The 72,089-nt window shown below is 45.3% G+C and overlaps 2 protein-coding genes across 2 annotated transcripts; both read right to left on the minus strand.

The window, feature by feature from the left end:
- Positions 1-671: 671 nt before the first annotated feature.
- pigu (phosphatidylinositol glycan anchor biosynthesis, class U) lies at positions 672-23,054 on the minus strand. Its single transcript, XM_041205330.1, has 12 exons — positions 22,869-23,054; positions 18,262-18,326; positions 16,395-16,454; positions 16,242-16,304; positions 14,973-15,082; positions 11,411-11,511; positions 10,456-10,553; positions 7,700-7,854; positions 6,500-6,643; positions 4,262-4,386; positions 2,785-2,927; positions 672-1,618 (listed from the first exon to the last, which is right to left on the minus strand). The coding sequence occupies exons 1-12, from the start codon at positions 22,996-22,998 to the stop codon at positions 1,505-1,507; spliced, it is 1,308 nt and encodes a 435-aa protein (XP_041061264.1). The 5' UTR covers positions 22,999-23,054; the 3' UTR covers positions 672-1,504.
- Positions 23,055-63,905: 40,851 nt separating this feature from the next.
- LOC121287497 (adenosine receptor A3-like) lies at positions 63,906-67,345 on the minus strand. Its single transcript, XM_041205431.1, is given in 6 exon segments — positions 63,906-64,154; positions 64,156-64,647; positions 64,649-64,807; positions 65,768-65,861; positions 65,958-66,089; positions 67,119-67,345. Coding segments are annotated over 6 exon segments (1,353 nt in total).
- Positions 67,346-72,089: the final 4,744 nt, after the last annotated feature.

Consider the following 72,089-nt stretch of genomic DNA (forward strand, 5'->3'; position numbering starts at 1 on the left):
CTACTGTCCTGGGGCACTGAGATTGGTTCTGGGACCTGTACAAGCCAGACGTGTTGTACCCAGGGGCGGGACCAATGACCTTGCATTGTGACTTGCTAGTGCTATTGGGGATGGTTTAACCTAACTTGGCAGGAGTGTGTGAAGCAGGAGTTTAATATTAGGGAGGAAAACTAAAGTGCCACAGAGAACTGGGAGATCACATATCGCAAGAATATGAAATACTAGGGTATTAGATGGGGTCAGAGTAAGCGGGAATGTAATAAGGTCTGAATTAGATATACTATGCATGTGTGTAAATAAGGGTGAGTTGCAGGTGCAGAGAGCCACATGGAAGTATGATGTGGAGATAACGGACTAAAAAAGGGCTGTACTGGGTACTAAATATTCTGGGATACAAGGTGTTCAGGAAAGATCACTTCATGATATATCCCACTTGTCAGTGCTCCTCTCTCCCGCTCTGCTTTGCCGCTCTGAGATAGAATACACTACACTTAAACAGTCTCCTGCAAAGTGCCTAATACAGTTTATATCCATGTGAACTTAATTTGGGAACAAGTGAGACATCTACCACTCATTATATTGTCATGACCAAAGCAAATTTTTCATTGGTATGAGGTGCTGAACAATGGGAAAAGTACTCCATAACATAGGTTAATAACTTAAACTGAACATTTCAGAATCCAAAGGCTTTGATTAGCTTTATCAACAGAATCTTACAATCATTTGGAGGTGTATAGCAGAGTGTTATAACATAAGTTTATATGGAAAAGGATATATTGTACATTTAGTTAATGATTTAGACTTGACAATTTTATTTTTAGCCCATTTATTACACATTTCACCCATTTTTAGATTTCTGGCAACAAGACTAACTCCACTTCTCAGAAGTTCGATCAAGTCTCCCGAGTCAGATTAATAGCAGACATACGCCATGTGAACCCATCAGAAAGGACAGCCAATACTTATGTGATGCAGCCTGAAGCCAGTTACTGCTGAGCCTCCATTGGGAGCCACCGTAAGATACGTCATATTAGAATACAGCTGGAAAGACAAACCCATGTGGACTTAACCAACATTCCACAGGAACCCTCGTCTTCAGTCACCCATTACTCAGCTAAGAGCTGCAGAGGGGAGAGAGAAACGGGAGCATATATAAACATGAACAATGAGCCATGAGCATCTGAATTCCCAGGCAAGTACAGCTCCAGTGCAATATCATGACTCTTACTGTCCAGAAATAAGTAAAAAATTAAGGATTAACTTCCAAAAAAAACTTAAGATTTCTAAAACTTTGTTTTCAATTGACAGTACTTTGAACTTAAACTCTTGTCCTCCTGGTGCTTCAAGCACCATAAAAACAAATACATTTAAGTGATTGAATCCTGCAATCCATAACTGTACCACAGTAAGGGACACTGATGTCCTGAGCAACAGTACCTTCCCTACAAAATAAAACAGGAGCGTGCTGGGATTTTAATGTTAATACATGGCATTAATTGGTCCCTTATTTAAGAACAATGTGGGCTTCTTTGCCATCCGAGGATTTCAAATTAAGTCCCTCGACGAGATGATACTCTCTCCGAATGTAGGCATAGAAGTAATCAGAAACCAACAGGATCTGTGGAGGAATATTAGACATTACAAACTATCACGCCACACACACCAATGTTAAATAAGCATCACTAATTATTTTATGGAACTAAAATAGGTAATGTAGCATGCACATATGGACTAGCTAATGGCTCCTGCCATGATGGTTACGCAAGTGACATGCTTTACTAACCAAGGCTGTGGCCATTTATCCATCAACCATTAAAATAAATTAAGCGTCCTGGGGTGCTGCTCATGTCAGGCTACGGGAATACATTGTTTTATAATGTCAGAAACCTTGTATCTAACAAGGTTTAATTGCTTTGCTTTCCTCAGATCAATTTGTGATAATAGGAGTTCTTCTTGGTGTCCTGGCCAATATTTATTCCTCACCCAACATCACTAAAACAGATTACCTGGTCATTATCATATTGCTGCTGTCAGTGCAGAACGTTGCTACATACAAACTGGCTACCACTTTTCTAATGCTGTAATTTAGAAAAAGTATTTAATTGGTTGTAAAGTGCTTTGAGATGTTCTGTGGTTGTGAGAAGTGCTACAGAAATACAAGTTATTTTACTTTGTGGCTTTAAAGAGATGCAGCTTTAAAGAGATGCAGCTTTATTAAAAATATATAACACATTCCATATAACATGGTCCTAATAATGTTCCTAATCACCTGCCATAGCCACCCAAACCATTGGAGCTTCACTAACATACTGAAGTACCATTTTAAGTGCACTTGTAGGCCTCAAATGTTTCCTCTTGGGAGGTGGAGGAAGGCGGAAAGAGAAAGATTACTTAGCCACAGTTAAGCAAACTAAACTTATGACTATGCCTGTAAGGAGATACACAAGTACAGACCATTAGTACTTTTTTTTAAAGGGGCAATATATTTTACGGAAATACCCCAGAATCAAGGTCAAGTGCTGCAAGAAGCTAGATATACACTTAATGGCTTTGCACAGTCACCTTTTGCCCCATTTTATGCATTAGAATTGCTGATTAGAGGCAAGCAGAATGACATTGTGCTTTTAACTTCCCCTTCTTTAACCTCATGAAGTTCCATCTACTGGCATCATTAATGGGAATCGTACCTACAATCTAGTGGCCCCATTCACACAGGCAGGACTTTTACTTTAACATTAATCCACACAGGTAAAGACAATCTGATGATATAACTATTATACTAACCTGTCCCACATTGAAAGCTAAGGTAATGGCGTAGTAGAAGTTGGAATTTGCACTTCCAGCATAAATCCAAAGGTGCCAGAGAACAGGGAACAGCACTGATGAAGATATCAGCATGCACGTCACCACAAAGATGTTCCGAAGGACTGAAAAATACAATTTAATTTGGTCACTTTAGTCTGGCAGATTTGTGGTATCTTCCAAGACCACAATGGGACAGGAGCAAGGGGACAGGAAGGATGACTTCAACTAAGCTATTGTCAGTAGGAGAAGCAGGTCCTCATTCCAACTTTTCCTGTGTAGACAGTGTGGGAAGCAGAAGAGAATATGTTGGACTTTCATTGGGTTTCACTTGAGTCCAAGAACTTGGTGGATGTCTTAACTCTGTAGCACTAAAGGAGCAGTATGCCACATTTACTGATCAGCAAAACTCTGTTTGTCCTTGGTAGCTTAGTAGATAAGACTTTTGTCCTGATGCAGAAGATCACTGGAGGGTTCCAAAGTCAAGGAGTAATCAACATTCAAGTGGCTACATTCAGGATGAGGATCGACTCCTAATCTGTGATGAGTTAACTGATCTCGACTGCAGCATGGATATTTCTGTTGTAGTATTTCTTGGGACCTGGGCATTGCTGACAAGAATGGCATTTAATGCCCATCCCCAAATGTTTTGAGAAGACAGTGGTGGGCCAATTGAGTGACTTCCAAGACAGTCAGAGGGCAGCTAAAAGTTAGCCACGTTGACATGGGAATGGAATCTGGACCAGGTAAGGATGGTAGCTTTCCTTCTTTAAATGACATTAACAAACTAGTTGGGTCTAAATGTCAATTGCACGTCGTCATATTTAGTGTTCCCTGCAATTCCCCTTCGCTCTGCAAGGTCACTCTAAGATTGCTGGACAGCCGGGTACGCACACATTTTATAGGGACCGTTTCTTATATGCAGCCTCCTGCATGCCTGTACATCCTCAAGGGAACTTTGATCGTGGTGACTTTTACTAATGCCAGCTCCTTTTAAAAACTGCACGGAAATTATCACACTGCCATAATGGGATCTGAAGTCATCTTTTGTGGATTATTAAATACAGGCCTCTGGATTATTAGTCCAGTAATATAACCACTACACTGCCATATCCCCATTCATTTGATAATTGTTTGGAGTGCCCAAAGATATGGGATGGTAATAATTACCCATTGCAATGAATAGCCTCTCCTGGAAGGTGCAAATGTGTGGGTGGCAGGTAATGAGAAGCTCAGGCACCACTGTGATGCTTTCCAAGGCCATTCAGCTTGTCAATTCACCATTAACTCTTGTGCAGAAAGATAATGGTCACATGGGTGAGGTATTACAGCACTGCTAGCAAGGATTTAACAAAGATGTCCCTTTGAATGTTCCTTCAGCAGAAGAAAGGAGAACATTAAAGAAAAATATAAAATTATATTGTTAGTTCCAGATATGCTCCATCAATGTCATACTTACATCTGTAAAGATGATTCCACATGGGCAGGAAGGCCATGTATAGTGCTACATCTCCTACGGTAGGGTAAGACTTAAAAATTGCAATGATTGCAAGCTGAATGAACATGAAAAACATGGGATGATCTCTGCAAAAGGGAAAAAAAAGAGTAGCAAATCAATTGCAAACAAGTTATTAAAAAGGAAAACTGCAGATAAGGCCCAAATAGATAAGCTTACAATTTGGACATTGAACAGTCAGCACTAAACATAAACTACTCAATAGCCAACATCAGGCTTCACAAATCTGGTAGCTAATTAAAATTCAGAGCTATATATCAAAGAACATAATTTACATCAAGGGTTTTGGTAGTCTGATCATGGCTTTTCATATTAAGTGGCCCTTTCATCAACAGAATAAATGAAAGAGGGAACATAGAGGTTTGGGATCAGATCATTTATTATACGTACAATGCAAGAGATCTCATTATAGAATTTTAAATAGAACTTTTAAAAAAATGTTGTACTCGCAGTGGGGCATGTCACCTGATTAAGAGGGTGGCCTGATGAACACTTCAAATACTTTCACCATTACGATAGCCAGGATTATTAACTTACCCCAAATTATGCACAGCAGGTGTGAACTGGAATAAAAACAGAAAATGCTGGAAATGCTCAGGTCAGGCGACATCTGTGCTGCCCAATGCTGCCTGAACTGAGTATTTCCAGCAGCATGTTTTTATTTCATATTTCCTGCATCTGCAGCATTTTGCTTTTGTAGCTGTGAACTGTATGTAAGCCATTTACTTTTTTATATTTAATGCAACTCATTTTTAGAGTCTCCCTGTACCACACACATCAAAGCTCAGTTCAGACAGAAGGCAAGCAACTTGTATCCAAATCTCTGCCAATGCTGTTCTGTATTCATCCACTCATGCAGAAGTCAATCTGTTCTTGGCGGGGATTTTCAGGCGGTGCCCCGGCCAGAAGTCCACTGAATTGTGGCGGGACTGGAAGATCGCGGTGGTGGGCAGGTGCAGAAAATCCCGCCGCTTGTGCGCTCTCCCAGGATCATCGCCACTAGGAGTTGTGACAGGGGGAAACAGGATTGCCTCAGCTTCCCTAGCTATCTTCACTTCCTGACTCTGGCTAAGTGCTTCCACTGGACAGTAAGTTTTACTCAATAATATCAGAATTTGCAGGAGTGCACATGCACCCTCACATGCCTGGCACATCACAAGTTCACACCAACAAATTTTCTATTTGCATTTTCCAAACTGCACTTTACACCGTTAACATTTAACAATAACATTATTTTAAAATAAAGAGTTAGACATCTTCTATTCATGATTGCGTATGAATAAAAAAACACAAGACTTTACACTTCTGAATCTTAAATTAAGTTCTGTCAGTCATTCAGCAGGACTTATTACTGAGTAGCTAGGTCATACAGACCAGGATGGTCGGGTTTCATAGCTCTCTTGCCTCTGAATCAGAAGGTTCTTGGTTCAAGTCTCACGAGAGACCCAAATACAAAATTCTAAGCTGACACTCTAGTGCGGTACTGATGGAATGCTGCACTGTCGGAGATGCTGTCTTTTGGATGAAATGTGAAACTGAGGCCCCTTTTGCTCTGTCAGGTGGATGTAAAAGATCCCATGACACTTTTCTTTAGATGAAGGGCAGGGGAGTTATCCCTGGTGTCCTGGCCAATATTTATCCCTCAATCAACATCGCTATAAACACAATTATCTGGTCATTATCACATTGCTATTTGTGGCAGCTTGTTGCATGCAAAGTGGCTGCTGCATTCCTTATAACAACAACTATACTTCAAAAATGCGTAATTGGTTATAAGGCTCTTTGGGATGTGCTTTGTTTGTGAAAGGTAACTATATAAATACACAGCTTTCTTTCTTTCGAGGCTCAAGAGTGACAAACAATTGACCTCAGTGTAGTGGAGTACTGGTTGCCTACATCTGATAGCCATGTGGTAACCAAATGGAAAGTGTGTGAGGGGCTGCTGGGCAAGGAGGAGACTGGGCTCAGCTGCAGTTCCTCAAAGCTGAGTAGATAAGCAACAGTGATAGTCTTAGATTAACATGAATAATGGCAGCTTGGCTGAGGTACCAGAGGGATGTTAACATAAATGGAACAATCCCCCAGCAACATCTTTGAGAGGCAGGGGGTGGGGAAGCTACTGAAAGAGGCATAAAAATAGAGAACGCAATGAAAATGCTGATTTAAAAATAAAAGTTTCACCTTAATTTCACTGACAATGGAAGTGTGTAGAAGAACACGTTGATTTGAAAGACGCACACAAAAAACAAGCGAAAGTGCTCAAACATCTCAGCAAAGAAGTACCAGAAAAGACCGATGTTTGGAGTAAGATCTGGAACAGAAAGACTAAAAGAAAACAAAAAGATTTAGCCAAATCCAATGGGTTTGAAATGTTTCACAAAATCCAAACCGCGCAGGACACATTCCGGAGTCTTTCATCTCGATTTGCATGCAGTTAAGTTTCAACATCAGTTTATCAATGAAATTGCTTCGCTGAGACTACAATTAGATATTTAACTGAGTTTAAGCTCATAATCTAGACTAATTTCAGTCCAGTACTAAGGGAATGTTGGATTGTCAGAGGTGCTGTCTTTCAGATGAGTTAGTCTGCTGCTTGTTCAAGTGGAATGTAAAAGATCCCATAGCCCTACTCGAGAAGGAGAAGGGAGTTTTATATGCCATTTCAGAGAGCATTTAAGAGTCAACCACATTGCTGTGGGTCTGCAGTCACATCAAGGCCGGACCAGGTAAAGAGGGTTTCCTTCCCTAGAGGGCATCAGTGAAAGACATGGGCTTTTACTGCAGCCCAGTAGTTTCCTGGTCACCATTACTGATATTAGCTTTTTAATGCCAGCTTTACTTAATTAATTGAATTTAAATTTCTCAGTTGCCATGATGGGATTTGAACTTAAGTCTCCAGACCATCAGTCCAAGCCTCTGGATAAATCGTCCAGTAACATAACGGTCACAAAAATGAGCTCTATAAGATGGTTATGTTTTGGGACCATGTCTTTAATTTACAGCAAGATGAAAGGGGTCATGAGACTTGCTCTGAAGTCTGCCTGACAATAGGCCTAGGTTGCATGGCTGTTTAAGATTAAGGGGGTCTCGGTTTCTTTTACTGGGAAGGTGGTGTAAAATGTTCACAATTGGGGCTGCGTTTTACGGGATGGGGGAGTGGGGGTGGGTGGGTGCAGGAGGCGGCAGGATGGATTGTACTTAATGTAAAACAAAAGTTTCATTCTGTTCCATTTCCCTTTCATATTTAATCTGCACCTGTCACAGCATGACACCCTTCTCTTTAATAAGGCCCTAAACTTGGACAGCAAGTCAATATTTTTTTTAAAAATGTTATCTGTGCATTTTAAGAGGTTTTTGAATTTTTTTTGAATAAGAACTCACATGAAGCCATAGGTAGAGGGAATAAAACTCCATGAATTCAGCAAGAAAAACGACAAGCATACAGTGACCATCAGGCAACCCAAACACATGACTGTATACTTGAGCAAATGTACCCAGAAAGTAGTGCTTTGTAGGCTCACCAATACACAGTGTTTCTGTGGCAAGAATAAAAAAAGACATGAATATGTATATATACTTTGATGAATTTCAAATCATTCCTTATTTACCTTTTTCTCTCAACTTTAATAAGAAAAAAAATGCTTTTCTTCAGGTTGACAAGAGTTTCCTAGTACTGAGCATCTGCTGGACCCCTAAGCTCAGGTATAGTAGTTAGATATAAAGTTCCCTTTAGTCTGCCCAGAAATATGGCTTAACCTCCCCATCAGGAAGTATAACCAACTGCATCAGCTTACAGCATACTGGTGGTGTGCTGTAAGCGGATGCAATTGGTGCATCACTGACTCCAGCCACAAGGACTATCATTTCAGCATGTAATTTGGGAATACATGCGGGGAACCACTAGAGGTTATTTTCTCACCATTTTGGAAATTCAGTTCCCAATGCACTGAAGCACCAAGGCAGGGTCACTATGCAATCTATGGGGCAAGTATTTTCAATGCAAAGAACTCGTTCCACTTTTTATCCCCTCCACCCCCCCCAACTTCCCACATTGTGCTTCAGCCATGAAGGCAAGATGGGTGGAGTTGTGGATTCCTACCTCTCCCAACTACAAAAGCAAACATTCCACTTTCAGCCTACATAAAGTAGTTTTAGCTCATGAGCCAGTACCAAAGACTAGCTTTAAGGTCTCTGTACAAGCCAATTTGTTCTGTTCTTTAATAAGTAAACAATATCATCTGGTGCTTTATGTGTTCTTACTTTACAACCCACAGCAAGATATAATAGTGCCTTTGTGTAAGATAAGAGGAAAGCTGATGTTTAGTTGTCTGGGAGAGACCAAACTCAGGTAATACACCATGTGGGGAGCTAGTTCTTAGGTTGGAACCAACACTCAAGTACCTCAAGCAGGTGAGCATAGTGAACAGATTCAATGTTAACATTTCAGGTCAATGATCTTTTGTCAGAACAGGTTATCAACCTGAAACATTATTGTCTTTCCACATATGCTGCTCAACATTCCCAGTATTTTCTGTTTCTATTTCAGATTCCTAGCAACTATTGTTTGCTTTTCAACAGATTCAGGAGCTGATTGAAACCGAAAAGAAAGCTCCTTTGTGTACAGCCATGGCTCTGTTGGTAGCATGCTCCCTTCTGAATCATAAGATTCAAGTACAAATCCCACTCCAAGGCTTGAACACAAATATCAAGGCTGAAACTCAAATGCAGTACTGAGGGAACACTGCACTGTCAGAGATGTTGTCTTTTGGATGAGATGTTAAACCAAGGCCCCATCTGCCTGCTTGGGTGGATGCAAAAGATCCCATGGCACTATTTCGAAAAACAGCAGGGGAGTTATCCCAGGTATCTTGGCCAATACTTATCTCTCAGTCAACATAATGAAAAACAGATTATCTGGCCATTATCGCATTACTGTTTGTGGGAGTTTGCTGAATGCAAATTGGCATTTCCTACTTCACGACAGTGGACTACACGTCAAAAAGTACTTAATTGGCTGTAAGATGCTTCAAGACATCCAGTGGTGGTGAAAATCACTATATAAATGCAAGTCTTTCTATCTTTTTTTACATCAATGAATGCCCCGAGTCCTCATATAAGAGGGCCGATTTATGCTCCAGACATAAATTACAGTCCACACAACTCAACACCTCACCTTAGTCTTCTTAGACCTCAGATACTGGCAGATTCCTAAATCGCTCATTCTTTATGTAGGACCCTTGTTGACGTCAGCACATCTCAGCTTGTTGTTTGACCATGGGAATGGGTGGTGTGGGGGTGAGGTAAACGTTACCTCAGCCAAGTCTGTTGCAGGCCTCAGCCAGTGCCCAGACATACACACTTTCCAGCAGGAGTCACTGAATTTCAGGAGTAATCTGGAATTCTGACTGTTTCATCCTCACCCAAAAAGAGGGGCCAATTGTATCAAATCCATCTTCAGGCTGACATTAGTTAACTTAGGTCAAACCTAAAATCTTCCTGGTCTGTATAGTTTAGTACCTCACCACCTAGTGCTTTTACGCTGAGTGTTTAAAAAATTTAAATTCCGATAAACATTGCATTAAGCATAACAATATTTCAAATTTACAATACATAACTTCAATATCCCAGTGCTCAATGGGCTCTTTCACTGAATACTATCATAGGTTCATTCTTAGTCAAACTCCTTTCACTACATGCTCAATTGATGACAGCCATGGGCTAGTTCATTTGAAAACCAGGGGGCATTAATTTTCCAAGAGCTATAGGGTATACATCCATAGTTAAATGCTCCTTTCCTAAATCACTGACTCAGGATGTGGTGCAATTCCACAGACGCTGACAGCTTTATTGCACTCACATAAGTGGAGATTTTTCATGGTAGGGCACGTGTCCTAGCAGGCTGTTTGATGTGTGGACAACACATGTGGCTCGATCCTGTTCTTGGCTAACTTGGCACAGTTCAGTCAATAAGCCTGCCACTGTCCTGATCTTCAAGGTGCAGACTCACTCTGCACTGTGCAGTCGTTCACTATGCCATCCAGGGGAGGGAAGGAGTTGTTTTACATAATCTTTTAGTAAAAGATTCGTCAGAATTTAATTCCTTTTTTTAATAACAAAGCGTAATTAAAAATAATCACCTGTGCAAGGTATAGTAACGCTGGGGCAAACAATGCAACAGGATACAAGGATTGGTATGCAGCCAAAGCCAAAAACACTGCACTAATAAAGGCACTTCCTGAAAACAGGCAAACAGAAAACATGTCAATTCAAATCAAGGAATGCAATACACGCTAGATAATCTTTATAAAGCTGCCTTAAGGAACAATGTATAGCATGTAAAGACAAGAGACAAGCCAGTGTTTTGCATATAATCTTTCAAAGGATACTGAGCAAAAGATTGCATGTGAAACAACATCTACCCAAGTTGCTACAAAGAGCAGCGTTTTCTGTTTCAGATTTCTATTTACCTTATCACTGATAAGTGTTTCAGTAATGGAACAGTTTATATCAAAGTACAGTATTATATTATCTTCAAATATTTTTCTCATGCCAGTTTTTCCACCTTTCCTTCTGAAAGCACTTACTTCTTCCTAAGCTACAGGTCCTATGGGTACTGGCTGATCTTCAGGAGCTCACCCTACCGACCATTCTTCAGTTACAAGTGCTGGCTGTGGAAGGCATCAGAGTTCAGCCCAATCCACTTGATCTGGTGTCCCCGAACAGACACATCCAGCAAATGTACCCAAGTGGGAGCCCTGGTTGACCTTCCCATCCCAAACACAGGAGCATGAAGACCAATTGTTGCACCAGCAAAGATGTGGTAACTCAGAAGGGACTAGGAATTGAAATTCTACACCAGGTAGCTGGGTGCTACAGTGGGTAGCACTTTTACACACCTTCCCCTCAGGAGTGGCTCTTTTCCAATATTTCATGAGTAACCGGAGACAAATCTTTCTCTGCAGCAAATTAGCACAGAATCAAATGAGACTTCTTCCTTTGTCTCTACAATCACCAAAAACAGACTGATGCTTGGCACATGAAATGGACATAACATACCATTTGTTTTGGAACAAAGAAATAAGCAAGCCTCACCTTTCACAGTGGCCAAAACAAAAATTGCAATAATTGCATTGTTGATGGCACAAGTAGATTTTGCCACGCAGGTAAGCACAGTGAATGGATTCAGGAGATAACTGGAACAGAACAGAAAGTTCTCTTTATGCACCTCTTTTTGTAATGACTGCAAGGGACAGAGCTCATCGCATCTACCAGTGATATGCACAGGGCAAAGATGGCAGACATCCTTATTGACTAAGCAGTGACCATCAGTTGTTCGTTCTTTGGTTGACATGTAACTGATCCAGAATCAGTACAGACTACATTACCTTGAATGCAAAGTTGTATCTGATGTTTTCTTGCTTATGCTATTGATTATGTGAAATGTATTAAAAGCCAATTTGATTTTCTGGGCCTTCTCCCAGTCAATTGGAATATTGCATAAACTAAGCATGTTGCTTCAGAGAACAAAGTCATGGCAGAAAACAATATATACAAGTGCCAAGTTCTCTCTTTTGAACCATATTTTATTATTCTTTTCAAACTAGACGCTGAAGCTATGATGGTCTATATAAAGAAGCAGAAAGCAAGCTGTTAAACCCAAAACACAGGAGTAGGATTTAGCCATTCAAACTCTCGAGCCTTTTCCACCATTCAGTTAGATCCTGGCTGTACTGTAATTTAATGCCATTTACTTGACTTGGTCCCTTCACCTTTAATACTCTTGTCTAACAAAATCTATCAACCTCCCCCACCACAGTCTGCCTTCATTGGTGCGAATGATATCAGAAGCGCGTAGCGGGATTAGTGTGAAAAAATAGTCACTAAATGAAAGAGAGAGTTAAAGTTGTAAAACATCAACTAGAGATTGAAAGTACTGGTTTATTGAACAGAAGGATTGACAACTGCCATTTGCTGCTAAGTCATTAGCCAGTAGAAAACCTGACATAACTGATCAAAAGGGCTGGTTAACACTCAACCTCCTCCATATCTCTATCTCGAGGCTTCCCCTCTCTCAAATGTAAAATGCATGTGTTCTCAACTTCTCTCTCACAAAATGTAATTTTTCTCACACAGAGTTATCATTTCAAACATAAAACTGTTTAAAATGTAAGATGTTTTGATCAATCTTTTCACAATTTTAAAGATAATGCACACTTGGGGTGGGGGGGGGGCAAACGATGCTCTCCCCCACTGCAGTTTGGAGATCCTGCACTCTGTATCTCCAACACCCCCTCTCCACACCTCAGAAACCTCTTTAGCTGGCAATAACCCTGAAGGAGTAACCACGTACACATGCATTTTAATTTGCATGTATATGTGATACAAAAACTGGAAAACAACAGACCATATAATATTTACCTCACACAGCTTGCACACGAGGATGCAGTAACACATAGGATATGTTGCAATGCATTCCACTGCAGTAATCCATGTGAGCAGACATGCTACGGCCATCAGTGGCATGCCAGGCCTTTTTTCTAAAAAGAGTTAATTAAGGGGCCTCAAAGTATTAAGAGTCATAAATGCTTGAGCTTGGTAAAGGTTTGGGCAGCGGACATGGACAGAAGTAATTATAAAGTTAGTTTTTTCTAAAAGAAAGAGGCTCAAGTATCAGAGTTGATTTGCAACAATGAAATTCCTTACACCTTCGCTCACAAGCCGTCTCTTGACATGGGGGATGCAAAGGAATAGTCAGGTTAGGATTAAAGCATTGGGCAGGCAGTGGAGTGAAAAATGCAACATGGACAGGAAGTAGAAGTTGGGTGATGAGGCAGCTGAATGAAGAAGAATGGGGCAAAAGGTTGAAGAATGGAATGCTTTCTGTTTAATGTTATCTAGCAACTGGAGCGGAAAAATTATCTGGGGGGGGGGGGGGGTGCGTGGGCAGGGGCAGAGACATGCCACAGGCTGCGTTCAAGAGTGGTGACTGGCGGATAATCCATTCTGTGCAACCTCCTCACCTCTTCTGTCAAGATTCTGGGATGAGGGGTTATCTTATGATAAAAGGTCGAACAGTTTGGGCCTGGGTCCACTGGAGTTTAGAATGAGAGGTGATCTTATTGAAACATACCAGATCCTGAGGGGACTTGACAGGGTGGATGCTGGAAGGATGTTTCCCCTTCCCCAATATCCGGGGGAGGCTAGAACTAGAAGACAATGTTTAAAAATAAGGGGTCTCCCATTTCAGATGGAGACCAGGAGAACTTTTTTCTCCCAGAGGGTCATGAGTCTGTGGGACTCTCCTCCCCAGAGAACAGTGGAGGCAGGGTCATTGAATATTTTTAAGGCAGAGGGAGATAGATCCTTGGCTAATAATGGAGTCAAAGGGTATTGGGGTTAAGTAGGAAAGTGGAATTGAGGCCACAATCAGGTCAGCCATGATCTTATCAAATGGCGGAGCAGGCTTGACAGGCCGAATAGCCTATTCCTACTCCTAATTCATATATTCGTGAAGAGCACAGCAAGAATAATGGGAGGCCTGGCAGCACAGTGGAGGCAAAAGGAATCGATGGAAAGAGAGAGGGAGAGAATGAATGCACTGTGAGAAAAATGTGATATTTAAAAAAAACAAGGAGTGACATCACAGGACAGTAGTGCCATGGCAGCAGAGACCACAGCAAAGCAGGAGAGGATTTAAGATATATAAATAATGCAGCGACAGCAGAGATCAGAGCAGTGCAGGAGTCAAAAGTGGGCTATAAATCATCAAAAAAAATTCACCGGATAGCAGGTAGGTGGTTGGTCAGTGAGTACCGCAGCTTTATTTTTGCTCGTTAAGCTAGGGAGGTATGTCAGGGACCTGTAGCCCTATTATTACTATATCAAATTAATAAATGAGATAAACTTTTCTCCTGTATGTCTTTGATAAATCTTTATTTACTTCTGTTAAGCTTGGTTGGTCTAATAAATAGAGACATGGCAGGACATCTCAGTCCCACGCAATGCACAATATAGCCCACACGCTCAGAAAGTGTCATCAGCTGCAGCAGCTCAAGTTACAGTATTTGGAGCTGAAGTAGCTGTTGGCACCAGGAGGAAGGATAGGCTGAAGTTGTTTCTTTGGAACAGAAGAGGCCAAAGGGAGGTTTAATTGAAGTGTGTAAAACAATGAAGGTCCTCGATAGAATGGATAGGAAAGACTTATTTTCATTAGTACGGAGGTCAAAAACCAGGAACATTGATTTGAATGAATTGGCAGCAGGATTACAGGGGGGTTGAGGGGAAATGTTTTCAGCTACATTGCAGTGGAGGCCTGAAATGAAAAGCCTGGAAAGAGGGACAGAGGCAGAAACACTCATTACATTAAAAAAAACATGGAAATGAACTTGGAGAACTGTAACTGCAGGGATACAGAGAGTTGTGAAGTTGGATTAGGTGGGATTGCTCTTTGAAGGCTTGCAGATACCTGATGGGCCAAATGGTCTTCTTCTATGCTGTAAAGTTTCTATGTTGTCAAGTAGGGTGCTAATGCCAGTCAGGTTTCCCAAACTCTGTCACGCTGTACAAACACACTGTGCCACGTGGTCATGCTAACTGACCATACCTGAGCACAGATATCACGGTACTGATAATGGCAACGTGCTTTATTACTTACAACAGTGCTACCTTAAGAGGGATATGATACATTTCTTTAGGAGTCCTGACCAGCGTGATGACATCGGGAGCGTACTTCTGGAATTCAAAAGCAATCCGCTGTTTTCTAAACTGAGAAATAAAAATTACATTGAAAAAAATGCAATGCTAAGTTTATAATTTGATTCTACACATTTAATTTAGATAGTCTTTAAATTATATTCCCTCCTGAGCAGCAAGCCCTAAATGTTCTCGCTGCCCTTATGAAATGTGCAGCTGTTATATATTAAGACATTATGCTCTGTGACAGCAACACCTCTAACACAAAGAATAAAAGGATTTTCACTTCTCCTCTGCCTCCCCAATTTCATCGTCTCTTCTCTCAAAAGCACACACTCATGCTGGAGCAGAGTTCCACAGCTCTCTGGTAGCTTGCCAAGGTGGCTATCCTGTATGAGTACACCATGGTAATGTGCACTGCCAAGCTATTTGACCATATGGCGCATCACAGCTGAGCTCAATCTTATTCTCATTCAACATACAAATCCACTTACTTCTCAGTGAGGTCATTAGATAGTGGTTGGAAAACCGGTAGATTACTTCTCCCTAGCCCAATTGTTGAACCACCCCCAGTTGAAATCAGCAAAGACTTGGGAGCTTACCAGCCTTCATAACTTTAATGTCATGCTGCATATTACATTTATGCAGTAATCCTCTGGGAACTCAGTTTTTTACATTTATTTTAACAGATATGCAAACTGCTTTCAAATTCCTCTGACCAAAAAAAAGGATCTGGTTACATAAATACTATCAATTCACAAAATTAATTTGTACAACCCAGTACTCATTCTCACCCCTGATTGTGGGACAAACATCTCCTGTTTTCACACATCACTAGTTTGCCAGAAAAAGGTCCTGCTTGGGTCAGCACTTTTAGAAGCTGAGGACAGAAACTGCTAATTTGTACATCTTGGCGCTATAACCTATTAAAAGTTCATTTAGCACAAATATGAAAGAATGTGCAAAAACCAATTTAATATTGTTTTATAAAAGGGTAGAAGGTCTTTCAAAGCTTTTGAGCATAAAAATTGCAGAATGATGAATGACTGCCTGGAATGGGAACCTATGCTACCATGTGATTTGGGAAGGTTTCTTCTGTGGAGGAATATATGCAACAGGTGTGAATGGGAAAGGTTTTGGTTCTATCTATAAGGAATACAAGTAACACTGGAGGGTCACCATGAGAGGCTTGCACAGTTTCATTGCTGGATATTAATTACAATTTTCTTACCACAACTTTGTTGAAATCATCAGCAGCCATATACAGTGCAACAGCAGTTATAATATCCATTGCCTGTGGAAATAAAATTCATCCAGTGTCAAAAATCTACACAAAAGCATTTAAAAGGGATGTAAACAAGTAGCTTCCAATCATATTACTTACCATAAAGACAAACTCTGCATAATCAATAAGGAAATGAAAGAGGTATAAAATAAGAGGTGTCTGTAAAATAAAACAAACAATAAATGAAAGGCTTAATATTTGCAAGGGAGATTTTCACCAAACAGAATGCAGCCGTAAAGATAGCAACATTTCTGGGAATATTTCAGTAGAAAACGGGGTCCTCAGTTTCCACTGTTCTTGCTAGAGGGCAACAGAATGAAATAACTAACAGACGAGGAGGATTTTAGGGCAGGTCCGGCTCGAATAAACATTGTTACTGCAGTTAAACTGACAAATCGGGAACTCACTTTTACTATAGTACCACATCTCTCAGCCTAATGGACTCGAAAAGTTCTTTTACAATGATGCCCTTTAGCTTGGATCGTCTAAGACAAGCAGCCCAACAACCACCCTCCCACGTTGATACTGCTAACCCCGTCTCTCTCAGGCCAGTGGCAGGATTGTAGACATGTGAGAAAGGCCAGCAGAATGAGAGGGGGATATTTTGCAGTGTACTGGTGCGCAGATACTGATTGTGAGTTAAATAAATATCAGTGTAAAAGCACTGTAAGCAATCAAATCCACTGAAGTAGTTGGTTGGACCGTGCTCTGCCTGATAGGAGTGAGCTTCCCTGCTAAACTTCAAGAGACATGTGGTCTGTAAATGCCTGTTTCTCTCTGATATCTTATTCAAGTGGCCATTATTAAGGTGAGAGCCTTGACACCAAGTTTTAGCACTTCTTAGACTGCTGGGATTAATCCTATAACCTTAACCAACATCTTCAAACACATTATTTGCAGCAAAGATCACTGGATAGTGATCAGGACTCTAGCTGATTGCCCGTTTTTCCCATAGCCCAAGGATGTAATGTTATTTTCAATCTCTACTACTACTTTAGCTGAGATCAACGAATACTGATATTGAGCTGGATGGTTTCTGTGCCTTTATGGCTCAGTTACATGCATGCAGTGCCTTTATCATGAACTGAACTACTACGGGATCTCCAAAAGGGTTATTTTACAAAACTAAAAGCACCAAACTTTCATTGCGCTTTCAGTACAACAGCTCTCCAAATCCCAGTATAAATGTAACAGTCAGGTTTACTTGTCATATAGGCCAGTGCTCAAAAGTAAACCTGCAAGAGCACAATAAGCAAGCATTCTTGCCGAGTTAGAACGTTGTGCTTTCAAGTCCCACTCCAGATATTTGTGTACATAGTCTAGGCAGTACTCAAGAAGTGCTGCACTGTCAGGTGTGCCATCTTTTAGACAAGACATTAAATCGAGGCCCCAAATGCCTGCTCAGGTGGATGCAAAACATCCTGTAGCACCAGTCAAAGAGCAGCAGGGAAGTTACCTTGTGTCTTGGACAACATCTACTTCTCAACACTTAAAACAGATTACCTGGTCATTATCATGTTGCTGTTTGTGAGAGCCTGCAGTGTGGAAATTGATCGCTATGCTTCCTACAATAGTGACTAAACATCAAAAGTACTTCATTGACTGTAAAACGTTTTTGGACATTCCAAGGTCAGGTAAAGCACTATATAAATGCAAGTCTTTCTTTCGTCCTCGGTAAAAGACACTGCAACACTGATAAATTGAACACTAAAAACTAACTTTCCAATGCATTATATGCACACAGTTTTGCTAAATTTGGAGGAAGGCCACACAAGAAACAGGAAGAATTGCACCATAATGTGTGCAATGGAATATCATAACACATTCACTAATGCACTGCAGTGCCGCACTCCCTTGGTTCTATCCCCTGTTACTAGTTTAACCATCAATAGATTCATGTCGAACCCCTGTGTCATACCATTGCCCAAGATGAACAGAAACACATGGCTGACAATATCATACTTACTTCATGGAACACGTTTCCAGAATATGGGGACACTCCTAGATCCAGCAAAGAAAGCCCTTCCACAACTAAAACAAAAAGGAAACAAACATTACAGTACTTAACCAAGCTGCAAAACACAAAACCAGACGAGGAACTGTTTTTTGAAGAGAAGGCCCCAGATAACAATAAAAATCTCTAATAGTCTGAGGGCTTTTGCTCCATTCTAAAATGTTCAGAAACCTTCCATCAAAGTGCGTTACTCAGGATCAGGAAAAGCAGTGTTTTAGTTACAATGCAGAGAAAAATAGGAAAGCAGCAGTTGGTAGCTCTGCCCAACGCAAATGCACAATTCTAGCTGGAAAGGGAACGTGCCTTATTTTCCAATCTTTTTAAAATTAAACTGCAGGAAGAATTTCAAAGCCCTGACGATATTGCAGAGGAGATTCACAACATGATACCAGAGACGGAGGGACTGCAGTTACGTAGAGACACTGGAGAAGCTGGGATTGCTCCCCTCACTGCAAAGAACGTTAGGGCAGTGGGAATAGAGGTGTTCAGAATTACAAAGGGTTCTGATAGATTAAATAGGAAGAAACAGTTAGCAATAGCATGAAGGTTGGCAACTGGGAACATAAAAATAACTGGCAGGTTAATCGGAGGGGAGATGAGAAGAGCCTTTTTTTTAAACACTCAGCATGTTATGATCTGGAGAACACAGCCTAAAGGGTGGTGGAAACAGGTTCAATAGCACCAACTTTCAAAAGAAGAATTGGGTGAATAGGTAAATAAGAAAAAATTGCAAAGCTATGTGGAAAGATCGGGGAGTGTGATTAATTGGTGACTCTTTCAACACAGATACGATGGGTCAAATGACCTCTTTCTCTGCTATATAATTCAATTATTGGCTTGTAACTAACCCCAACTATTCACTAATTTCCATAAAATGATGAGATTAAAATTCCAGAAGCAAGGCACTCCTATCATCCTGGCAAAGCTGCCATTTTCAAAGCAGGCGGGTTGAATGAACCATAGCTGAGCAGCCTTATCTGAAGGTTCACGATAGTGCTCAACACTCCAGCTAAGATTTCTTTATTGCCTTTCCAATTTTCTCCCTTCCTCTTCTGAAAGCCTTGAATTGTACTGAGTTTCACAACACTGGCAGCCTTTAGGCACCTTATCCGAGTGATGGACCATTTTCACAGGTAACCCTACACAGAAAGCTGGCAAACTATTTCACTGCAGTGGGCATCACAGCCAAATTGCATCCTCCTCTCGTTTTCACCCAACCTCAATTCAAAGTGCAGCTTCTAGCAAGTCACTCAATAGAAACCAGGAGCTGGGACCATGGTTGATTTTAATCTTCATGAGCTGGCTATGGCCAAACTCAACTTTAGCATAAAAATACCAGAAAATTCTTTTAAAATGAATTTTGAAATTAGGTGAGTACATCCATCAGATGGATAAAAATGACACAAAGCATCTTTTTAACAATCAGTGTTCAACCTTTGAATTTCCTTCCACTGGCACTAAGTCACGCAGACCAGGAAGGTCTTCAATTCAATCCCTGGCCTGCAATAGTTCAGTTTGCGTCTGCCAGGGTCACCAGAGTCAGCTTTATCACTCTGGGTTAGCAAATGAAAAAAATTGGGCCAAGGTTCCATTCCTGATGGCAGTGTTATTGGTGGAAATGCATGAATGTAATGCAGAGGCACGACTGAGTGCAGCTGCAATGGACTTCTCAGTCAAAAGAGAATGAATGTGTAAGTTAAATAAATATCACCACGAACTAACAACTACCTTTGCTTGCACGTGGAAATCCCTGAACACACCATTTAACTGGAAATTGTTCACTTCATCGTCCATGCTCTACTGCTTGGTGTGAGTGTGCTTATGACAACGGAATTGTGCAACTTGAATCGGCGCTGATGTTCCCAATCTCTGCGTCGAACTCCAATTATAACAGTTCTTCTGGATGTTATAGTATGGTCATCTTTCTAAAAGACTGTTCTGGACTTTTCTGTAAATCCCAATGTCACCTATGCAGTCAGGTCACCTAACAGCAGTTTTTTTTGCCCTGTTTTCATAAATCAGGAGAAAATTTATATAAGCCCTCTTAATTTGAGATTTAAAAACTGATGAGGAACATGCATCCTGAATCTGGCAAACAGTCCAATCAAAGTGCTTAATTAACTTGTTAGATGTTCACAGGTGGGTTTGTGTTGCAGGGCTTGTCTTGCTCATCAATCTGAAATTTACAGTGTTTATCACCTATTCCCAAAGACAATTTCAATGTTCTAATGAGTTCGGCATCTTGTACCAAAATGCTAATTACCTAAATTGATTAACTTTGATATTTGATCCTTAGCACCTAGTTATCTTCAACGAACAGGGGTGGGAGGGGGCAGAATAAAAGACTTCACCTAAACAGTTAGAAATCACATTCACAATACATACTCGTCTCTTGAAGTCTAAGCCACTACTCACCACATAGTCTAGGCCCACAAATCAAACCTTCAGATTCACTAACAATTCTTTTTACCCTTTCTCCCCAAAATAAAATGCATAATTTCTATTATGGTACCTAATAAGTTAGATACTAAATACTGAAAAGGGAGACTCCTCACATCTTAATACATACACAACTTCAGTACTCATCAAATGTGACGTTCACCTAATAACACCATTTTGAATATGTGCCATTTCAGGGAAACTTTAGATCTAAGGAGTATTTTGTTGTAATTAATGTAATCTTAGTGCAAATAGCTAAGTAAATACTGTACTTCCTTAAAAAAGTTGTGTTTAATGCAAAATTTACAGATGATGCCAAATTTGATGCAGTTAATACAATGAAAGGTGAGGAAATTGACTCGAGGACCTAATTGTTTATTGAAATATGCAGGCACATTCAATGCAGATAAATGTTCACTGAGTGACAAGGGCGACACAGAAGGATTACTAGATAACGGAAAAATGTCAAGCAAGATGGATCACAAAATAAATTTCAGGGCATGATACACTCAGTACCTTTACCAAAGGCTGGGAATAAAGTCATTTTCCATGAATTTTCCTTCAGGTTTTGGCTAACAGATTTTCTAATGTCTCTGTATTATGCCGTTAATTCTTAAAGATATAACCATTAATGCTTCCTGTGCTAATATATCCAACTTCTAATCAATCTTTGCCTTGTCAGCCAAAGTCCCCCGGTACCGTTGAGCACAAGGCTGACGTATTGACACACAATCCAAAATAAGCTACCAATAAAACGAATCGGTCTGTCAGAACCTACAAAACCAAAGTGGCATATAAACGCTTAAATGTGATTAAAACCAAGATAAACAGAAAAAATGTAATTATGAGATTAATCACAATTAAGTTTTATAAAGTACTTGACAGCCCTGTTAATGACTTCATTCAGCATGTCAGACTGCCTCCTCCACAACCAACAACCATAAATACTTCATCCAAGTGTTGCACAGCTCAAAAATGCCCTTCACTAAAACAAACCAAGGTTGCAAGGGCAGGGTCAGTAACTGTACTGCTGGGAGCTTTGTAAATGTTCTAAACTTGACACTGGCAGCTTGAACGACTTGGTAGTTGGTGCAGGCTCCAGCCACACAATATAGAAACTGAGCACAGAATTCATGCTAACAATCTAATACAACACAAATGTAAAATGCTTCGCCTGTTCCTGTGCTTCATCGGATGTCCTCACCAATAAATTTCACCTCTGAGGTATAAAGTTATGGATTCAAGTCCAACTCCAAAACTGGAGCAGAAAACTGTAGGTAGACAATCCAGTGTAGTACTGAGGAAATGCTGCATTGTCAGAGTTGCTGCCTAGCAATTGAGATGTTAAACTGAGGCCAGTGTGCTCTCTCAGGTGCAGGTAAAGGATCATATGTCGCTCTTTCAAAACAAGAACAGGCAGGTTCGCTCCGACGTGGTGGCCAATACTTATCCCTCAATCAACATCACAAAGAAAGGTTATCTGGTTAATAGCACCATTGCTGTTTGTGAGCGCTCACTGTGTACAAAATGTCTGCTGCATTTCCGACACTACAGCAGTGACTACACGCCAAAAGTACTTCACTGGCAGTAAAACATTTTGGGCCGCCCTGAGGTTGTGAAAGGTGCCACACAAGTACAAAAGTTAGCGCAACAAATTGATCAACTTGGCCATACATCACATTGCTGTCCATGAAATCGTGCAAAGCAGGCTAGCTGCAGCAGGTGCCTGCCCAAGGGCCACTACATGTCAGAGCCAGTTATTACATGGAATAAGACCATAGAAAGATGTGATGAGGAGCTGTTGAAATGCAAGACTTGAGCAGCAAATTTGATTCTCCCAGCTACACTTTACTGAAATCTGAGCAAGAACAATGGAATGTGTGTGTGTGCATATATACATATATATATATATATATATATATTACATATACATTACACATTAAATATATGAAATGGTGAATGCTGCTGGCCATGAATTGGTGATTTTTGCAGTTTAATTGCAAACCCCCCTCCCCTCCCCCTCAGCGTTGAACTGACAATCAAAGCCCCTGAGCCCATCCATACTGACAGGGAGACAGCTGCACGGGGGAGAGTTAGTCATAAATATTACATACAAATACCTCGCTTCCAAGAATTCAGAGGCGATACCACTTCCACTCGCTCCGAAATAAACTCTGCCAGCGAAGAGCGGAACAGCACAGCCCTGACCGTCACGGCCACAATCAGCACCAACACCAAGGAGGCAGCCATTGTCCCAACCACCCGGTGGTGGTAGGGAGGCGGGGCGAGGAGAGGACCCGGGGGTCGGCGGGGGGTGGGGGGGGGGGGGAGAAGAGGTGAAAGGAGGAGGAAGCGGACGTGACGTCAACCCCGCCGGGCACCACGGGCGTTGTAGTCCCACGTTTCGCCGCATGGACTACAAAGGACCGTGTCGCACCGCGCACGCCCTGACGCCAGCCAGGAGGCGCTGCTCAGGCACAGGGGGTGGCTGCAAAGGGGGTGGGGGTGGCCTTGTTATCCCTCTCCAATATTACCTGCTGCTTCCCACATCCCGCTCGAGTTGGTTTAAATTCTTCCCAATAGCACTAGCAAATTGGCCCACAAGGAAATTGGTCCCGGCTCTGATTAGGTTGAACCCGCCTATCCTGTACAGGCCTCATCTCCCCCAGAATTGGCCCCAATGCCCCAGAAATTTATGGCCCTTCTTCCTGCACCATCTTTCCAGCCCTGCATTCATCTGCCCTGTCCCTCCTTTTTCTATACTCAGGTGGGCGTGGTACCGGGAGTAAATCCAGAGATTACTACTTTTGAGGCCCAATTCTGACTGCAGGGCCACAGCACTCGTCTTATCCATGCTGCTGGTACCAACGTGGGCCACGACTGCTGGCTGTGCACCCACCCCCCTCAGCCACTCTGTCAACATCCTTGACCCTGGCACCAGGAAGCGACATGTCATCCTGGATTCACGTCTGCGGCTGTAGAAACGCCAGCCTGCCCCCCCGAACTATCAAATCCCCTATCGCAGGTTAATGATTCCATTCCCACAATTTGGGATGGGGCTCAGTCACCAGCCCTTGTGGTTGGTAACTTTCCCCTGCCCATCCACACTTCCACTGGCAGAACAAAACCGTCTGAATTTGGGCCCCTGTCATTTCAATGTCAGCAATGCTTCCTGCAAACTGAAGGTGTCCTCAGCATTTCACTCTGAAGACGGAGAGGAGATGCTGTTTCAGTCAAACTTCTCTGTGGTATTTGATGGCTTCCTCACACCTTTTGCGAATTGTTTGCCGATCCTAATGATCATAATTAGTGTTTAGAGAGTAGACTATCTCTTGCACTTTACACCTCCGGAAACTCCACAGAATTTCCAATGTTCTGACAGTGACTACACTTCAAAAGTCTTTCATGGGATGTCCTGAGGTAACAATACATAAACGCAAGTCTATTTCAGTTTCGGATTTGGTTATTTCCAACATTTTAATTTGGTGTTGGTGAAGTTGAGGACAATAAGTAAAGATCTGTAGAAGAAAAGAGAGGTCTTTGAAATGTGGATGCTAAGACATACACTTAAAAGTTCACAGACCATGGGCAGGATTTTGAGTTCGGCGCATGGGCCTGGTCGGTGAGTCCGGGGATGCCCAGGAAATGGGCGGCCGCCTGCGGTCGGCCCCCGACCGGAATTTCACTCTGGCTGGCCAATTAACGGGCAGCCAGGGTGAAAGGTGTGCTGAGATGCTCAGCGCTGCTGGGGTGGGGGTGGGAGGAGGGCGAGCGCTGAAGTCAGCGCGGGCGTGGGGGAGCGCTCACAGAAAGCTCCCTGAAAGCAGAGATCTGCCTCAGGGAGCTGAAGAATTCAAAAGCCATAATTAAATATTTTCAAATGCCGAAAAAAATGTCCACGCATCAGAATCAGTCGCCTGAACATCTGGCTGATGTAAATTCTGTCCAAACATTTTTGTCTTTTTTTAATTAATATCGGAAACCTCATCCCGCCCTTGGATGAAGTTTCTTCAAAAAGGCAAAGGCTGCCAGGCCGATTTGCCCGCCCGTCAACCGTAACGTTGGACGGGCAGTGAAAAATCACCGTTGATTACCACGTCACTGGCCTTCACAATCCTTTTAATTGTTGGTGGGCCCGCTGCCAACTCTCGCGCGTGCCCGCCAACCAAAATATTGCGCGAATGAGCAAAGACGTGAGACGCTCGCCTGACATCATCACGCGCTATTTCACGCTCGAGCAGGTTGGGTGCGCATCTACACGCCGAGCGAAAAGTTCTGCCCCATAAGATGATTGAAGGGGTGTTTGAAATTCCAAGATCAAAATGAACACTAAAAAGTGACACCCAGGAAAGAGAATGTCAGTATTTCGGCCATTTGATCAAAGCCTAAAATCTACAGGGATCTCTTCCAGAGGGCAAAGCGAAGAGTGGCAGAAAGAGGGGGGCGACCTAGGCGTAGTTGGACGATGGCCGTCACAAAGTGGTTGCGGACGAGCTACAGTGGACGCGTGAGGGTGGCGCAAGACAGAGGAGTGAGACAGACCATGACAGCAGATCTCCTGGTGGGAGTAGCTGCAAGCAGCAGCAGCATTTGGTGTATTTGACTGAGCAGCCCATCAGCCCCGACATCACAGACACGGGCGGTTCAGGATTATATCAGGTACAACCGAGGGTACAACTTAGGGTTGTGGATATGACTAATTGCTGATATGTGAAGTGGGCAGCCAGAGGGGCAAAATCCCCACCCCACCCCACATTAAGCAGAGGGCATTGTGGAGCATTTGTCGTGCTGCACAGTGTTCCTTTTGGAGGTCTGTGGTCAGGGTGAGCAAAGAAGGATAGGGAGACTGCTTAGTGTGTTAGCCTACCTTGTCCAGCTACACCAAGTAGGAGCCCACATTGCCCCATACTCAGAGAGGACAAACTCCCAATGCATGCTTAAACATACAAAGAGCGTGCCAGGAGCACTCAAAGTGAAAATCTACCTGAGGGCTCAAATCTTTGATTTGTCCTTGTTTTGAAAATAAGATAATCAACCAAAACTATTTTCTCCCAGTACAGTCATAACTACTTAAATGAATAGCTGATAAAAGAATAAAATGTTTAAGAGAATAAGTAGTCCCTCCGCATATCTCCTTCCCGTTTGATGTGGGACGAAGGCACACCAAAGTAGAAACCATGTGTGAACTGGTGCATTCTCCATGGCAACGTCTCTACCAATCAGAGTCCACTTGCCAACCAATCAGCACCCTTGTCTCATGAAGTGTAAATTGTGGTTCATTTTACATTTGGTATTCTTGCAAATTCTCCTGATGAGTGCAAGACGCAAAGCTTCAACCAAATGAGCAGAATTTTTAGCTCAGCAGGTGGGTGCGTGCCTGACCCACTCGAGTGTTAAATAAAGCGTGTTGATGTCGGCCGAGTGTGCCGATGTCAACGCGCACTCTTGCGATATTTCACTAGGCGGGCATATGATGGAGATGGATGTGTGCCCGCCATTAATTAAGTGGCCAGTTAAGGCCCTTGAGACACCAATTGACTCCGACTCCACGAAGCCCATGTGATTTTTAGGCCGTCGCACGGGCAAAACGGGCAGGCGGGCGGGTCACAATTTGCAAAACCTCATCCACGGGCAGGATAAGAGGGGTCAGTGGCCTTGATAAAGTGATTAGTGAGGAGTGCAGGATATCACTTGCTGCTGGTTGCTTCAATGAACAGGACTGCTTCATTTCGCTTCAGAGCTGCATTCAGATATTTTAGAGGCTTCAGTTCAGGACTCAGTGTTGTTTTCCAGGCCCATGTGGGGCCTTCCAGGTGTCAGACAGCCTTCCCTTACCCTGGTAATGGGGATTATGGTCTCTGCTGGAGGCACCTCTTCTGAGGAGGAAGAGAGGGCCAGAAGGGGGAGGAGGACAGGTGTCACTATTCAGCCTTCAGGGGAGTGACCTATGGGAGGAGGGGCACAGACACAAGGGGCGCAGGGCCAGCAGGAAGTCCAAGGTGGAAGGGGTCGCAGAAGACGTCACTATCCTGCTGCCAGGGTTTACAGGTGGCGATGCAGCTACCTCTATGACTGAGGTGCAATGCCAAAGGAAACTCCACCTCTCAAGGGAGACAGTGACCTCCATCTGTCAGAGGATCAGCCCTGAGATTGTCTCCGACTGTGTGGGTGGGCTCTGAAGGTCACAACGGCCCTCAATTTCTATGCTTCCTGCTCTTTCCAGGGCTCAAAGATTCCTGGGGGATCTTTGTGGAGTCTCCCAGTTGCGTCAAATTGATGACAGATGCTCTGCTCAGGCATGCATTGACTTTCATTCATTATCGTATGGACGAGGCCAGCCAGGCAGAGCGAACCAGAGGCTTTGCAGTGATTGCTGGGATCCCCTGCATCCAGGGTGCAATTGATTGCACACATGTGGCCATCAAGGCGCCAGCGGATCAGCCGGGTGCCTTCATCAACAGGATTGCACTCCATGAACGTACAGATAGTGTGTGACCATAGGATGCAGATTCTGCAAGTCTGTGCAAGGGACCCAGGCAGCTCCCATGACGCCTACATCCTGAAACACTCCCAGGTGCCGAGGTCCTTCATTGCTTCAGCCCGACTGGATGGATGGCTGCTGGGTGACAAGGGCTATCCCCTCAAAACATGTCTCATGATGCCTCCCCGCCACCCAAGAACAGAGGCAGTACAATAGGAACATGTCTCCACAAGGACGGTGGTAGGGAGAGCCATAGGTCTTCTCAAGATGCGCTTCTGATGTCTGGACCGTTTAGGGGGTGCACTCCAATACCCCCCAGATCGTGTATCACTGCCTCCACTGGGCGCAGAAGAACTTGATGCAGCAGCACAGGCAACAGACGATGAGTCCAGTAGTGAGTCCGAGGACAAGCACGGTCATGAGAACACTGAGGGCTTAGACACTGACCTGGGCAACCTCCAGGGAGGCAGGGACACCCGGGACGCTTTGATCCAACGCTCCTTCAGCTAGACTACCAAATAAGAACCACCATCACCACATGCCGGGACTGCAGGCCCCATACTTGATCCCTGACAGGACCAGTTCCTTTGTCAACAACATAAACTATGTGCCTTTGCAATAAAGTTTCAGGAGACATAATGGCCTACCCTGCACCTACAGAATAATTGAAGCATAACAGAGGCCAATTGCACAAAATACCATCTCATTTACTTGTGAATTTGAAACATTGCAGAAATTAACTTGAACCAATGTTTTCCATCGCATCATTAAAAAAAGTAAAGAAAAATAGGGGAACCAAATATCACCTGTGATAAGGCCGTGTTGTGCTTAAGGTGCTTTAATTTTACATTTATGGGTGCTACATCTAGGTGCTCCCCCCTCACTGGCACTGGCACTGGAGACAGCCTTCTCACTCTGCTGTCTTGTTGGCCTTGATGACCTTGGCAGGCATCCTCTGGCCAGTGGAGCCTGTGCTGGCCCCGCCTGGGAGGGAGCGGCCAGTGCCACAGGTGAAATCTCCATAGTCGCCGCAGCCTCATCAGATGCCAGGGTCACTGGCAGAGGGGCAGAGGAGCTGCTTCCCTCATCCAGAGCGTCCTGAGAGGAGCCCGCAGAGATGACAGGCAGCTCATGCGCCAATGTGAGGTCACTCTGGACCTCCCTGCTCACCATTGATGGATGGGCACCTAGCTGGGATATTGGGTGTCCAACCCACCTCCCACACTGACACTGACCAGCTGAGGTCATTGCCGGTGTGAGGGCTTGCAGGTCCGAGCGCATCTCCGGGAACCCCTGACTGAGTCCCTGGAAGAGCCTCTCCATGAAAGCTCCCACTCTCTCAATGGAGGAGGCATTGTGCTCAGCCATGAGCGTCAACGCAGTGCTTATTCTCCGTATGGACTCCTCCACAATGGACCACCATGGCACACATTCCCTCATGTATCTCTGCCAGATCCTCCCACAAACCCTGCTGGACTTCCAGCATGTGCTGCCTCATGGACGACTCCAGAGGCCCATCATCAGCCATCAGCTGAGCATTGCCCTGGTCCCCAGCAGTCCTCCAACTGTCGGCGCCCTGGGCATTCTCTGCTTCTTCCTGCACCTCAAGCGAGTGTGAAGTGTCCTCACCAATGTGCATCGATAGACTACATGGTGATGTTATGCCCACCGAGGTGCCGGTATCAGGGCTGGTACCTGCTTGACAGAGAGGGTGTGACATGGGTGCGTGGTGAGCATGGTGGTCCTCAGGGGTCAGGTAGGCCTTCAGGCCCCATCATAATGAACTGCTGGTGAGCCTAAAAGGGAGAAGAAGGACATGTCATTAGTTTAAGTCCTGACATTGTCACTGTGCATGCCTGGCACCTTGATGAGACAGAGATACGCATCATGGTGCCCTCGTCTTTCGATTATTAATGGGGATTTCAGGTTCAAGACTCATATCAATGTAGAGATATGCTGGAATGGTTGCAATAACTGACATTTTCACCTCAATGCACTGCACTCTTTTCTTCCTCTGGTACTCCAAATTCACCACGGCCGCTTGACCGAGGTGTATGGTGTCTCCCCAGCTCCAGGGCCTCCTGATCGTATCGCGAGAGGATGAGGAGGTGTGGGTGTCCCCTGCCAGTCCGTGATCTCTCAACATGGTTGTGGGATGTTTTCTCCTGAAAGGACTGAGGAGCATTCATTAGTCCACTTTCTACCTGCAGCTCCACTGCAGCCTGGCCAACCCCACCTGAGGAACACCTCGCAGGGCTCAGCCGATTTGTGACCCTGCAGCCGCAAGGCCCTTAGTCCAAAGGCCAAGGCTCATCCCCTTGGCCAGCTCCTGCCTCATTGACATTTTCCACTCACACTCTTAACACCTCTGAAGTCCACCGGGGTGGGGGGGCGGGGGATTGGTTGGGGGGGGTGGGGTGGGGGGCAGCTCTTAACTGTTCTGCAAAGTGACCCATGCCAACTCGATACTCACCCTTCCTGATCGCAGGGGATCATTGAAGCACTTTCAGCACTGCACCCAAGTGCGCCTCACCGCGTCATGGCTGCTGATCCTGGATGCCACCTCCTCCCAGGCCTTTTTGGTGAGGTTGGTGGGGGGGGGGGTGGCCTTCTTCTCCCATCCCTGGGGACAAGGTTTTCTCTACGCGTTGTCACCTCTTCCTGGAGGGCTGCGAGGCACTCGTCCAAGAAGTGCGGGGCCGACTGCCCTCCCACCTGCCGTGTCCACCCGCAACGGTTTCCATTAACAAGACCTCAGCGTCCCTCAGCGGCAGCCTTCCGGGGGTTGCCGAGGCCAGTTTTGAATCAGCCGCTGGGTGGCCTTTGGACAGGGCAGACATCATGCCCCCGCCCCTTTGCGCTCATTCCCAGGCCACGTATCACGCTGGGCGGCCTTAATTGGCCAGCCCGCCTAAAATCACGGAGCGTTGCCAGTCGTGGGCGGCGGCCGCCCCCACCCCCGCCTGACCCCCACCCCCACCGGCCGATCCCACACGTCAAAGGCAAAATTCTGCGCTATGCCTTTTTCCAGCAATACTCAAAAATTCCAATGAATTGCCAAAGTCTTGATTTAGTTAAATGTTGATCCCTTTTTTTGACAATGAACGCCAAATATCTTTGCAAGTGTTTTTTTGCGTCTGTGTGAAAATTGCCAAGTGATCAATTTGATGCTGTTTCAAAGCTTTTATGATCTCACCAGTGCTAGAAGCTCAAGCACTTTTGTCAATCACTGTGGCAAGTGCTTTAGTGTAAAGTTTGAAAACCACCTCATCAGGTGCTAATCCTCATGTATTGTGATGCTTGTGACCTACCATGTTTTACCTGTGATGCACAAACTGCCTGGCAACAAAACAGTGGCAGAAACCCATGTCGCTGTGGATAATGGAAATGACACCTATCAAGAAGGTGGTTCTTTCTCTTGCTGAGAAGTTCAATGAAGTTGCAACTGATGCTGCTTTTTTCTGCATCTTTAAACATCATAGGTTATGGGTTAAAAACAAAAAAACTGCGGATGCTGGAAATCCAAAACAAAAACAGAATTACCTGGAAAAACTCAGCAGGTCTGGCAGCATCGGCGGAGAAGAAAAGAGTTGACGTTTCGAGTCCTCATGACCCTTCGACAGAACGGACAGGTTATGGGCCTGCTTGACTTTTTTAAAAATTCATCCACGGGATGTGGGCTTCGCTGACTGGGCCAGCATTTATTGCCATCCCTAATTGCCCTTGAGAAGGTGTTGGTGAGCTGCCTTCTTGAACCACTGCTGTCCCTGTGGTGTAGGTACACCCATAGTGCTGTTATTGCACTCCTATTTATTATAGAGTAATGCGTTAATGGGAAAAGAGGCTGTGAGGTTAATCATGATGTAAACATGACATCAAGGCCCAGATTTTCATCCCCAAGGTGGGTAGAGGGAGTCAGGAAAATTCCCACTTCGGCCTGCCTGCCTCGGGAAGAAAGTGCCTGCCAAGACATGATCTTCAATTTTGGGGGCTGGTTCGGGCTGGTGTAGGGCCAGCCAGCCTGGGAAGAAGTACAGAGGCAGCGACTATTCAGCTTCTCTGAATTCTGTGGTCAATTTCATAATGTTTGTTGACATAAGTAAGTGGTTTCAAGTGTTTGTGGTTTTTCAACCTTCAAAGGGGCCCAGATGATTGACACTTTTATTAGCTTGTCCAGAATATTTTTTCAAGCACAGGGGAAAGTGATTAAAGAATTACACTTTTTCAAAGCTTTATTTTTACACATCCCACTTTACACTGTGGTGTTCATTGATTCTAGAAAGTGTACAGCGGGCCTATGGACATGGAGGGGCAGAGCCTGGCATAGAGGGCATGAAGGGTATCTTTTGGACTTGCCTTTTAAAAGGTCCTCTCTTGCATACGAGGGTTCACAGCTCCTCTAAGGGGACACAAACCATGACTCTTTAAAAACCTGGCTGACTCCATGAAATTGGCAGAGAAGTAAGTCATGCGTATCTCTTCAATAGAGCTGGCCAGGTCGGGAGTGCTGCATGTGGGCTTCTGACAGGAAGTAGCCTGCCTCTTTGAAAGGCACTCCCAAAGATCGCCCAGCCCGGTAATTGGGCCGGGAATCCCGAAATTGGAACACTCCTGCCATTTTTAAAAGGCTCCCGAGTCAATCCGACTTGGTGAAAATCCAGGCCCAAGAGTCAGATGGTCAAGAGGCTCCAAGCCAGCACAAAGCAGAATAGTCTGTATCCTAGAAACCATGTGCTTACCCTAGGTCTTTGTAAATAGTTCTTAATAAATAGTTTCAAGAAAAACCATATACCGATTATCTCAAGTCAGTCATAGTTTAAGCAAAGAGACATGACATGATAACAGATCGTAGCATGATGGCATCATTTGAACCTCATCAAAACATTTATAGTTTCACAAAAATCCCATTTCAAGGCTGCCTATTCATCGGTTGCATGTGACCCCCAAACTGGAGAGCACTGACTTTAAGGCCTTCCCTCCCCCAACTGCTGTGCCCTGATGGGAATGGATAATACAAGGGGTTAAAATCATAGTAGCATACTAGTCACTACACCGATATTCAGTTTGCATCACTTATTATTTTAACCAGTGCCCTTCAGGCAGTATCTTATGGCCCTTTGCCCAGGTAAGCTGAATTGCAATACAGAAATCAGGGATGATGATGCCGTTCAGAGCCTGAAGCCATTTTAACATATTTTCAGCAAGATCATCACTTAGTGACATCAAAAACTATAGGAACCAAGAAGCAGCAAGCACAAAGCAAGGCCGAAAGGTCGGTTTGTTTTTCTTTAAATGTTTCATTGCGGGCCAGAATAAGGTTTATCCCTGGTCCTCTGAGGTCCATAAGGAGACCTCGGGCCTACCCTGCTTTGCCACAGGACCTTCCCACAGTTTTCAACTGGCAACCATCTCTCATGCTTGTCTGCTCCCGCCCGCTGTTCATTTTGGCTGGGTTCAGGCAGGAGTGCAGGCTTAACTTATTTAACAGAGGCTTAGGAGTTAAAATGGCCTGGTAATCGGGGAGAGCCTGGTGCAAGCTCACACTCATCCCTTGACCCGTTAAAATCAGGACTGATGTCTTCGCCTTGAGGTGGCCTCTTTATAACCCTATGTTGACTCTAGAAGATTTGTCTTGATGCTGAATTTGAATCAATATTCATTTCATTTGAATCTCGCAGGTAATTAGAAATGCAAAAACGTTTCAACCCAAATCAAGAATGTACTCTGTGGTACATAAACAAGGTTCAATAAAGCATGAATGTCAGCCATGAGTCACTAATGTAACAGTACATAGAATATATCAACACCAGTATAACATATCATCACCCATTTTTTAGGCTGAAGTGGGATAGTTTATAACTATTAAACATTCTTCTAATTACCATGATTCTGTCCATTTGTTTTTTCTGGACGTTTGTCTCTGTCTCTCTCACTTATCCTTTCTATCTATAACTCTGTGTCTCTGTTTCAGTCACATATTTTCTTTCCTTTGTCTCTTTCCTCTATATCTTTGCCTCTTCTAATTTGCTTTTCTGATCTCTCTTTGTCTGTGTCTGCCCTGTGCCATCTCATCTGCCATCTTTTCCAATCTCTTATTTGTCTCTATCCATCTTTGTCTCTTCCTCAATCTCTTCATTTCCCATTCTCAGTTAGAGAACTTTTGCCTGTTTTCTGGCCAATCATTGAGTTTGTCTCCCTCTCTTTCTTTCCTTGTTGTTTCCCTTCTAACTGCCCCTTCAGTCTCTCACTAACTGATAATGAGTGTCTTTTGGACAGGTTCTCCCTCTTCTCTTTCTCACAATCCATCTCTAATCTCCTCCGATTGGGCAGAATTTTATGGCCTCTCCTGCCGGTGGGATTTTGTGGTCCCACAGAAGTCAATGGACTTTTGAAGGACTTGCTGCATTTTACGGTCTCACCTCCGCCATGACTGGGCCATAAAATTCCGCCCTGTATCTCTGCATCTGATAATCTCCCTCTTTCTACCTCCTTCATCTGTCTCTAACTCTCTGGGGAAAATTTTAACAAATGCATCTGGCAGGAAACCCACGAGATCAGCTGGGCACTGATTTTACACCCTACCCAATAAGGGAATTTTAATCCACCAATCCAGTTGGGAAAGTGACGAGATTGGGCACAATGGTGGTTTTACACCCTGCCTGATTTTACCCTCTGTTTGAAGTCAACTTTTTTTTTATTCATCCATCGGATGTGGGCTTTACTGGCTGGGCCAGCATTTATTGCCCATCCCGAATTGCCCTTGAGAAGGAGGTGGTGAGCTGCCTTCTTGAACCGCTGCTGTTCATGCGGTGTATGTACATCCACATTGCTGTAGGGAGGGAGTTCCAGGACCCTTGACCCAGTGACAGTGAAGGAACTATTTTTTTTAACATTGGGTGGGTTCTAAAATTAATGGCCAGGATTTTACAGCCCCCTGTGGTGTGTCTTCCCCACCCCTGGTGGACGCGGCGAGCTATTTCCCTTCAGTTTGGTGGGACCATAATACCCCGCTAGGCGGGAGGGGCCATAAAACCCTGGCCAATGTTCTGATCCCTCTCTTTTTACCTCTCACTTCCCTCACCACATCCTCCATTCCTCTTTTTCTCTCCTTCATTGTGTCTAACTATTTCTACAAATTTCATTGTGCATTCCAGGCAGTTTGCTGATCTTGTAATTAGGTTGGTCCGAGATTGACACTTGTAGTGTATCCTATTGACAAGACTTGTGAGCTGAAGGATGTAATAGCATTGCCCTACTCCACGGGCTGTCAGAACCAGTGAAACATTTTTTAAAAATTCTCTTTCAGCCAGCGTTTTTTTTTTGCTTTATTTTTAGATTCTACAACAAAAATGTTTAACGCTTTGAAGACCAACATTAAAAATGAAAAAAAAGGAAGAATTAAATCATTACTAAAAAGGATAAATTTAAATGAAAGATCAGAATGGAGCCATTCAGCCAAGTAGCCACCTCCATTCTTAAATGTGAGCCCTTTTTAGTACTGTACAGAATGATACATAGGGGTGTTGTTTTGTATACATGGTCTGGCTGGTTGTCTGGTGATGCAGGTCAACCCTCTTTATAGTTACCACCTGTTTTCTGTTCAATTGCTGGGATGGGATATCCAGATCAGCAGCTCTCTAACAAAAGTCTCTCCTGTTATTTAAAGGGGTCCTCTCCTGATTTTGGCAGAACATAATATTTTACTTGCAAACCATTAGGGATGGTTAGTTCAGATGGCAAGAGCGCGATGCAGAATGATGCCAGTGGCATAGATTCAATCCCTGTACCAGCTGGGGCAGCCCATGGAGGCTTGCCTCCTTCTCTTGCTCCATGCTTGCAGAGTGGTGCCCCTCAAGCTATATATAACCAATTGTCTCTCTGTAATGAAGAGAAATTCCTATGGTCCTTTGTGGACTATGGCTTACCTTACCTTAAACATTATGGGTTCTTGAAATGACTGAGGCCAGGTCCAGGGAACAAAATAAAATGACTCCCATCCTCATTTTTAATTTCAACGCAGCAAAGGAGGGTTTTCCTTATTTGGGGCAAAGGGTCACATGAATGGATGCATGAATCACAAAAAGCTACAAGTTCAGCAGGTAATAAGGAAGGCAAGTGGAATGTTTGCATTTATTTCAAAGGGAATGGAGTATAAAAATAAGGAATTGTTGCTAAAACTATACAAGGCTCTGGTTAGACAACACCTAGAATACTGTGAACAGTTTTGGTCCCCTTATTTAAGGAAAGATATACTGGCATTGGAGGCAGTCCAGAGAAGGTTCACTAGGTTGATCCCAGGTAGGGAGGGACTTTCTTATGAGGAGAGGTTGAGTAGGTCGTGCCTGTACTCACTGGAGTTTAGAAGAATGAGAGGCTGTTTCCCCTTGTGGGAGAGTCCAGGACCAGAGGGCATAATCTCAGAGTAAGGGGTCACCCCTTTATGACAGAGATGAGGTGGAATTCCTTCTTTCAGAGGGAAGTCAATCGGTGGAATTCTTTACCGCAGAGGGCTGTAGAGGCTGGGTCGTTAAGTATATTCATGGCTGAGATAGACAGATTTTAATCAACAAGGAAATCAAAGGTTATGGGGGAAAGGCAGGAAAATGGAGTTGAGGATTATCAGATCAGCCATGATCTCATTGAATGGTGGAGCAGACTCGATGGGCCGAATGGTCTACTTCTGCTCCTACGTCTTATAGTCTTATGGTCACCTGTGTCAAAGGTCAGTTATCAAGCCTACGTAGGAAGAAGGTAGGTAAATGTTAACACTAACTTGGAGTCCAGAGGTCTGTGACTAAACTTCTTTCAGAAGTTTGCCACGTTAAACATCACTTTGCATTGCCTGTATCCTGGAGAAGGTGTAACAAAGGAGGGTAATCCAGAGGCCTAGATTAATAATCCAGAGAACATGAGTTTACATCCCACCATGACATATTTAGATTTTGAGTAAAGTAAAAAGAAAATTAGAAATAAAGAAAAGAATGGGATCAGTACAAGTTACTATGAAGTCATCATTTAGTCATAAAGACATAACTTATTGACTAATATTAAGACAGTGACAACACTTAAAAAGTAGTCAATTAGCTGTAACGCACTTTGTAACATCCTGAAGAAATGAAGGGCGTTATAGAAACACAAATATTTCTTTCTTTTTAATGTCTTTTAGGGAAGGAAACTTGCCGTCCTTTTCTGGTTTGGCCAATATGTGACTCCAGCCCCATACCAATGTGGGTTGTCTCTTAGCCACCTTCTGATGTGGCTGAACAAACGTTGCAGTCCACCACGACCTTTTCATGGCAACGAGGGATGGGCAATAGATGCCAATGTTGCCCAGATTCTAAGAATAAATGAAAAAAAAAATGCACATGGCCATAACTGGCTGCACTATAGATGTGGATGCTGCTTAGACTCATTTGGACTATCACATGCCAGCTCATGTCGATATTTAGCACACTTTACAGCAACCAAGGAAACCAGCTTAATTGCTCACTAGTCAGCCCCACTAATGTTGCTTTTATTAACAGGTAACCAATATGTAAGTTGGGGTACAAAGTGGCCAACACAGGAACATAGCAATAGGAGTACGCCTTTCAGCCCCTTAAGCTTGGTGTGCCATTCAGTTAATGAATGGCTGATCAGCAACCTAACTCCACAGATCAGTCTTTGCCCCATATCCCTCAACACCTTGGTCAACAAAAATCTATCAATCTCGGTTTTAAAAGTAACAACTGAACTTGCATCAATTGCCAATTGCAGAAGGGAGTTCCAAATTTCTACCACCATTTGCGTGGAGATGTGTTTCCTCGGCTGGGATTTTGTGGGGTTGACTGGAGACTCGACCATCGTCAGTCGGAGAACTGGCGGGGGTCCAGTTAATTCCGTGGGAGAGGCCCGACAGAATCCCTTGCCTGTCAGGCACTCAAGTGGCCACCTTCGGGCCTTCCCCGTGATTGAGGTCCCTGGCAGCAGAAGTCTCGTCTGGAGAGCGGCAGCTTCCCATGCCGCCAGTGCCAGTGGGAGTGATGGCTGCTCACAGCACTGCAGCCACCGAAGTCCAGAATCATTGTGGGACCCAAAGCCAAATGTGAGTGAGGGAGGAATCATAGGGTTGGGTCACTAGGGTTATGGGGAGGGAGTGTGGTGTCGGAGAGAAGGATAGGGGTTGGCTTTCAACAGCCACTCCCCTGCCCAATGCTGGGTCCCTTAATTGGGCACAGAGTGCCTCACTACAAGGGACATGACCCCACGAGGTTCCGCTGGCAAACCCAACAGCGTTTGCTGGGTGGCCTTCCAAAGGTGGGGAAAAGCCATGTGGCTCCCATTCAATTGCTGAGCCACCTCTAAATCACAGTGGGCTCAGGGATAATGGGTGTCAATTGGCTCATTAATGAACCTAATTGATATCCCACCATTGGCGGCTGGGAATCCCACATCAGCCCCTTTCGCCCTCTCACTTAATCAGGGGTGGATTTGCTGCTGCCGGGAAACTGACTCAGGGACTCTCCCATTCTTAAGTGAGCCTGGTGGCCTCAGCGACAGGTTAGATTAAATCCAGCCCATAATTTCACACCTCAAAGGTCTGGCTCTAATAACAGTGTCTGTTCTCCTCAAACTTCCAACAGTTCATCAATTACATCTACTTTTCAAGAATAGGCAGTTCATATCAGGAGGTAGCAATGCAGAACCCGATGGAGAATTTTGGAATATTAAAACCATAAGCCGAGGGAAGAATCAGATTCTCGTGATTGTGAGCCTTGAGTGCATAAAGGCCTGCAGTGTGTACTGTTGCCACATTTTGCAAAGCTCTAGGCTATTTTTCTTTCTTTTTTATTCATCCACAGATGAGGGCGTTGCTGGCATGGCCAGCAGTTATTCCCCATCCCTAATTGCCCTTGAGATGGTGGTGGTGAGCCACCTTCTTGAGAAGCTGCATTGTTTGTGGAAGGTGCTGTTAGGTAGGGAGTCACAGGCTTTTGACCCAACGATGATGAAGAAATGGTGGTATATTCCCAACTCAGGATGGTGTCTGACTTGGAGGAGAACTTGCACATAATAGTCTTCCCATACATCTGCTGCACTGTGTTTCTAGGTGGTGAACATTACAGGTTTGGGAGGTGTTGCAGAAGAAGCCTTGGTGAGGCGCTGCAGGGCATCTTTTAGATGGTACATTTGCAGCCACAATACCCTGGTGATGGAGGAAGCGAATGTTTGACCTGGTGGATATACTGCCGATTAAGCAGACTGCTTTGCACTGGATGGTGTTGAGCTTCTTGATTGTTGTTGCAGCTACATCCATTCAAGCAAGTAAAGAGTATTCCATTACACTCCTAGCTTATGTCTTGTAGGTGGTGGAGAGGCACTGGAGAGGCAGGAGGTGAGTCAATTGCCGCTGAATACCAAACCTATAAATTGCTCTAGAAGGTATTTGTGTGGCTGGTCCAGTTGAGTTTCTGATCAATGGTGACCCCAAAAATGTTGATGGCTGTGTTTCAGCAATGGTAATGCCACTGTCTATCATTTATTAAACTATTTGTAATCAGTCAGCAGCAACCACTATTTCTGCATTTGCAACAACTCTGTGCACTTCACATCATTCTAATTATAGATTTAATCGTGAACACAGACCCACCATTTTGTAGCTCTCTGACATCTTGATGGATGTTTTAACTTCCACAATTATGTTAAAATCCTGTGTACTGGAATATACAATGTTCCAGGATGGGTAGCTAATTTATAGGGTGCTAGTTAGCTCAGCTGGCTAGACAGCTAGCAGCTGGATCAGTTTAATACCAGCAGCATGGGTTTTAATCCCTGATCAAGCTGAGGTGGACTCAGGGCCTCACCCTACTCATAGAGAAAAAAGGCATTGCACTATTCTGTGGTTTAGCAAATTGCCTTCAGACAGGGAACTGAAGATGTTAATGTACGCACTGACTACAACCATCTACCACCTAATGGTCCAGCAACAGGCCCCCAATTCGTTTTTAGAACCGTTTGAATGATGTGGAATGATGGCATATTATTCCCTTCGATTTCCAAAGTAAGGAAGAAAGACTTGCATTTACATAGTGGGCAGACAGAGGTTCCATTCCACCCGAAAGACAACACCTCTGACAGTATAGCACAGCGTAGACTTTTGTGCTCAGGTCTCTGGAGTGGGATCTGAAGCCACATGTCTGATGTAGAGATGAGAATGCTCTAACCCACTGGCATTATTCAAAATTCTCTTGTTCAGTTTCAAGAAAAATACAATAAACACTCAGCAATAAATGTTTAAGTGTTTATGAGGATGGAAGGTACTGCAATAGAAAGCTTCTTCTCAGGTCAACTTGCAAGCAACATTACTTACTGGGTCCTAAGTAAGAATGTCCTGGAGTTTTTTCAGTAATTGAAGATTGATCTCTAGGATATTGTTGCGAGCAACCCAGGAGAAAAAGCATAGGTGCATTAAGCAAAAATTGTGGTTTGTTTTTCATTTTCTTTGAACAATTTCATTGATTAGTTGTAAAAATATTGAAGATGGGAGAAATTGTGTAACATGGAATTTGTTTGTTTTCCAATTGGCCATAGGAAGGGAATGCATCTAGGGAATGGGCCAATGGTAGGAGGGTGGGTGTGGGTTGGTTTGAGGTGGGAGGACATGTAATGAAATCTCCAGGAAAACACCCAACCAGGGTAGGCAACCCCAATCCTAAAGAAGTTATTTGCAATAGAAAACATTTGCAAATAACCAGGATGTAACATTAGAAAGGAATAAAATAAGGCACACAAAGGATTGGGAGAGAAAGATAACACTAGACTAAGAAACAGTAAGGTATTAAGTGGGGTCAAAACAAAAGGGAATGCAATAAGGTCTAAATTAGATTTACAGTGCATGTGAGTGAATGCACACAACGTTGTAAATAAGGCTGGTGAGCCGCAGGCGCAGGTAGTGACAAGTGATTATGATGTTATGGTGATAACGGAGACCTGGTTCAAGGAAGGGTAGGACTGAGTACTAAATATTCCTGGATACAGGGCATTCAGGAAGTATAGGAAAAGGGAGAAAGGAGGAGTGGCAGTATTGATTAAGGAGAATATTTTAGGAAGACTGAGGATGTCCTAGAGGGATCAAGGACAGAGTCTAATTTGTTAGAGCTAAGGAACAACAGAGGTACCACTACACTACTGGGTGTATTCTATAAGCCACCAACCAATATGGAAGATATAGAGGAAGAAATTTGCAATGAAATTATAGAGCAGTGCAAAAACTTTAGGGTGGTTATAATAGTGTAAAGGGCAGAGAGGGAGAAGAGTTTCTGAAGCATGTTCAGGAAAATTTTCAAGAGCAAAATATTTCCAAACCAAGAGGAAAGAGGCATTAGTAGAATTGGCTCTCAAGAATCAGTGTGTCAAAGGATCAAGTGGCAGTAGGGGAACATTTGGGGGTCAGCAATCATGGTTTAGGTTGGTAAAAACAAAAAACCGCGGATGCTGGAAATCCAAAACAAAACAATTACCTGGAAAAACTCAACAGGTCTGGCGGCATCAGCAGAGAAGAAAAGAGTTGACGTTTCAAGTCCTCATGACCCTTCAACAGAACTGTTCTGTTGAAGGGTCATGAGGACTCGAAACGTCAACTCTTTTCTTCTCCGCTGATGCTGCCAGACCTGCTGAGTTTTTCCATGGTTTAGGTTGGCTATGGAAAAGGATGAGGAGCAATTCAGAGTAAAAATGATTAATTGGAAGAGGACCAATTTCAGGGGAGTGGGATCAGATATGGCCCAGGTAAATCAGAATTGAAGATTGGCAGGCAAAACTATAACGGAACAATGGGCTGTCTTTAAGGAAGAGTAGGATTGCTACAGTCAAGGTACAATCCCATGAAAGGGAAAATTAGGACTAGATCTCGCTAGATGATGAAAATTTAGAGAGTAAGGTGAGGCAGAAAAGGTTGCATACAAATAGATGTCAGATTGATAATATAGTGAGAATGATGCTGAATATAGAAAGTTCAGAATGGATGTAAATAAAGAAATAAGAGAATCAAAGAGAGAGCATGAGAAGAGACTGGAATTTAACATAAAAGGGAATCCAAAGCCTTCTGTAAACATGCAAATGGTAGAAGGAGGAGTGGGACCGATTAGGGACCAAAAAGGGAATTTACACATGGAGGTAGAGGGAATGGCTATGGTGCTAAAAGAATTAGTAGTGATAGACTTCCAGAAGACATGAGCAGGCTGGTGGAATGGGCGATCACGTGACAAATGAAGTTTAGTGCAGAGAAGGGTACCCATAATTTTCTGTCTGGCTGCTCTTTACATAGTAGGAAGCACATTTTGGGTTAAAGTTATATATCACAAGCTTTTCTAGCAGGGTTGGAATATTAAGAGCCCGAGCACTAATCCCTGAAGTGCTCCATTTTGTGTTTTGCTGCCTGCCAATGATCACTTCCCTCATCTCTTCTCATCCCTTTAGACGATTCATTGCACATTTTACTTTGAATTCCCACTGTTTTCAGTTAAAGGGAAGTGGGTTTTGGATTTGAAGATAAAATTGGGCAGGAGTTGTAGCTGTTTCCATGTAGATTGTTTAATCTGTGGCTCAGTCTTTACATTACAATTACAGAAATAACTGTCTTCAATATTCAGCACAGAAGAAGAACAGATGTGATCATAATATAATTTTGAGCTTCAGAAACGTCAACATGGATTTGCTCTACCATTGCTTATTGGCCTTTGAAATCAGGATAGAATAAATTCTAGTTCTGCATAATTTGTCTATAATAATTATTGATGCAATGCAGAAGCACAATTCTTTGTTTATAAGAAAAATAAAGAATTAGTCCCCTGCAATGATAGCATTCTTCTCAGTGCATTCCCAATATTTACATTCCACTTTAAAGATGCAAAATATCCCAGCAATTGCACAACCCTTCACTGCATGAATCACTTTTACAGTCCTCCTTTAGATCTTACCCGTATATGACAAGCTCCGGCCTTTGTGCCATCCAGTTGTGATACGCTTAAGCTTGTGATTGTCCGTACGTGACACACTCCAGGCTGTGCAACTTAGAACCCGACACACTTCAGCCAATGTGAAACCTAATACAGGTTCTATGACATAGGGTGGAATCGTCCCAGATTTGCACCAAGTGCAGAAGTGGGCGGGAGAAAGGACATTTTACCCGTATTTTTTTGCACTATATCGTCACATTTCTGGTGTGTCCCACCCTATTAATAATGCATTACTGGGAAACACGCCAGATCACTGGCAGGGCGGCCGCTGGTTCACCCACCCCGCTGTCACCTCAGGCCTTCAGTAATCCGGGCGCCATATTTAAAGGGCACCCCTGCATGGAGCTCACACTCTCTCTCTAAGGGATCAGAAACTGCTGCAAACTCATGGCTGCCAAAGGGAGGAAACATGCTGCCCCCAAATTTAGCAACACCTCCCTCGGACACCTACCGGATGCAGTGGGGGCCCGCTGTGAAGTCCTCTACTCATGGTCTGGGCGAAGACCAGCAAGCAAGGTGACAAATCCAGCATGGGGGGCGGTGGTAGCGGTGGTCAGCGCCAAAGTCTTGTAAAAGAGGACAGACACCCAGTGCCGAAAGAGGATGAATGATCTCCTCCATTCCACCAGGGTAAGTCACTCTTCTCATCACTCTTAACTCACACACTCACAAACTCATCACACATCCACAGGGATCTCGTTCACTGCCAGTTCACGGGGCATCACCATTCACTCTGCCACACACACCTTCATCTGCCCTGTGGACTGTGTCCTCATTCCATCCATACCACCACTCAGCACCCACACATGCCAGATATCCTTCTCATCTGGTCAGGCAGGCATCCTGCTTACACTCTCCCCACCATGCAGAACAAACTGGCACACAATTAAAGGGAGAGATCGCAGACTGGTGGGGGAATGCCCCACATCAAGGTCCTCACAGACTTTGAAAACAGCCATCCAGCTGGCCAGCAATGATCTGGACCATTCCTGTGCTGACGGTGAGGTCATCAGTACTCAACCAAGTAAGGATCCAGCAGTGCAACATCCTTCAGACAACCATGCTGTGAGTGAGTTCCCTTGTTCTACAGTCCCCTGCCATGCATGAATTATCTCTCTTTGCTTTCGCAGGTGCATCTGGGAAGCAGCCGAGGGGGTCCACGAGCCAGGTCCTCGATTCAAGCCCTGAAGACACCTCAGAAGAAGAATCTGATGACACCCTAATTGAAGACCCGTCACAGCGCTCACCCACACCCTCCACCGGTATAGAGACACACACCTCGGTGGGACCTAGGTCTATAGTAGCTTTGGGGTCACAATCTGATGAGCACATCGCACTGTCTGATCCACAGCAGGTGGTGGCAGGAACTTCCCAGGTTTCTGGCACTCGGGTGACTGCTGGAGGCCAGAAATCTGCTAAGTCCGAGTCAGATGAGGAGCCTCTAGATTCAGTCATACCTCAGTTGCTGGAGCTGCCTGCCTTGCCTGGCCAGTGCAATGGCCTCATCACCAGCATCGTCGCCTTTGAGGACCTTATCACTGTCATTCCCTTCGACATCCTCCTCATCAGAGGGTATATGTAGCTCTTCCACCTCCTCCTCAGCCAGGTTGCAGCACCAGGTTGTGGAGCATTCAGCAAGCAATGATTATACGCAACACCCTGTATTCCAGACCTGACAAGGCACTGGAACCTCATGTTCAAAATGCCTATCATTTGCTCCACCAAAGTCTGGGTCCTAGCATGAGCCTTGTTGTACCGTGGCTTATAAAGGATGTAATGGCAGAGCATTTAGAAATGCATAAGATAACCAAGCAGAATCAGCATGGCTTCATGAAGGGGAAATCATGCTTGACAAATTTATTAGAATTCTTTGAGGAGGTAACAAGCAGGATAGATAAAGGGGAACCAGTAATTATAATATATTATCTAAAGATATATATATATATAATAGATAAAGCATTCAGTAAGGTACTGCACATGAGGCTACTTAATAAGCTAAGAGCCCATGGTGTTTGGGGTAGTATATTAGCATGGATAGAGGATTGGCTAACTAATAGAAGACAGAGAGTTGGGATAAGGGGGGGCATTTCCAGGATAGCAACCTGTAACTGGTGGAGTGCCACATGGAGTGCTGAGCCACAATTATTTACAACATATATTAATACCTTGGATGAAGGAAGTAAATGTACTATCGCCAAGTTTGCGGATGACACAAAAATAGGTGGGAAGGCAAGTGGTGAGGATGACACAAAGTGTCTACAGAAGGATATAGACAGAATTAAATGAGTGGGCAAAAATGTGGAAGATTTGGGAAAATGTGAGGTTATGCACTTTTGCTGGAAGAATAGAGGAGCTGAATATTATTTATATGGAGAAAGATCAAAGAAAGTTGCAGCACAGATGGATTTGGGGGTCCTTGTGCATAAATCCCAAAAAGCCAGCATACAAGATCAGCAGGTAATAGGAAAGGCAAATGGAATGTTGGCCTTTATTTCAAAGGGAATGGAGTATAAAAATAGGGAAGTCTTGCTAAAACTATACAAGGCACTAGTTAGACCACACCTAGAATACTGTGAACAGTTTTGATCCCCTTATCTAATGGAAGATATACTGGCATTGGAGGCAGTCCAGAGAAGGTTCACTAGGTTGATTCCGGGTATGGAGGGATTTTCTTATGAGGAGAGATTGAGTAGGTTGGGCCTTTACTCATTGGAGTTTAGAAGAATGAGAGGTGACCTTATTGAAACATATAAGATTCTTAGGGGGCTTGATAGGGTAGATGCTGAGAGGTTGTTTCCCCTTGTGGGAGAGTCTAGGACCACAGGGCATAATCTCAGAGTAAGGGGGGGCCCATTTAAAACAGAGATGAGGAAGAATTTCTTCTCTCAGAGGGTAGTGAATTTGTGGAATTCTTTACCACAGAGGGCTGTAGCGCCCGTATATTCAAGACTGAGATAGACAGATTTTTAATCAATAAGGGAATCAAGGGTTTTGGGGAAAAGGCAGGAAAGTGGAGTTGAGGATTATCAGATCAGCCATGATCTCATTGAATGGTGCAGCAGACTCGATGGGCTGAATGGCCTCCTTCTGCTCCTAAGTATTATGGTCGCATGGTCTCTGCTGCAGTGTGAGGCCGCTGCATGGGCGTCATCAGCCACATGCTCTGTGGCAAGCCCTTGTCCCTGAGGAGTCAAACCTGCTGCCTCTCTGGAGCCCGCACGATGTCAGGGATCTGAGACCTACTAAGGATGTAGAAGTTGTGGACACTCCTTGGGAATCGTGTGCAGACTTGTAGGATGTGTTTGCGGTGGTCGCGCCCCAGCTGAACATTCAGCGAGAGGAAGCCCTTGTGCTTGATGTGGTTGACTGCTTGTTGCCACATGAGAGCATTCGATGACAACCTGCACCTGTGGAAAACCAGAGATCTGTGCAAATCCCAGCACTCTTGCTTCCTGGCATTCCTGATCCCGGGCGAAATGCACAAAGTTCTGTGCCTTCATGAAAATGGCGTCCGTGACCTACTGGATACACTTGTGTATGAAGGCTTACGAGATCCTGCACAGGCCACCTGTGGAGCCCTGGAAGGAGCCACTGGTGTAAAATATTGAATGCCGTGGTCACTTTCATGGTCACTGGCAGTGGATGCCCTCCATGTCCCTGTGGCACCAAATCCTGCAGCAGGTGTCAGATGTGACCGACCATTTCCCTAGACATGCACAGTCTTCACTGACACTGGTTCTTGGTTATCTGCAGAAATGAAAGGTGGTGTCTATAGACTCTGGGTCTAGCAAAGCGACGGCTCGATGTGGACCTTCAGCTGCGTGCACAGTGGGTCCTGCTGCCCCTTCATATCGAGGGAGGTGCTCCTCCCTTTGCCGAGCCAGGCGCCTCCACTGGTCTCTTAATCTTCTTCTCTGGTCTCTGTAAGCCATGAGGCATACTGCTATATCACCAGGCTTCATGATGCTGATGTTCTCCTCCTGCAGGATCAAAGAGAGAGACGCGTGGGTTAACATATGTCCCGAGAACCTATCTTAGTTAAGTCTGAAGGCCCATTCACACATGCAGGAGAGTGCTGGCCACCACTTGGATGGCCAATGTGTAGTGCGTTCATTGGCTGTCCAGAACCCCACTCACCTCTGCCCACTGCACTTGACTGATTGCACCAACTTCGGCCATTGGACTGCATGCTGTGCTCTCAATTCAAATGCGGGCGTTCACCTAACCCGCACTGCAAGGCTAAGCTGTTAGCTTGAACCATGATGGATACTGGGTCCAAACCTTAGTAAAGGTATTGCAAGAGGCTGTGAGCGCCTCCGTCAGTGACTGCACCATGGCCCTTTCACAAGGGGAATGTGCAACTTGTCCAGTCGGCCAATTGCTCTGCTGTCCCCTAAAACGCATATTAATTTGCAGTCTGTGCCTGAGGAGGGGGAGGGGTGCTTCACAATCTGGAGCATTTGGCGGCACTTTCACACCTTTGCGTTGCCTGGTTGGGCAGAAAATCTTCAGAGGCCCGACTCCAAGCATGTGAATGGAGCTGCGGCTGAATTGTCTCAATGGCCGAAGAATGCTCACGTTTGACAAGTTTTTCCAAGTGTGTGGCCGCTTCCTTCACCCTCCCCCTCAACTCATCCGACATATGCCTGAGCACTTCCTCCAGTCCCTGCTGCCTTGCACCTTTTCCATTCCCCCCCCGAACTGTTGGCCTGACCTGTGCTGGAGCTCTTGTCTCACCACCGCACTGAAAGCCAGCCAGGAAAAAGCGACTTGCCTGTGCCCCCTGCAAATTTACAGCGCCTCTTCCTTGATGTCCTACGGGCGACACTCACGAGCGCTGCGCAGGGTTGTGTGCACTCACCTCTGAGTTCCCCTCGAGGTTCAGGTGGCCAGGTGCACACCTTTTACAGGTGGTCGTGAAGCACACTGTTCTGAAGTCACCCCGATGTGGGCAGTAAATTTGATGTGGGGGGATGATTCCAGCAAACAGTGTTTATAATTAGATGCAGTGCGAATCATGGCCCACCGTTGACCGGGTGGAGCAGACGATCGCAAACTGGTTTCACGATGGCATAAAACCGATTTTTTGGCCTTCTCGTCTGATTGTGTGTTCCCCCCACCACTGATGCTAACAGGGCCGGAAAGTTCTAGCCATTGTCCGGCTAATACAAAACATGTCCCCTCATCTACAATATCTGCTCTGTCTTTGCCAACCTCCCTGTGCCGAACGTGTTACTCTTAAAGTCTTTCTCCTAGTTTTTAAATGCCTGCATGGTCTCACCCCGCACCCCCCCTCCCCCCCACCACCCCCACCCACCACCCGCACCCCCACCCTTTCAGCTGATTTGCCTTCTCCAGCTGCATGTCCTTCCTGAAATCCCTGCTCCTCTGGTTTATTACTCATTCCTGGCTCCCTCTATTCCACCACTAGTGGCCATTTGTCCAGTCAATTCCCCACCACCACCCCCCCCACCCCCCCCACCCCCGCACTTTGGCCTGAATTTTTCCCGTGTTGGGTGGGCACGGTGGGAGCTGGCGGGGGTGGTTGGACAGCCGAGCACTGTCCGCGACCGGCTCTGCACCCCGATTTCAACACGGGTGGGTCCGTCCTGCGTGGATCGCGAGCGGTGGCGCTGAGTGTTACCGGTGCGGGTGATGGCAGGGGTGGGGGGGGTGGGGTGGGGGCAGAGGGAGAGCAGGCCTGGCGCGGATCTGCCTCGGGGAGATTGAAGCGCTTTTTGAAAAAAATGAACAAATACAATAAAAATTCAGCGAAACATGTCCCCTGTGTGACTGTGTCACATGAGATGGGACATGTTTTTCATTTCAAAAGAAAGTTTTTATTTAGTTTCTAATAGCTTTAGGAAACCTCACCCCGCTCGTGGATGAGGTTTCCTAAAAAATGTAAAGGCCGCTTGGCCTATTCGCCTGCCCGGCAGCTGTTAGGTTGGACGGGCAGCATAAACTTCAACTTAATTACTTTGTTAATGGCCTTAATAGGCCTTTCAATTATCGGTGGGTGTGCAGCCCACTCTGCCCGATGTCATCGTGCATCATTTTACGTTCTGGCGTGTCAGGCGCGTGCCCGCATGCCAAAGGTAAAATTCTGGCCTTTGAAACTCTCTGCCTAAACCCCTCTGTCTCCGGACCCACCCTCCAGACTCCCCCATCCCCACTCCGGACCCACCCTCTGGACCCCCCGCCACGCACCCGACCTTCAGACCCTCTAACCCCCATCCCCCAACACCACCCCCCCCCCCCCCCCCCCCCACCTCCCCCCCCCCCAACCCCCTGCCACTGACCTCAGACACCTCCACCCCCTGACCTCCGGACCTCACCACCCCCCCCCCCCCACCACCACCACCCCTCCCCCCTGACCACTGGACATCCGGACCCCCCACCCCCTCCCCGACCATTTACCTATCCACTTACCTTGGACACTTGCCTTCCCCAGGCCTGTCACTCTCCATGGCCCTTTAAACTTACTTGCTTTACGGCAGCTAGTGCTGTAAAAAAGGGGACGTGGCCTCCTTGAAAACGCTGGATCTAGGCTGTGCTGGGGCCTGTGAGCATTCTTTGGATGCAGGCCCCAAGCAGCTCCGGTGAACGGAAGTGGCAACACCATTTTCAAGACCAGTGAAGTAGGCATTTATTTTTTCTCATTTCTGCAGGCCAGCACTTTCCGACGCTGGTTGGAAGTTATGGCACAATGTCTCTGTCATTCCCTCCAAAACCTCTCTTTTTTTACTTGTCCGTTTATTTCCTCCTCTTATTCTTTTCCATCTCCTTCCCGGCACCCTCAACACCTTCTGGAATTCATGTCTGTCATCTTCTTCTGAGGGGCACAATAGAAATTCAATTTAGTAGCACCACCATTTCTGGTTCAAGGAGGTTTTGGGTTTGAGTACCACACCAGGACTGTATCGTATAATCTTGGCTGAGACTCCAGTACAGAACAGAAGGAAAGTTGTACTTTTAGGGAAGCTGCCTTTCACATGACACAGTAAATTGAGGTACATACTGTGCCTGACTCAGTGGCTGTTAAAGATATCACTTGAAGGCGGCCAGTTGGGATACCCCAGAACCCTGGCTGACATACCTCCATCATCCAAAACCACCAAATAAAATGTAACTGCTCAATTATCTCACTGTTGTTTGTGCGATTTGTTGGTGAAAAATTACAGCAGTGTTTGCCTGTGCAGCAATGGTCATTGCTTAATGACATTCTGAGGAGTTACATAAAAGGAAATCTTTCTTTTTAGCATCTAATTGGATAATACTAAGCAGATGAAAAGAACCAAAAATACCCTATTGCTGATCATATTTGCATGAATTGGTTCTCCTTTTCCACTGTCTCTCCATTTATGCCAGCCTTTTATCTTGATCCTAAAGGGAGAATGAGTGCATGGGCAACTGGATGCCCTGTGACATCCTTAAGCTGAAGTCTAGCCAGTGAGCCTGAGCAGACTTTTCAACACTGGGGAGAAGTACTGTTGATCTCAACTCTGTCTTCATGGACATGGTTTGCCAGGCAAGGATGACAAGTAGGACAGATCCAAGGCAATCATTCCTTTTGCTAGTCTGGTAAGTGTGGGGCAATGGCTGAGGGCAATTATAATGTCTCTCCTGTCATCTCAGCTTAATTGCCTGACTCAGCAGAGGCCTGGAATCAAATGTTGTGTTGAGTTATGCTTTGCTTTGCCAACTGGGCCATAGGGAGGGATATTACATTGAGTTAATTTTGTCAAACAATGTGGTCAGGACATTCTGCTCCAGTGGTACTGGCAGGTCAGGAGTGAACATTGGAACATTCTGCTCTTCCAGCTTGTGTTTCAAGGATTTTGCTACCACAAGGAGTAGCTGAGGTCAATCGCGTAGACACATTTAAAGGGGAACTAGATGAAAACATTAGGGAGAAAGGAATAGAAGAATATACTGATACCATTAGATGAAAAGCAGCCAGAGGAGGCTTTGTGGAACATAAACACCAGAACGGAACCATTGGACCAAATGGTCTATTTCTATTTTGTAATTTCTACCTTTGATTTTCATTACAAATCAGAAAGCCAGTGGTTTTAAGAGGGAAAGGGAGTCAGAACTTGGCAATATGTGCTCAGAAAATTGAAGCAGCCAACCACATTTTGCTAATGTATAAATTACTCCCCATAACGGTAGGAGCGTATGGGGTGTTATCTCATTCTTACTGTCCAGGTCCAACCTTTTCACTGGGCTGGATTTAATGGAGGTGACCGGAGTCTCGCCTGCTGAGTGGAGAGCTGAAGGGAGCCCTGCGTCATTCCCTTTGGGGAAGGCCAGTGGCATTAAGTGCCATTCAGGTTCTTCACTGGACAGCAGCTGACGCTCCCCAGGATCAACTCCCGCCCACCGAGAGCTGCCAGCCAATCAGAGGCTGGCAGCTTTGTTGAATGGCAATGCCACTGGGGAGGCTGTGGCTGCTGCAGGTACGACACGCACCCAAGGCCCGGTGTTGTTGCTCAGTCCCAGGCCACAGGCGTATGATGGTGGGAAGTGTGTAACAGGATGGGAGTGGGGGTGGTCGCAGGAGAGGGGTTTGAGGGGATTGGCAGCGAGTGCAGCGGGGTGGTGCTTTCAGCAGGCTCCCCCTCCTTACCAATGCTGGGCCCCTTGATCAGGCACTGAGTGCCTTTTAATGAGAGTCCTGCCATGGGATCCCACAAGCAACCCTGCACAGGTTTTCTTGGCATGCACCTTGCATGGCAAGCCCCACCCCCATCCCACCAGCCTTCCTGCCACAGACTTAATCAGGGCGGTGGCAGGATGGCAGTGGAGGTCCCGCCCGCCACCCTCCCGCCTGATTAAATGACCCCCTGCCATCAAAATCGCCAGGGGGAAGGGCATCAAATTTCACCCACTAGCTTTTTCTCTGCTGTGAAGGTACTTTTATTTGCAAGAGACACTCCCTGAACCCCACCTCACGCCTCCAACTGTATTTTCCAGTCCCCTTGTCTCCAATTATTCATTTCCTGCTTCTTTTAATTGTGATGTGATATTTTTCGATCTTTCAACAAACCTTAATCTACGTGTGAAGATTTGTCAGCCCAAGAATTACTGGTTACACTGTCAAAAGATTGAGCTTGTGCGCCTCTGTCATATTTTGTTCTTTCCATTACTGACTCGTCACCAAAGCCCACAAGGCTCATTTCAGACAGCTGAATTGTTAAATTTTCACAGTTGCATTTCATTTTCCATTGGATGCCGGAACTGAGAAACAACTACAGTAAATGACATATGAACAGTTTTGCATTGTATTGTTGTCTCTTGCTTGTGCCACTTGTAAATGAATGCACACAGGACAATTCCAGTCGCAGACGTCAGGGCCTAGTGCTAAACCAATTTTATCATTTTTAAAAATATCTTTTCTTCAGTTGTGAATGTCACTGGCAAGAGGAGCATTCGTTGGCCATCTCTAATTTCCCTTGAGAAGGTGGTGGTGTGCTGTCTTCTTGAACTGCTGTAGTCCATCTGGTGCAGATGCACCCACAGTGGCCTGGATTTTTCCTATGGCGGGCGGACTGGGTGGGAGCGGGCAGGGGCGGGTGCGAAGCTGGTCGCTGCCCGCGATCGGCTGCGCGCCGCCATTTTATGCGGGCCAGTGAAGGCCCGCCCAGCATAACACGCGGCCAGTAGCGCTACCTGTGCGGGCAGGGGGAGGACGGAGAGTCGGGGCCTGCGCTCTTTCGCACACGCGTGTGAAAGAGCGCTGCAATCACCCTGAGGCACGGAGCTGCCTCGGGGAGATTGAGTAGATTATAAAACATTTTAACACATGAAGTCAAAATTTATTTAAACATGTCCCCTCGTGTGACTGTGTCACGTGAGCTGAGACGTGTTTGTGAAGTTGGGAAAGTTTATTTATTTATTTTCTAAAAGCTCCAGGAAGCCTCATCCCGCCCGTGGATGAGGTTTCCTGAAAAACGTGAAGGCCGCTTGGGCTTTTCGCCTGCCGCCCCCCCCTCCCCCTCCCTCCCCCCCCACCGCCAACGTTAAGTTGGGACAGGCAGCTTTCTAAAATATTTTAAATAATCCCATAACGCACTTAATTGGCCCTTAACATTCCGGCAGGCACGCAGCCGACTCCGGTGCGCGCCCGCTGAACGAAATATCGTGATGATGCACGATGATGTCGGGTCACACGCCCGACATCATCACGCATCATTTTACACACAGGCGTGTGGGGTCCATCCCCGCATGCCGACCAGAAGATTCAGCCCCCGTGCTTTTTTACCTGTAGCACCTTTGCTACAACTGAGTGGCTTGCAATACTGTTTCAGAGGGCATTTAAAAGGCAATCACGTTGCTGTGGATCTGGGGTCAAATGTAGGCCAGACCCGGTAAGGATGGCAGATTTCCTGCCCTGAAGGACGTTAGCGAACTTGATGGGTTTTTATGACAATATGACAGTTTCATGATCATTATAAATGAGACTAGCACTTTATTCCAGATTTGTTTAATTAGTTTTATTTAAATACCCCCAGCTGCCATTCTGGGATATGAACTCATGTTGCCGGACATTAGTCCGGGCCTCTAGGTTACCAATCCAGCAACATTACTACTGTGCTATTGTCCCCTTAAAAGCATGTTTGTGGAATTAGCTCCCTTACGTTGTCAATCTTAGAGGTTTATCCTAGTCAGTTTGTCCAGTGATTTATTTAGCTGATAAAAATTAAACAATAGAAAATTTGTCAGTCCCATTTGAAACTTAGGGGCAGAATTTTCACCATGGTGGGTGGGCGCTTGCCCGCCTGCCCGAGTGTGAAATGAAGCACGTTGACGTTGGGCGAGGGTCCCGACCTCAACGCGCACTCGCGCGATACTTCAGTTGGCGGACGTGCACAGGGGGCAGAGCTGCGTCCGCCATTAATTAAGAGGCCAGTTAAGGCCCTTGACACCCCAATTGTCGGCGATTTAACATTGCCCGTACGATTTCTCACACGTCACACGGGCAAAACAGGCAGGCGGGCAGGCCACAATTTGCAAAAGCTCATCCACGGGCTGAATAAGATGGGTCAGCAGCATTGTCAATGTGAGTAGTGTGGAGTTTTGGAGATCATGTGCTGCTGGTTGCTCATTTGAACTGGACAGCTTCACCTCGGTTCAGAGCTTCATTCTGAGCATTTCTAGGCTTCATTCCAGGACTGGAGTCTTCCAGGTCCCCGGAGGATTCAGACTGTGTGGACTCTTCCAGGTATCAGACAGCCTTCCATTACTCTGGTAATTGGGATTGTGGTCTCCGCTGGAGGCACCTCCTCTGAGGAGGAACAGAGGAGCAGAAGGGAGAGGAGGCCAGGTGTCCCAATGCAGCTTCCAGGGGAGGGACCTGTGGGAGGAGAGGCGCAGGCACAAGAGGCGCAGAGCCAGCAGGAAGTCCAAGGTGGAAGGGACTGCAGATAACGCCACTATACTGCTGGCAGGGTTTACAGGCAGCGATGCAGCTACCTCAATATGTTTGAGGTGTAATGCCAAAGGAGGTTCTGCCTCTCCAGGGAGACCGTTAACTCCATTTGTCAGATGATCGGGCCTGAGATCAGCTCTGATGGTGTGGGTGGACACCCCATACCAGTGGCTCTGAAGGTCGCAGTGGCCCTCAACTTCTACGCATCCGGCTCTTTCCAGGGCTCAGTGGCAGATCTGTGCAGTCTCCCAATCAGCTGTCCACAGTTGCGTCAAACTGGTGACAGAAGCTTTGTTCAGGCACGCATTGACTTTCATTCATTTCTGCACGGATGATGCCAGTCAGGCTGAGTGAGCCAGATGCTTTGCAGCGATTGCTGGGTTCCCACATCCAGGGTGCCATCAACTGCACACATGTGGCCATCAAGCCGCCAACGGGTGAGCTGGGTGCCTTCATCAACAGGAAGGGATTCCATTCCATGAACGTGTAGATAGTGTGTGATCACGGGAAGCAGATTCTGTAAGTCTGTGCAAAGTACCCTGGCAGCTCCCATGATGCTTACATCCTGAGACACTGCCAGGTGCCGAGGTCCTTCAGTGCTCCAGCCCGACTGGACGGATGGCTGCTGGGTGACAAGGGCTATCCTTTGAAAAGGTGGCTAATGACACCTTTCCGCCACCCAAGAGCAGAGGCGGAGCAGTGGTACAACAGGAGCTATGCCTCCACCTGGGCGGTGGTAGAGAGATGCACTTCCGATGCCTGGACCGTTCAGTGGGGGCACTACAATACCCCCCAGAGCGGTGTCACTGATAGTGGTTGCATGCTGCGCTCTCCACAATCCGGCACTGGCAAGGGGGGACCCAGTGGAGGAAGAGGATGTTGCTGCAGCTCCGCAGACAACAGATGATTGAGTCCAGAAGTGAGTCTGAGGATGAGCACGGTGAGGAGAACGCTCAGGGCCTGGAGCCTGACTTGGGTAACCTCCAAGGAGGCAGGGACACCAGGGACGAATTGATCCATAGCTCCCTCAGTTAGGCTACCAAATAAGAACCACCACCTCATGCCAGGGCTGATGTCTCTACCCTAGATCCCAGAAAGGAGCATTTCCTTGGCCACCAAGATACACTCAGCGCCTGTGCATAAAATTTCAAGAGACCCACTTCCAGCATTAAATACTGGCCTACCCTGCGCCTAGAGAACAAATGAAGCATAGTCAGGCCAGTAACACAAAATCAAATGTCATTTAATGTTGGAACTCACAGATTCTTGAACTGAACAATAACTGCTGTGGTAGTCACACCATTAAAAAATGAAAAGAAAAATGGGGGAACAAAAGATCACCCATGACCAGCCCCTCTTGTGCTTAAGGTGCTTTAAACTTACACTTACGGGAGCTACATCTAGCTGTTCCCCCCTCGCTGGCACCGGCATTGGAGACAGCCTACTGACTCTGCTGTCCTGTTGGCCATGATGACCTTGGCTGTTGTCCTCTGGCCAGTGGAGCCTGTGCTGGCCCCGCCTGGGAGGGAACAGCCAGTGCCACAGCTGGTATCTCCCCAGTCGCCGCAACATCATTAGATGCCACTGTCACTGGCAGAGGGGTGGAGGAGCTGATGCTGTCATCCATGGCACCCTGAGAGGAGCCCACAGAGACGACAGGCAGTTCGTGCGCCAACGTGAGGTCGCTCTGGATCTCCCTGCTCACCGCTGATGGATTGCCTGTGTATGGGCTTGCAGATCTCAGCGCATCCCCAGGGACCCCTGATTCTGTCCGTGGAGCAACATCTCCATGAGAGTCGCCACCCTCTCCATGGAGGAGGCATTGCATTCGGCCATGAGGGTCAACGTAGTGGTCGTGGTCCGTAGTGACTCTTCCAAAATGGAGACTATGGCATGCATACCCTCATGGATCTCCGCCTGATCCTCCCGCACACCTGGTGGACATCCAGAATCTCCAGAGGCCCATCATCAGCCTTCCACTGAGCAGCATCCTGGTCATCAGCAGTCCTCTGATTGCTGGTGCCCTGGGCACTCTTTGCCTCCACCTGCACCTTAAGCGAGTGTGAATTGCCCTCACCAAGGTGCACCGAGATACTAACCGCTGACCTAATGCCCGCTGAGGTATCTGTGCTGGTGCCTGCTTGAGAGAACAGGTGCGATGCAGGTGATTGGGGACCATGGTGGTCCTCCGGGTCAGGGGTGGCCCTTCAGGGTCCTGAATGTGAACACCTGCTGGTGAACCTAAAAGGGAGAAGAAGGACGTGTCATTAGTTAAAGTCATCACACAGTCACTGTGCATGCCAGGCACCCTGTTGAGACAATGGAGATCTGCATCATGAAGTGCCCTCAATGGTCAACAGGGATCCCAGGCTTGAGGGTCACACCAATGAAGAGACTACACTAGAATGGTTGCACAAGCCGAAATTCTCACCTCAGCGCCCTGCACTCTTACCTTCGTCTGACACCCAACTTCATCGTGGCCGCTTGACCGAGGTGCATGGCACCTCTCAATCTCCAAGGCCTCCTGCTCATAGCGGGAGAGGATGAGGAGGTGTGGGGGTCCCCTGCCAGTCTGCGATCTCTCAATACTGTTATGGGATGTCTCCTCCTGAAAGGAAAGTGGAGCATTGATTAGTCCACCCTCAACCTGCTGCGCAGTGCAGCCTGACCAACTCCAGCTAAGGAATACCTCGCAGGGCACATCCGAGTCGTGACCCTCAAGCCACAAGGCACTCAGTCCAAGTGGCCCTGGCTTATGCCCTTGGCCAGCACCGGCGTCATTGACAGTTGGCAATCAGACTCTAACATCCCTGAGCTCCATGGGGGGATGGCCAGCCCAAAACAATTGAACACACTGACCCATGCCAACATGGTACTCACCCTTCCTGAGCAAAGCAGGTCATTGAAGCACTTCTGGTGCGTTGCACCACATCATGGCTGTTCACCTGGGCTGCCACCTCCTCCCGTGCCTTCTAGTTGAGGCGCGGTGACCTCCTACTCCCATCTCGCTGGAGAAACGTGGGGCCGACTGCCCTGTTGACCTCACCTCCCGCGAGGGTTCACCTTCCTGGGTGGCAGCCATGTCGCTGCTGCAACTCCAATGCAGGCAGCCTCCCTGGGGCTGCCCGCGCCACTTTCGAATCGGCCACCGGGTCGCCATTGGACCTGGCGGATAACAAACCCCTGCACCCTCTCCCCGCCCTTTCTCGGAGGTTCTTCAGCTGGCGTGAAATTGCCCTCCAACATCGATTGCGGTCGGCGGTTGGCTTTCTGACCACTACCTCCTGCCCCAGCTGAGCCCTCCCGCTGAGGTCAAAATTCTGCCCTAGGTAACCTTTGCTAAAATTATTAACCTCTTATTATTTTAAAAGGAGTGCTGATTGAAAGATTATTTTGGCAACTTCAGAACGATCAAGTATTCACTCAGCAATTGCATAAAACGAAACAGAAAAAAAGAACCAAAAATATCCTGTTGTTGATCCTGCCATATGGTACCTTATTATTTTTCTTCCCAGTCCTCACTGACTTTAGTGAAAGGAAGTGGGTGGTGGCAGTGATGACTATAATTGCAACACTGCGAGGGGCAGATTTTTATTGATTCACGAGCTATGGGCTTCGCTGACTGGGCCAGCATTTATTACCCATCACTAGTTGCCCCTTGAGAAGGTAGTGGTGAGTTGCCTTCTTGAACCGCTGCACTCCAAATGGTGTAGGTACATCCACAGTGCTGTTAGGAAGGGAGTTCCAGGATTTTGACCCAGCGACAGTGAAGGAATGGCAATATATTTCCAAGTCAGGATGGTGAATGCCTTGGAGGGGAACTTCCAGGTGGTGGTGTTCCTATCTATCTGCTGCCCTTGTCTTCTAGATGGTAGTGATCATGGGGTTGGAAGGTGTTGTCTAAGGAGCCTTGGTGAATTCCTGCAGTGCACCTTGTAGATGGTACATACTGTTGCTACTGTGCATCGGTAGTAGGGAGAGTGAATGTTTTTGAATGTGGTGCAAATCAAGTGGGCTGCATTGTTCTGGAGGGTGTCAAGCTTCTTGAGTGTTGTGGGAGCTGCACTCATCCAGGCAAGTGGGGAATATTCCATCACACTCCTAACTTGTGCCTTGTAGATAGTGGACAGGCCTCGGGGAGTCAGGAGGTGAGTTACTCATCGCAGGATTCCTAGCCTCTGACTTGCTCTTGTAGCCATAGTATTTATGTGGCTAGTCCAGTTTAGTTTCTGGTCAATGGTAACCCCCATGATGTTGATAGTGGGGGATTCAGTGATGGTAATACCATTGAATGTCAAGGGGCGATTGTTAGATTCTCTCTTGTTGGAGATGGTCATTGCTTGGCACTCGTGTGGCGCAAATGTTACTTGCCACTTGTCAGCCCAAGCCTGGATATTGCCCAAGTCTAGCTGCATTAGGACATTGACTACTTCAAAATTCTCACAGACGTGAGAATGAAGATCAGTGCCACTTGAAAGGGAACATTTCAAGCAAGAAAATTGAACTGAGGGCTGCAGTTCATAAACTAGCGATGCGGAGTAAGACTTGCTGCCCATAAGGAGCCTGTGAAAATTGGAGGGCTGTCACTGTATATTTATTCACAATGCCAGGTGCAGCCTCCACTACATACTTTCAAACTCTCTCTCTAAGCCCTTCTGTTTTGTTATGTCTCTTCTTTCATGCCTGGGGATGACATAATAAATGGGAGTGGAACATTGGGTAAATTGGGCTCAAAATGGGTGCAATGGGTATAATAATTTTCCCTCCTGCTCTAATCCCCTCCTTTTCCGGCCATCAATGGTGAGGCAAGTGCTTTGACGCTTATGCCCCTCAAATCTGTGAGATGCCAGCAGTGCATCTAAAGAATAATTCAGAGGCCTGAGGCCCAGTGCCCAATCTGGGATCAAAAATAACTGATTTTGTGGGTAAATTTTAGAATCCTAGAACGGTTACAGCACAGCAGGAAACCATTTGCCCCCCAGTGAGTCCCCACCTGCTCTCTGGAAGAACAATTCATCTACACCCACTCATCTGCCTTTTCCTGTAACCCTACAAAATTTTATCTTCAGTATCCAAGCCGCAAAAGGCTGAAGCAATGAAATGGGAGTGTCACAATTTGAGGAATGAAAAAAAATCAGAACATTTTCAGAGCATTAAAAGACATAAATGTCTTTTCCAAGGCCAAAGCAGCACTGGTTGAAAAAAGGCTTGTGTCAATTAAGGGAAAGGGAAGGAACGAGCATCCCGTTGGGAAGTAGCTCACCACCAACACCACCAACGCCCCCCCCCCCGCTCCCCCTGCCCGCCCCCACCCTCCCATTTCCCCTCTCCCCATCTGTGTACTCGAGTGAAGTAATTCCACATTTCTGCAGATGTGTGTGTGCAGGTGACAGCAGGAGGGCATCTTTCAGGCACCCTCACCTCCCTGGTGCCCCTCCATAGGTCCTTTGACTCTTCCAAACATGTCAGAGGCCTTCCTTCAATACCAATGAATGGAGGTGGGCACAAATAACACAATTAATAACAATCTGCACAAACATTCAAGAAAGCCAACAGGGGATAAAAATCTAAAGACGATTCCAAAGTGAGTCCAGAATTGGCCAAAAGAGATTAACACTTATTTTCAAAATCTTCTCCTTTTTTGTTGCCTGGATGTCAGGTTTCCTGGGCGTGCTCTGGATTTTCTATCCAGCACAGTTGCCTGCTGTGGAATAGAAAAAGACATCCCACACTTTTGGTTAAGGTAATAAAGCTTTTACCTGCTTCAGGTGGGACTCTTCCAAAATCCTACCCCAGGGTCAGCTGACCAGTTAAGTAGGGCCTGAATTTGGCAGAAATCAGGTGCATTTAAAAAAAACTGAGCACAGGTTTGTTATTGGAAACCAAAACAGGCCCCAGGTACTTTGATGAATGCAACAAAAGCAGAAGTTTTGTATCAAGTTGGTACAAGTGCAGGATTTAAACTCACTTCTTTATGTGAAAAGAAATCTTGTCCAATTAATAACTTACCGCCTAAAGCAGTAGGCACAGGATTCTCTTTTGTAGCTTGTGTAAGCAGCACTATTGTTTACTGTTGATGTGAATGGAGTCCCAGATATTCAAAGGAAAGAAATGCTTACCATACAACTGACTGGATTTTCAGAAGGGCAAATCTGCTCCCAGTGCAAAACCTCATTTATTCAGCACATTAACAGACTCCTTGATGGATAAATGTTTGGAGCATTGGTGCATTCTGCAGAGTAAATTCTATTCACTCTATAAGTGTTTGAGATTCCTATTTATTCTTCAAAGTAAAGATTGTCTATTATGTGACTGAATAGATATCCTGTTTATTTGGTAGGGTGAGGTTTTATCTCTAAGTCACATTTTATTATGTAACCATATAGAGTTCTTGTTTATTACAGAAAGTACAAGTGAACATTATTTTGAACGCAAATGATGAATGAGTAGACGTCAACATAAAATGGGGAAAGTGTAAGCAGCTCAGGATTCAGTTTCTACTTTTCCTGATTGTGGATACTGTTGAAATTTCAATTTAATTGACAAGTATGTTATCGTGGAATGGGGGTTATGAATTTTAAAAGAGGCTAGCCGAAGCTTAGTGGGCAGTGCTCTTGCCCCTGAGTCAAAAGGTTATTGGTTCAAGTCACTTGAGCACATAATCTAGACTGATACTTCACTGCAGTACAGTACTGAGGGAATCCTTCACTGCGTCTTTAATCCAAGCCTCAGTAGCTAACTTCAGCGGCGTCACAAAGTGACAATGGCAGGCATTGGAGGTCCTGTTGCAGTCTAGTGATTTCAACCACTTTAGGCAGAAAATATAAGATTTAAATTGCAAATGACCATCACACTGGTCATTATTAAATTTGATGCTAAGGGCCTACAGATGGTCAGTGTTGTTGTGGGTCAAATAATGTCAACTGTGTTGGTTGGTGTACTTCTGCCATTTGAGTATCATTTCAATACAACTGCCTGTAAATGTATGGATGCATTGAAGGTTGCTGGTGGGAAATCTAATATGCAGGAATGAGACACAATGGCTCCCCATGCGATTACCCAAATTCATCTAACTCAGTTGCCTACAGATAAAGGGCAAAAGCATCTGGTCCATCTTCCTCTAAACTTAAATAACAAAATTATCGTGCATTTTGATGGAGTAAATAAGGAGAAACTGGCTGGAGAGTTGGCAATCAGAGGACACAGATTTGAAGTAATTGACAAAAGAACCAGCGGAGAGTTAAGGAGAATATTTTTTATGCAGCAGTTTGATATGATCTAGAAGGGAAAAGTTTTCCTGGTGTCCTGCTCAACATTCATCTCTGAATCAAAACCATCCAAAGACCATCAGATTTATCTGGTCATTATAACATTGCTGTTTGCAGAACAAACTGTGAGCTGATTGGCTGCTGCATTTCCTACACAACAATGGTGATGGCATTTGTAAACGACTGGGTTTGAAGCATTTTGGGACATCCTGAGGAATTGAAAAACACTACACGAATAGAAGCCTGTTTTCCCTTTCTGGTGTGGTACTCAGGTTGGTTAGAATTCAAATTCACTATTGTTATTCATTATTGATCTTCAGGTCATGTAGAATGCTTCCCTGTTAATGACATCAACAGAGCAGTCAATGGCTGAGGAAATCATATTGCAATGTTCAGGGCTACAGAGGGAAGGTAGGCCAGTGGCACTCAGTGAATTGCTCCTTCAGAGAGCAGGTGCAGGAATGATGGGCCAGTTAGCCTCCTTCTGTGCTGGATCAGTTCTGTGATTTTGTGATTCTGATTCTGTGGAGAATTTTCATTGGAGCAGAGAAATTAACATTTTCTGTAAATATTGTTTAACTGAAATATGAATTGATGATTTTCTTATATATGGGGTTACACTTCCAGAAATTAGATCTTTTTCACCATGTAGCAAAAAATGATTAAATACATCACTAATTAAATCCACCCTTCTGCTTTGTGGCAATAATCAGCACAGGGTTAAGTTCTAACGGAATGAAAATATTAAATATTGTGAAACCAATATAGTTTGAAAGAACGTTTAACTATTATTTAACTACATTGCACTAAAACACTCATTTGCATTACACTAATCATAATGTATTGTATTTTTTTATGACTGTAAATGGTGGTGAAGCCCTGTTATTCATTGCACCGAAGTTTGCTGGATAAAAGGGTGGATATTAGAAGAGATTGATTTCCCTTCAATTGATTTACGTTGAAGTGCTATCATTAGCTGTGAAATCTAGGCAGAAACTCTCTTTTTGCAAGCAAAAATTGCACATAATTTGTGTTGAAAAAAATCCCTTAATTGTTAGAGGGCAATGTCATCATTTATGAGAGCAGAAATTTCCAGGCCTCACTGGATCGGGTTTATAGATTATATTCCCAATCTTCTTCTCTTGTGCTTGTGTCCAGCAAGACCATTTGCCACATGCAAATCTTCACAATTTCTGCCAGATTGTGCTCACCATAGCTGGTGTCAATCTCTCTTCAAGTGTTAGTGGTTCAGTGGTAGAACTTGTATATCTGATGCAGGAGGTTGAGAATTTAAACCCCAGTCCAGGACTTCAGCATATAATCGAGGCTAACATTTTAGTGCAGTTATGAGAATGCCCTTCATCGTTGGAGGTGCTATATTTTGATATGACGATGTTAAAACCCAGTTCCTGGCTGACTACTCATGTTGGTGCAAAAGATCTTATGTCACTTTTTCCAAGTCCAATTCATTCATGTGACGTGAGCTTCGCTGGCTAGGTCAGCATTCATTGCCCATCCCTAATTGCCCTTCAGAAGGTGGTGGTGAGTTGCCTTCTTGAACCATTGCAGCTCATGTGGTGCAGGTACACCCACAGTGCTGTTAGGAAGGGAGTTCCAGGTTTTTGACCCAGCACAGTGAAGGAACGGTGATATATTTCCAAGTAGGGATGGTGAGTGACTTGAAGGGGAACTTCTACTTTGTGGTGTTCCAAGTAAGAATAGAAAGTTATCTCGGAATGGTGGCTAACATTCACCCCTCAAGCAGTACCAACAATAGTTGATTAGTTGCTGATTCATTCTATGGCAACTTCAGGAAGATTCTTATGTGAAAATTGATTGCCTTGTGTTTGCCTAAGAAACAATAGTGAAACACTCCCTGGATAGTCCAGTGGTTTTGGGTGTTCTGAGGAGAACAATGATGTTATATAAATGCAAGTTCTTTAAAAAAAATCTATCAAGTTACTTAAAAAAAAATTAAATCAAAGTTCGGGTGAGAAATGCAGCCCATTCTAAACAGGAATGGTATTCCCTTTCAACGCCTGGGCATTTGGTCCTCTTACCCGACACTAATCTACTCAAAAACAGAATTACCTGGAAAAACTCAGCAGGTCTGGCTGCATCAGCGGAGAAGAAAAAAGTTGACGTTTCGAGCCCTCATGACCCTTCAACAGAACTGAGTAAAATTAGGAGAGGGGTGAAATATAAGCTGGTTTAAGGTGGGGTGGGGGGTGGGGGGAGAGAAGTGGGGTGGGGGGTGTGGTTGTAGGGACAAGCAAGCAATGAAAGGAGCAGATAATCAAAAGATGTCAAGACAAAAGAACAAAGGTGTTGAAGGTGGTGATATTATCTAAACGAATGTGCTAATTAAGAATGGATGGCAGGACACACAAGATACAGCTCTAGTGGGGGTGGGGTGGAATAAGACGGACAGGGTATAAAAGGTATAGATTTAAAAATAATGGAAATAGGTGGGAAAAGAAAAATCTATATAAATTATATGAAAAAACAAAAGGGAGGGAGAAGAAACAGAAAGGGGGTGGGGATTGAGGAGGGAGTTCAAGATCTAAAGTTGTTGAATTCAATATTCAGTCCGGAAGGCTGTAAAGTGCCTAGTTGGAAGATGAGGTGCTGTTCCTCCAGTTTGCGTTGAGCTTCACTGGAACAATGCAGCAAGCCAAGGACAGACATGTGGGCAAGAGAGCAGGGTGGAGTGTTAAAATGGCAAGCAACAGGGAGGTTTGGGTCATTCTTGCGGACAGACCGCAGGTGTTCTGCAAAGCGGTCGCCCAGTTTGCGTTTGGTCTCTCCAATGTAGAGGAGACCACACTGGGAGCAACGAATGCAGTAGACTAAGTTGGGGGAAATGCAAGTGAAATGCTGCTTCACTTGAAAGGAGTGTTTGGGCTCTTGGACGGTGAGGAGAGGGGAAATGAAGGGGCAGGTGTTGCATCTTTTGCGTGTGCAGGGGACTCATCTACTCAGCTCTCTCTGCGATTAGCGGGTTTCAGCACCAAGCCAGTGAACAGCTCCTGGGCCCTGAGGCGGAACTTTTGATCGCGGACGCTGTAGATGATGACATTCCAGCAACTGTTGGAGGTTAGGATCCAAAAGGCGTAGTAGGAGAATCTGCACCACTGGTAGCCCAGCACATGTCCCAGCACTAACACGGCGATAGGGCTGAACGAGGCGAAGAAGGCGACAGTCACGATGCCGATGGTCATGGCTGCAGCGGACGTGCGGCTGGGCGGCGGCGGTGGGCTGAGACCTGGGTTCAGATTCAGCTAACCTTCTCCTCGCTTTGCAGTCCCGGCGGATGGCCGAGAAGGTCACGACGTTGATGACCACTGTGCCTCCCAGGAGGAAGAAGTCGAAGGCGGGGAAGAGGAGCATGATCTTCCAACCCGAGGTCTGGGGCTGGCTGAATGTGTAGGTGCACATCTTACTGCAAGAGCTGTACTCCAGGGCGAGGCCATCCCTGGAAACCATGGGCACCACGGCCAGGAAGAAACTGAGAGCCCAAGAGAGGGCGATCAGAGAGCAAGTCCTCCTGTTGGTGATGAAAAGCTTCTTGTGCAAAGCTTTCAGCACTGCAATGCTCCTCTCGATGGACAGCAGGAAGATAGTGGTGATGGAGACGAAAGTGCAGCTGGCAAACAGGGGTCCGGTCAGCAGACAAGGCTGGAAGATGGGCATGGGGCCGCCAGGCTGGGACGTCCCGTCAGGGGACCCCTCTAACAGCCAAGGTGACCTGATTGTAAATAGAGTAAGGGACCACCAGGACCCCCACGCTGAGATCCGCCAGGGCCAGGGAAGCTTTGAGATAATCTTGAGGAGTTCGGAAACCCTTGGAACCCAGGAACACAACCAGACTCAGAACATGCTACAATTATAGCGAGAGCTAGTAGGATCATAAAGGAAGTGGTGACCGAGTCTTCTACTGAATATTGACTGCAACCACCTGGTTCACTCTGGTTAGGTGTTGCCGACATGATGTTCCTTGTGCTGGATACTAGCTGTGTGGAATTAGATTAATGTTGTATCTTTATTATTTGGGCTCCATCAGTCTTTTTTTCTTGGTGTAGAGTTGCTCTGGTGAGGGACGAGTTGAGAATTCTCACAGGGTTTCTCGAGTCCCCTGTGCTGAAGAGATGAAAAACATATCAAATGCTTGGGAGTGGCACTCTGATATAAATTCCGCCACCCTACCCACTACTTCCTTGACCCCACCCACTTTATAAAGTTGCAACCCTCCTCTTCAAAATAATACATGACACTGGGAAAGGGGAGTCAGTCCATTCCATGCAGGTGAGGAGACCCAATTATTAAAATTTTCTGAGGGACCCAGGACCATCATTAACCACAGTCTGAATAAAGGGGATTTAGCTGTCTGTTTCTATGTTACCCTCTTCACCAGGGTTACAGTCAATAAAATGCGGACTACATAGAATGTGTAGTATAGAAAGCGACCATTCGGCCGAAAGGGTCCATGCTGGTTTATGTTCCCTTGGAGCCTCCTCTCAACCTTACTACATATAACCCTATTCTTCTATTTCTTTTCTCGTGTGTTTATCCAGCTTCTCCTTAAGTGCATCTATATGATTCGCCTCAGCTGCTTCTTGTGATAGAGTTTCACATTCTAACCACAGGTATTAATTAACAACATTAGGACAGTTTCCACACAGATCTGTTATTGTTTCATATTTGGAAATGTTTGTCTTCGAAATAATGAATGCCTTAAATTGGTTAAGCAAGAGTGGTATTTGGTGGGGCTAATCCTCATCCTAGTCTAACCCAAACCCTATTCTAAAAGAACTGTTATTTGTCACAATTAATAACTAACTTGCACCCGGGAGCGCTGTTGTGCTAAGAAGTTAATAACCATTTCTGCAAACTGCAGGCGACTGAATCCTGCACAACCTTCTGCCTCCACCGTCCTATATCATTCCCCCAAAACACGATTTCAAAGCAGTTGTAAAGGAAGACGGTGGAATTTAAAACCAGTGACCTCACCTGGATCACAGAGCACCCACCCGAAGTCTCGAATCTCCACGGTCGTCTTTTCCGTTAAATGTTGGAGGCTTCCAGGAATCACGGGGTCTCCGGTGTGCTTGGAACACAAGCGTCTGACCGAAAGAAAGATGAAGCGTCCCTCCGCCCTCTCGCTGTGCATAAAACAACGGGGGAAATGAGCTCCGGGGAATGTGTTGATTTGCTCATCCTTCCTCCGTCCGGGTCCCGAAGTTACATTACAGCATTGACAGTTCTGTTATCACAGAATAACCGGTTGAAGGATCAGATGATCAGAAGATGCATCATTACAGCCCACAGACTTTATGACCAAAAAAAAACAGGAGGTGAAGCTTCTCAACTTGTTACGTCTAAAGCGACCATAGAATAATTGCAACGTAACATTATTGTATCAGATACCAAAATGGGATTTATTTCCCAACTGAGCCACGGTCTCTCAAGCTAAGTAACATTTGTTTGGGCTAATGTATTATTAAGGGGTTTGAATTGTAACGATAATTAGCATCATTTGCACAAGGTGGTAGATTGAAGGCACAGTGGCAAATCACCACAGTCGCCATCCTGTTACCGACATGTGAAAATGATGGTCAGGGAATGACCAGCTGGCTTTATCAAGCCTGACCCAGACTCACGATGGCTGGAGCATTGTGACAAGACACCTCCTACCCCTCGACATCACCACCCCGCCCCCCCACCCCGCCTCCTCCTCCCAGCAGTTAAACAAACATTTTTATTGACATGTGGACAATAGATCATCTCCTGTACAAAAGCAAAATCCTGTTGGAAGTCTGAAATAAAATCAGAAAGTGCTAGAAATACTCAACGGGTCCGGCAGCTTCTGTGGAGAGAAACAGAGTTAACGGGCTGGATTTTCGTTAAAGGGTTTCGATTCAGATGCTGGGATGAATTCTGGTTGGGGGCTGTATCGACCCCAAACCAGTTAGTGAAGCACGAAACTAGACATTAATACTCATCTTGACAATGGGTTTATTCCCAGAATGCAGCGTTATATATGTTTGCTTCCTGCCTACCAACAGTCTCTCTTTATACTCTTTTGAGTATGAATTTAAACAAATGGTCAAATGAACAAATTAACAGTTTAAATTAGAGTGATAGCCCCTAAGGGACACCATATCTAAGGAAAAAATTTAAAGGAACCTTACCAAATTAAATCAAAATGTGGTTTTTGGGGCTGATGATGGACGCCAGCCCCCTGCGGTGCCCATGGGTCGCCGAAGGCCTCAAGAGCACCAGTGGACACTACGTGCTCCCTCTCCAGGGACACCTGGCCATGAATATATGGCAGAAGAGCGGTAGTCAGACAGGCCAGATGCACCCCACCCCAACTAGCCAATCGCCTGCTGCCTGGATTAATGGCCAGCTTGGCCATCCCAGGAGCAGGCTTACAAAGAGGCCCTCCTCCCTGCCTGCACCCCTCCACACCATGTGGCCAAAGATCAGGAGTGTGGGGCTGAAGTGCAGCCAGAACTTGAGCAGCCCCTTCAAAAAACTAAAGAGGGGCTGCAGCCTCATGCACTCTGTGTAAGCATGGAACACAGACTCCATGAGCCACAGAAAACAGTCTCTATTTACATTATCCTCTACATTGGAGAGACCAAACGTAAACTGGGTGACCGCTTTGCAGAACACCTGCGGTCTGTCCACAAGAATGACCCAAACCTCCCTGTCGCTTGCCATTTTAACACTCCACCCTGCTCTCTTGCCCACATGTCTGTCCTTGGCTTGCTGCATTATTCCAGTGAAGCCCAACGCAAACTGAAGGAACAACACCTCATCTTCCAACTAGGCACTTTACAGCCTTCCAGACTGAATATTGAATTCAACAACTTTAGGTCTTGAGCTCCCTCCTCCATCCCCACCCACTTTCTGTTTCCCCCTTCCTTTTGTTTTTTCCAATAAATTATATAGATTTTTCTTTTCCCACCTATTTCCATTATTTTTAAATATTTTTAAATCTTTTATGTTCTCCCCATCCCCACTAGAGCTATACCTTGAGTGCCCTACCATCCATTCTTAATTAGCACATTCATTTAGATAATATCACCAACTTTAACACCTATGTGTTCTTTTGTTCTGTTGTTTGTGACATCTTTTGATGATCTGCTTCAATTACTGCTTGTTTGTCCCTACAACCACACCAACCCCCTCCACTTCTCTCTCTCTCCCCCACCCAACACCCCCCCCAATCCCCCACACACCTTAAACCAGCTTATATTTCACCCCTTTCTTGGACTCACTCAAGTTCTGTCGAAGGGTCATGAGGACTCGAAACGTCAACTCTTTTCTTCTCCGCCGATGCTGCCAGACCTGCTGAGTTTTTCCAGGTAATTCTGTTTTTGTTTTGGATTTCCAACATCCGCAGTTTTTTTGTTTTTATTTTTTGTTTTTAGTCTCTATTCATACTCTTTTGAGGCTTATCAAATAAACAAAATGGTCAAATTAACAAGCTAACAAAGCAATTTAAAGTACTAGCCCCTAAGGGGCATTGTAACGAAGGAAAAAAATTCATAAGAATTTGAGCAAATCTAATTAAAATGTTATTTTGGGGGCCAGCAATGCACCCCAGCCCCCGCAGTGCCCACCAGTCACAGAAGGCCTCAATCGTGCCAGTGGACACTGAGTCCTCCCTCTCCAAGGATACCCAGCTGTGAACATAGCCACAGAAGAAGGGCAGACAGTCGGGCCAGACGACCTCCTTGAGTCCCTGCTGACCATGCCCAGGAGCAGCCTTACAAGGAAGCCCTTCTTCCTGCCCACCCCCTCTGCACCAGGTGGCCAAAGGGTAGGAGTGTGGGACTGAAGTGCAGCCAAAGTTTAAGTAGCAGCTCCCACAAACACATAAAGAGCAGCCTTGTGCACCATATCTAAGCACGGGGCAGAAACTTCTCAAGGCCACCGAAAACATTCTCTGTTTATAAGTGCTCGAAGTAGTTAATTAAACAAAGCCTTCACCTGTGTATCTTAACAATATAATAAACATAACATTGATATTGGGAACCTGGTGATGCCCCGCAATAGGACCTTGCAAGCGATTATTGAGGAGGTGGCCAATTAATTGGCTGGAAGGAGGCCTCCTGACAGTGAAAGATTAGAAGCTCAACTGATATAGGTAGGTGAAAGAAAGGGCGCCTCATGATGGAGGCACCTTCTGAAGACCTTTTATAAATTTATAAATATAAAGAGGCCGCAGCTGCCAGGCATCATCGTGGTGGGGCAACACCCTCCACTAACCAACCAGCAGGTGCTGCTGTGGCTTTATGGCTATGGCAGATGGAGAGGAGGGGGAATATCCTTGCAGTATGGTGTGCTGGCCCCCTATCTGCTGCTAGGAAGGCCCCTCCAACCATCGACTGTGTTTCAGCCTCAACCAGAAGCCTGCACGCTGATTGGAAAATTCTAGTCGGCATCAGCAGAGTGGACTTAATAGGTCCTTTAGGTAGTCTAGTTGGAAACCCACTGTTTGCAGGCAGCTAATCATCACCCCATCTCTCCCTCCCCTAATCCAGCCTGTTCCAAAATAGCCTGGAGGTGGCAACTTTCTGGCAACTGGCACGCTGGAGGCAGTGGGAAATTTCTGCCCCCCCACTACCCCTTGTCCCTGCATGGGGGCCCTGCCTCTGCAGACAAGTAAAAATTCAGCCCAATGTTTCAGGTTGATCACTTCTCTTCAGAATTGCACTTCCTTAGTTGTTCTGGAAGCACTCAGAGTCAACCATGTAGGGTGGGCTGGAGTCACGTATGAGCCAGAACAGGGAAGCATGGTCAGTTCCCTTTTCTGAAAGGCATTAGTGAGCCAGTTGTGTTTGTCCCTTTTGTAATGTACTTTTGTGAAAGTGAAAAAAGAACATGCCCCACCTTAATGAAAAACATAGGCTTGGGGTAATTTTGACTTTGGCCAGGATTTTCCGGCTCTACTTTGGTGGGACATGCTGCAGGGAATGCGATGGGCCTGCCAAAATTCCATTGACTTTCGGTGGGACCAGAAGGTCCCAGAGGCAGGCTGGGCTGGAAAATTGCAGCCTTTGTGTCAGTGGGCTTTGGAATTAGAAATCTGGAGGAATGCAAACCAGGATATCAATTCACTCTCACCCGTGTCACATTATCACACTGTCAAAATTATCCTATTTATCTCTAAGATCTGAGTTCAAACTGAGTTAAACTAATGGGATATATAATAAAGTTCCTTTACTTGGTAGCTGTAAGGATCCTGTGTGAAATGAATTCTGGATAGTTGCAGATAACTCCTAGTGGGTATGACTTCAGTGTGGTCATGGCAGAAACCTTCCAATACCTCTGCACCAAGGAGGGTTAAATTCCCTGGGGTAAATCTTTTCTTTTAATGCGTGGATGCTAATCCAGCAGAGTGGATTGCTCGCCCTTCATAAAGACCTATGTGATTTCTGTTCCATTGATCCATATCATCCATACAATGATGACCAACATATACCCCATAGTCTCATTCAGGGAGGCTACTGGATAGCTACTGTCAAGTGTTGGAAAGCATTGCTGTAAATGGGTACACTCCTGAGTTTGGAGTTGAGGAGACAAGTTTATTCTGTAGCTAGCTACACTGTACCTGGGCACCCAATGCTGTTGTTGCCTGTCCATAAAATAAGTGCTGCAACACTAACTGGTCTCACCCCTCTCAAAACAAAATACACAAAGGGTGTTCAATTACCCAACATGCAAATCCAATATATGTATTGTTGAAAAGAGAGGCATGTTGTTGAAACTTTTTACTTGCGCTCATCAGGACAAACACTAGAATGCCAAATTTCAAATGATCACAGCAATTTATACTACAGGAAAAAAGGGTGCTGATTGGTTGGCAAGTCGACTCTTGAGATTTTACTCGTGGCAGGGGAGGCCCACACCGTTGGGAAACCTGCCTCATTTAGCTGCATGAGCTGGTGTCAGGCAAGAGAGGAGAACCGACTTTGTGGACATTTTGGGCCCATTGGATGTGCACACCCGCAGGTGATCCCCCCTTTAACCCTCCCTCCTGGTTTCTTGAACTCAGCCCCTCAGCCCCACCCCCTTGCCGCGGCCAGACCGGCAGGACTCCTTAGCGTGGTAGGACTGCCTGTTGACCTAGTAGTTGTCAACTATTAACTGTGCATCATGCAGATATGAAGAATCTGTGAAAAGGGCAGGACAGGAAAGATATTAAAGGTGGCTTTGATCATGTTGAAGACAAGATCTGGCTCCACTGTGCAGTCCTGAATGTTATGTTAATTCTATGCCATTTCATAGTTTTTGAATAATCCTGTCTAGATTGTAACACAAATCTAAACTGTAATGATGTGCTGAACATTGATTTAAAGTGGAAAATAAATAGAGTTATTTACAAACAGCCAAATTAATTCTGAGTCAATTAACATGAAGCAAAAGTTCAAAAGCAATTCTCTCCTCATTCACTTTGTCAACCTCTGGAGAGGCAGTAAGTGAATTAATTGTTATTACTGGAATAGAATATTTTTTAGCCCCAGTCTCACTGAGAGTGAATGTTACTGCATGTTAAAGGCCAACCTTTCCAGGATGAGCACAACTCAATAGTTATACATAACCCCTGGGTACAGATCTGCTTATAGGGATTATAAGTGCTTTCTTGTTTATTTTCTTTAGTGTAATGTCCGAGAAACTCTCAAGTGGGAATAGTAATATAATTTTAGCTTTTATTTCAGATCTGTGGAGCATTCTCTCCGAGTATAACATTCAACTTGAAAAGAGACCTTAGTGTCTATTTGCTAATGTTCTAGCTCCAACAGGTGCAAGTGTGGTGTTCACTTATACAATGTGCACGTAAAATGTATTTCCTCCAGCAGCACATAGTACCAATTGTTCATGAATATTAAAGTAAATGTATTGTACTTAATGACAACAAGGGTCTGTGCAGAAAAAGCAGGACAAATCCAACCCAGGCAATTACCGCCCCATCAGTCTACTCTCTGTCATTAGCAAAGTGATGGAAGATGTCACGACAGTGCCATTAAGCGGCACTTACACAACAATAACCTACTTCCTGATGCTAAGTTTGGGTTACGCCAGGGCCTCTCAGCTCCTGACCTCATTACAGCCTTGTTCCAAACTTGGACAAAAGACCTGAAAACAAG

Source organism: Carcharodon carcharias, chromosome 14, assembly GCF_017639515.1.
Source record: "Carcharodon carcharias isolate sCarCar2 chromosome 14, sCarCar2.pri, whole genome shotgun sequence".
NCBI lineage: Eukaryota > Metazoa > Chordata > Chondrichthyes > Lamniformes > Lamnidae > Carcharodon > Carcharodon carcharias.

Coding starts and splice junctions, on each gene's coding strand:
- pigu (XM_041205330.1), bottom strand. CDS start 22,998: ATGGCTGCCTCCTTGGTGTTGGTGCTGATTGTGGCCGTGACGGTCAGG. Junction 15,083..16,241: donor ATGATTTCAACAAAGTTGTG/GTAAGAAAATTG, acceptor TTTATTTCTCAG/TTTAGAAAACAGCGGATTGC. Junction 6,644..7,699: donor CCCTCTACCTATGGCTTCAT/GTGAGTTCTTAT, acceptor GTTTTCTTTTAG/TCTTTCTGTTCCAGATCTTA.